At 38.5% G+C, this 72089-nt stretch overlaps 1 long non-coding RNA gene across 3 annotated transcripts; it reads right to left on the reverse strand.

Moving 5' to 3' along the window:
• Positions 1-39014: 39014 nt before the first annotated feature.
• LOC110936327 lies at positions 39015-42867 on the reverse strand. Of its 3 annotated transcripts, none has more exons than XR_004870311.1 (7): positions 41433-42867; positions 40781-40840; positions 40416-40703; positions 40272-40313; positions 40106-40181; positions 39797-40012; positions 39015-39428 (listed from the first exon to the last, which is right to left on the reverse strand). It is a non-coding gene; the product is annotated as an uncharacterized LOC110936327 (long non-coding RNA). The 3 variants fall into 3 exon arrangements; XR_004870275.1 differs by having other exon boundaries at positions 40272-40325; XR_004870283.1 differs by lacking the exon at positions 40781-40840 and having other exon boundaries at positions 40272-40325.
• Between the last annotated feature and the right edge of the window lie 29222 nt (positions 42868-72089).

Raw genomic sequence — 72089 nt, forward strand, 5'->3', positions numbered from 1 at the left:
AGAGGAACAAGAGAAGAAATTGTGTTTCCTCTTATGAGAGATTTAAAAGTCTACCAAATGAAAAACTTTGTGAAACCTATAATACATTTGCAAAACTTTTAAATGAGCTAAAGAAATTTGGAATTGTAAAATCAAATGATGAAAGGAATATAAAATTCCTGGATGCTTTACCTAGAGAATGGAAAAGTCTAACCATGACTTTATCCTCCACTTTAGAACTAGGAAATATGAGTCTTCATGACTTATATTGCATTCTTGTCCCCAGAGAAGAAGAAATATATGAAGAATCAAACCAAAGAGGGGGATCATTAGCTCTAATCTCAAACTCACAAAGAACACCCATCTGTGATCCATAAACCTCAAACTGCCAAAATATTGAAAATTCTGAAATATCATCAGATTTTTCTGCATTTGCTGAGGCAATTGCATTACTCACCAAAACTTTTGAGCAGAGGTTAAGGGGGGGGGGGTAGTCAGAAATACCAAAAAAAGTGATAAAAGGGGGGATGGAAGGAAGATCAAGGGATAAAGGAAAACCAGAAGTTGTGTGTTACAAATGTAAACAAAAGGGTCACTATGCATCAGAGTGCAAAAATAAAAAAAAAACTGAATGATGTTGCATATTATGAGAAGAAGTTGGAGGAAGCCAAAAAGCAATAACAAGTTAGTTTGATAGCAGGGACTGATACATGACTGTCAGATGACTCTTCTGATGATGAAAAAGAAGAGATGGCAAATTTCTGTCTCATGGCACTTTCTGGTGAAGAACATGAAACATCAGAACCAAAGGTAAATTTAGATTATCTTGATCTTGAACATAAATTAAACAAACTTATGTCAGATTTTCTAAACCTGCAAGAAAAACAGAAATCAGAAAGCAAAAAATTTGATGAGTTGCAAAGAACCTTAAATAAAGTTATAATTGAAAACCAGTTACTGATTGAAGAAAACTTAAATAATAGAGCAAAAATTAAATTTATGAAAAAGAAAGGAAGGATTTATACAAGAAAATTCATGACAAAGAAATAAATGTAAAGGTTTTCAGCAGGCAAAGGAATTTATTAACTTTATTGAAAGCACACCCAAGAACAAAGGTGAAGGTTTAAAAAACAAATGTAAATAAACCCACCACCTTTGTAAAGGCAACAAATCAAATATCTGATAAATTGACATCAGAATCTGATTCAGAATCCCACAGATCAATAAGTTCTGAGAACTCTTTTGAAACTTCAAAAATCAACTTAAAAGGAAAGACAAATGAATCTAAACAAAAATTTTCAAGCAATCCAGAAGTGATTCATTCAAACTTTCAAAATTTTCCAAAACTTCCATCACAAGAAGAGAAATCGGAAAATTCTGGTAAAGAAACTTGTATGTGTGTTGACATTCTGAAGCTAGTTCAACACCATCTCTAAACGAAAATTGAAAGTACATCAAAAGAAGACAATTTGATTAAAACTTCATCAGAAAAAGTAGCCAAGCAAGTCTGGGTACCAAAACCCTCTAACTTTACCATTTCAGGACCATCATGTGCAGCAGATGTGGTACTGCGATTCTGGTAGCTCCAAGCACATGACTGGAGATAGGAGCTTGCTCAGTAATTTTGTTTCAAAACTGGGTAAATTAGTTAACTTTGGAAATGGAGTAAAAGGGAGGATATTGGGGTATGGATGCATAAAGTATGGATCTTTGACCCTCGAAGAAGTAGCCTATGTAGAAGGCTTAAAGTACAATTTGCTATGATGTGGTCAATTTTGTGATAAAGGATTTCAGGTAAACTTCTTACCAGAAAAATGTTTGCTAATTAGTCTGGATGACAATAAGATCTATTTAAGTGGAAAAAGAATAAGACAGTCTATCTACTATTTTGATTTTAAAGAGGAAAATGAACATCCTAAATTGTGTTTATTTTCAAAAGTTAACAAAGGTAGTAGTTGGTTGTGGCACAAAAGATTAGCCCACTTAAACTTTAAAAATTAAAGCAAATTAGCAAACAAAGGTCTGGTAAAAGGATTACCTTTCATATCCTCAAAAAAGGATAAGATTTGTGAAACTTGTGAAATGGGTAAATCTAAAAGAAGCTCACACAAAACAATTTCTGAATCATCAATAACAGAAAATTTAGAACTTTTACATATGGATCTTTGTAGACCCATAAGCACTGAAAGCTTTTCTGGAAAGAAGTACATACTTGTCATTGTAGATGATTTTTCCAAATACACATGGGTAGAATTTTTAAGAAAGAAAAGTAAGACTCCAGATCTGATCATAAATTTTATCAAAAAATTTGAAAATCTTTTAAAATTATCAATCAGAAGGATTAGAACAGATAATGGAACAAAATTTAAGAACTCAAAAGTTGAGAGCTTCCTTGTGAGCAAAGGAATCTCTCATGACTTTTCTGCTCCAAGATCACCACAACAAAATGGAGTGGTAGAAAGGAGAAACAGAACCTTGGTAGAAGCAGCCAGAACAATGCTTGCTCATGCAAGACTGCCCACTCATTTTTGGGCAGAAGCAATAGCAAATGCTTGTTTTACTCAGAAAAAATCCATAATTAATAAGAGACTTCATAAAACACCCTACAACATCATAAATGGAAGAATACCAAATGTAAAATTTTTGCACACACTTGGTTGTAGGTGTTTTGTTTTCAATGATTTTGAAAGTCTTGAAAATTTGATAGAAAAGCAGAGAAAGGAATTTTTCTTGGTTATTCAATGTCCTCAAAAACATATAGGATTTTTATCCTAAACACAAGGACAATCGGAGAAAGTTTATATGTATCTTTTGATGATTCATCAGAAACAGAAGTTTCTGATGAATATATGAAGGAAGTAAACCTTTCTGATAAACAAGAAAAATTTGAACAACTTTTTAAAACATTAACAGAAGAATTCCTAGGACATGATCAAAATCTCACAGAAAAATCTATAGAAAAATCATGTACTAACCCTGCAGGACAAATGGAAAATGCATCAGAAACCATGAATCAGAACAATGCATATACATCTGATAACCAAAATTCTGATACATTCCATACAAATGAGGCAAATGTTCAGCAGGAAACTTCAAATCCATCAGAACCAACAACTTTTTGATGGAGAGTGCGAAACACGAGCCTTAAGTGTATTATTGTCACACCCCGATCTCCACGTGTCACCGGTGGGCCCGGTGTGGGGTACAGTGACGTGGTTGGCATCGTCATAGACAAACAACACAATATAATAATGCACAGCGGAAGCAGAAATAGATACATTTCAACTTTAATTAAAATGTAATAATAAATATCACAAGTAGTTGAAACGGATCCACAGGCGGATCAAATAAAATATGATAAAATTGTTCAACAGTTTATTTGTCGTCCGAGCTTGCGAGACTATAGTGGACGCTCTTACGAAACAGCCAGCCTAGTTCGTTTAGTACCTGCACTTAACCTTTTGGGAAAAATACGTCAGTTTACCCTGGTAAATACAAATCAACCGACTCATTTTGAAAATGATTGAAAATTGATTTAAATGCACAAGGCATAAATATTTTTTTTATTTAACTTGGGATAATTATGCAATATAAACTTGTGAACGAATTACATGTACTCGTACTTTTGGTGGCCCGGGATCTGCTGTCCGGGCTAAAGATTAAATGACACACCACATTAAAGAGTTATACACGTCGGGTGTACGCCTACACCCCGTGCTCTGGTCGTGGCCATCTCGTAAGATAATGCCAAGGATATCCGGGACACGGTCAATAACCCCCCCCCAAGCCTAAAGTAAGACAAGACTGTTTAAACGAGTCGCACAAACTATTCAAGACTGTACACCCAAGGCGCAGGATTTGTGCGCTCGATCAAGCGGTATTCTATATACCGTACCCCAAGCCCGTATAGGGAAAATAAGTCAAAATGTATTTACCTGAGCAAGTATGAATCACAATTGGGTAAGTGTTGGTAGCTTTTACTGGGCCTCCTAATCTGGAACAAAGGTTTATAATAGCCTATTAGATTTCTAACGGGTCTTTTATTTAAGCTTTAGCTTAGACCGGTTAGTTTTAAGGACGATACGGTACAAGCGCACGATTTAAGCGAAAGACCGGATAGAATGTGATTTAGACCCGACAAGTCTGGATACTTGTATAACATGGGTATACTAAATACATTCTGGATTTTGAGACAGAAATGATAACGTTGACCCGTTTCGGTCAATTTACGCAAACTAGTTACGTAAACCGAACCGAACGCTAAAAGGGCGTTACGGGTAGCCAAATGAGTCAAATGCAAGTTCCCTGAGATAATATGCTTTAAATATGATATAATATCAGTAAGTTATGTTATATTATGCCCCGAATGATTTTAAACTCAATTTATGCCATAGAAGGGCATTTTGGTCATTTAAAAGATTATAAAAGAGAAAAATTAGAGATCTGAGTTTCGGGTCTGGTTTATACAGTAAATATGCTTTATTTGGTATATTATAACAGTAGGGTATGACCCGTATACAAAACTTATCATTTAAAATCAAACTATGCACCGTAGGGGTATTTTAGTAATTTCACAAGGGCTAAAACTGCCAAAACTGGAAATCTGAGTTCAAAAATTTATACTTACTGTTATTATATGAAAATATACTAATTACATCAGTAGGTATGAGTCTTATATGTTTAAAATGAGTATAACGCCTACTATACGCTAAAAACGCTTAAAATGCGATTTAACGCCGTTTCTGGGTTTTCAAAGGAAAGCTGAGATTTTTATATTTCCAGAATGCTCAAAATAATTTATTTAACATATAAAATCTGTAGAAAAAGGTTTCGGGTCAAAAGAATGTATAAAACTCATTTTATGGCTTAAACGGTCAAAACCGGCATTAACCGAATCGACTTAGCGACGTATGATCCGTTCAGCCAAAAATTAAATAAAAATCCTCAAAAATCCCAAAATAATATATAACATTAGTGGGTAAAAAGTTTTATACCAAAACGTGGCCTGAAATAGGTTATACGCTAAATGCGCCGTTTATGTAACTTTAAGATATAGTTTTACGATATCGGCCATAACTCAAAATCTGGACCACCAACTGACCTCAAATTTTCGGTGCAAGTTTATATATTAGAAATAAAGATTTCTACTCTTTCACTTTTCCAAAAATCACGTTTTATATCAAGAAGGGCAAAATAGTCCACTTTAAGCATAAATCGGAAACATGCAAATGAATCGGCTAAGTATAGACTCGAGTTATAAAAATTCCAGAAAGTTTAACCAAAATAAAAGTGGTCTAAAATACACTCCAATACAGATCTCAAACATGCATGCACGGATCCGAATCGAGAGTTGATGTGCGTGAAGTGTGTTATGTTTTTAGATGTATATTTAAGCCCTTTTTACACTTTTAGCCAAGTTTTAAATTTATAAAACACGATATTCACTAACACTAAACACACATATGGGCAAGTGCACCCATCGTGGACGTAGTATAGTGTTGGTAAGATACCGAGGTCGTCCAAGGACACAAGAGCTTTTAATACCGGTTTATCCTCAACGTCTAATCAAATCAAAAAGTTAGAAAAATGTTTTAATCTAAGAAAAATAAAAACTAACTAAATGCTGAAAATAAAAATAAAATAAAAACAGATAGACAAGATGAATCACTTGGATCCGACACGTGTATTAGTATAACCTTTGATTATTTTCGCACTTTTGCACTTGTTTAAGAGATTATCTTAGTTATTGTAGTAGGCCCCTCTTTTGAAGGCGACGTTACCCTCAACCCAGTAGTTTGAGTCAGCAAGGATACAATCCTAAAGGGTCGGATTATTGAAAGATAATGAATTAAGTTATCAATGCAAATTATGGTAGGCCCCGCTTTTGGCGGTGACGTTACCCTCGGCTAAGTAGTCTGAGTCAGCAGGGATACAGTCCTAAATAGCCGGGTTATATTATTAATAGTAGTTAACTTATGAGGGGGTCAAAGAGTTTGGATCCCCGCCATCCAATACCTATGGGCATTGAAGGAGATCCTACTAAATTTGACCCAGGTCCCAAGCAGGACCTCTAAACGCTGAACAAGGGCAAGACCCTTACCAAACCGTTCCCTTAACCCCCGACCAGGTAGCCAACATACCTCCATATAGACCGTGGAGATATGAATGGTGAAAATCTTTTATTTTATATAGACAGTAAAATAATGCCAAGACACCACGGACAAACGATAAGGAAAGATCACCTTCAACATAAGTGACTAGTTATTAAAGTCATTAATACAAAACCAAATAAAAAGTGCAAAAGATTAAAAATAAAAAGTATTATACTAAACACTTGTCTTCACCAAGTGATGTAAGAGACTTAGGCAAACATGGCCTTGATTGTCAAGAACTCTTACGATCAATCTTGGATCCCGAGACGACTCACACACTCTACGATGGACAATGGATGATGGTGGTGGATGATGGTGTTATGGTGGTGGTGGGTGGTGGATGAGGTGTGAGAGAGGTGGTGTGCCAAGGGATGAGAGAGAATGAAGCCAAGCTCCTCTATTTATAGGCTGAACAGAAGGCTGGACACGGCCCCGTGTCCGCTGGACACGGCCCCGTGCCCGCCTGACACTCTCTCTCTTCATTAATTGTAATTGCGAATTACAATTAATGCGCCTGCTGTACTTTCACCACGCCCCCGTGCTCACTGGACACGGCCCCGTGGTGGGCAATGGAAGCTTCTACTGGTTTGTCTTTTATGCTGCTTCCTGGGCACGCCCCCGTGTTCGCTGGACACGGGGCGTGTTCAGACTCTGTTTCTTCTCCTTTGCCTTGGGAGGTGCCGTTGAGGGTCCGGGCAATCCACTTTTGTTCCTTTTTCTTGTATTTATGGTAGAATTAGTAGTCTTTTTGCTTCTTTTGTGATTTTGAGCTCATTTCATCCTGAAAATACAAAAGGAAGACAAAAACACTATTTTTCCAACATTAGTACTTAAAAAGGGTTAGTTTTATGCCTTAATTGATGTGTTTTATATGTTGCATTTTACACACATCAAATACCCCTACACTTGAACTTTTGCTTGTCCTCAAGCAAAACTCTTTAAATGTGGCTTACACTCCCAAATGGAATAGGTAGAAGAGAAGTTTTTTAGCTTGTCCTAGAGTGTCGGGAATCCAAGGTTTTTATAGGTTTTATTTTTATTTATTTACAATCCTGTTCGTTATGATTTATTTTGAACTTTTCATAAGATAAATTACTTATTTGGGCATAGCATGCCTTATTAAAATTCCATTTATATACAAGTTCACATACCTCACGGGAGATCACTCAACACTCGGCCAAAGGTGTATATTTTAGTGAATCACTCGAGAGCGGCACGGAACTTACGTCTTCCATAGGCTTGCCAAGCAATCAATCCTCCTCCTTTTTAACTTTTTACCTTTGTAAATATCAAGAGGACTTTTGGGGTGAAGGCTTGGGTTTAAAGGTGGGTGGTTGGTTAGTGGTTAGTAAAAAGGGCGAAAATCGTAACAAGCGTCGGTTTTCGTGAAGTACCTTGTTTTTAGTGACTTTTTTTTATTTATTTTTTTTATTTTGAAGTATTTCTCCAAACAAGCTTTTATAGCTTTTGTTTGTTTTTGACTTCATCATTTTTTTGTTTCATCGTCACATAAAAAGGTGAGTTTACGAAAAAGCGAACTTGTTACTAAAAAAAATAAATAAAAAGGTTTTTAGTGGGTAAAAAGGGTTTTGGGGTAATGAAATGAAAGGTTTAGGCTCAAAGGGGCTATCTAGGGGGATTTTTGGGTAGGTAAAAAAAATGAAAAAAATAATGGTTTTGAAAGAAAAAATGGTTAGTCCTAATGCCTCCATCATTTACTTACTTGGGTTTAAGTTGGTAAGGACCGGGAATGTATCGTCGTGGCAAGTTCTAGATTTGTAAGGACCGAGCGGCTATTCACACAAGAAACGAAAAATGAGCATTTAATCTAAATATGTGTATTTTTATGCTCAATAAAGGCTCAAAACTCACTTTTGTGGGAATGGGTTTTTAATGTGACCAAGCATATATAATCGAATTTTTAACTAGACTTGTTATACCGTTTCATAATTTTCTTATGTTGGTTCCTTTTTTATCACGACGCTATCGGTTGTAAACTTGTAAAAATATAACCTTTTTAGAACTTGTTATTCCCAACTTAAACTAAGACAAGTAAATAAAAAAAATGAAAAAGTTTTTGAAAAAATTTGGGGTGTTTAGCGGTTCCAATAGAGTTTTGTGTAAGGCTTGTGTTTAGGATTTTGCAAAATTTCAAGGTTTTAGCATCCCCCCCACACTTAAATTACACATTGTCCTCAATGTGTCCAAAAATAATGTTTTTGGTTGATTAGAATGTGTAAAAGTGGGTTTAAAAACAAAGGTTTGTGTTACTGGCATTCTGGACACGGCCCCGTGTCCATTGGACACGGCCCCGTGGTGAACTGCCAGTAACGAAAACTTACAGAAGGTGGACACGGGGGCGTGTCGGGTGAACACGGCCACGTGTCTGGCAAAAAATTGCAGGTCAGTAGCCAAACAGCAGATCTGGGAGATGGACACGGGGGCGTGTCGGCTGGACACGTCCCCGTGTGGACAGTCTGTTAGCCCGAAAAATAGGTTTTTCTCCCGGTTTCTCCATCCTGGGGCTGCAAGTGCTAATGTTTAGCACTCTAACCCTTGCATTGCACCTGTTTAATCATTCAATACCAACCAACCAAGCACAAACCATCCTAATTTACCATTGTCAAGCATTATCCAAACATAAAGTAAAAACAAAATAAAGATAAAAAGTAGTTAGGGAAAGTAAATTGTTCGACAAATGGCACGCAGGCCATGAATTGTTTGATAGATAAGAAGGGCATTCAAACCTGTGGGCTCATCACCAACCAGCCCCTTGTTCCTCCAAGCCTCCTACTCCATGTCTTCATCACTACCATCACCTCCACCCCCGTGCCTCGCCATGTACTCCCGGATGCTACCGATATCATCTTGTATATCGTTAATGTTGCGTTCGATAGCTCCAACCCGGTGGTGTGTGTTGTTGGCGAGGTTGTAGGTGTTCCTTGAGCACATGAGGTTTTCCTGCAAAAGATCATGTAAACTTTGAAAGTTAGGAAAACCACCTCCTTGAGAGGAGGATTGGCCCGCATCGCCTTGGGGTGGATACTGAAAATGGGGATGTGGTGCATGAAGAACTAGAGCCTCTTGCGGGTTCCATGCATAGCCTTGCGTTCTCTGAAAGCTCACCGTCCCGTCCTCTGCTTCATAAAGCAAGTTCATGGATCGGCAAATGTGATAATCAACCCGTCCCGACCATGGACTCCTTTCGAAGGACCTTGGGATATTCGTGAAGTGCTTGAAAAGACGGTACACCCATCCTCCGAAGAAGATCGGTGTAGGAGCATGAGCAAGGCGGTTTAGGTGCATGTTTCGCAGTAGGAGGTACGGAACATCTAGAGGCTTCTGGTTGTGGATGCAGTGAAGGACAACCAAATCTTTCAACCCAACAACGCCACTACTGTTGTGGCATTGGTTCAGCGAGTACGATAGGAGCCTGTGGATGTATCGGTATAGTGGGTCCCTCAGTTTGGTACTTTTGGTGCTGCTCGGGTTGTAGATTCCTTCACCTATTTGAGCCCATGCGGCTTGGCGTTCAGTTGCATCCAAGTCTCGTAACCCCCCTGCATTCTCTTCATTCCCCGCTTCCTCTTCACTGTACAGCCCAATGATGGCTCCAAACTGTGCCATGGAGGTTCTAAATGTGGTCCCTCCACATCGAAATTCGACCGCGTCATGATCAAATGGTTCGCGCCTCGAGTTGAAAATGAAGGTGCTATAGAACTCCATCGTACATTGATGTACTTACCGTAGTCGGGTGGTCAATGCGACATGCAGTGGACCCCTCACAATGTTGTTGAAGCGGTCAAGTTGGTTCACCATGGTTAGCAAATCAGTACACGCCCGCCTTGGGTACTCTTCCGGTCGTGTTTGTAGAACCTCGTACCGTGCCCTAGCATCCAGTTCATTTGCGCTAAACCTTGTGAATTTCGACATCTAAAAAGAATACATAAAAAGTTAATACGAAACAAGGAAAATCAGAGTGAAACTGCAAACAGTGGGCTGGACACGGCCCCGTGTTCAGCGGACACGGCCCCGTGTCCAGGCGTCTGTAACCCAAAAATCCCATTTTTCGTCCCGGTTTTGAAAACCTGAAATTTTTAGCCCAATAGTAGCGGTTTCCCCCGAAAATGAAACCCTAAGTGTCATTTTTCCCAAAACAAACCGTTTACCCTTTCAATTTCGTGTTTTTCGGTTCAAGAACAAGGGTTTGGGGTTTTATTTGGAAATCGGACAAATCTATCAACAATACATGCCTAGTTACTTTCCACTACTCTAATCTAAACTACTACTAACAAATTTCATCAAAAATTTTGAGTTCGATCCGGATGAACATGAAGAACCCTAGATTTTTCCCTAATTTTTGATGTTTTAACTACATGCAAGTAACTAATCTAACTACTAATGAAGATAGAATCATACCTTGACGTTGTTAGATTCGGTGGTGACGTAGAAAAACTGCAGAAAATCGCCTCGAACCAGAGAGTTTTCGGCTAAACGGGGCGTGTGGAATGGTGTAACTGATAGGAAAAGAGGGTTTTATCCCGACAGTCGCCTCGACACGGCCCCGTGCCGGGCAAAGTTTTTGAATTTTTTTTTTTTTTACGTGCTCGTGTGCATGCCCCTTATTTCCGAAAAATGGCTAGAAGATTTACCGGTTTTTTTTTAAACGTACACTTACCTGTAACATGTCGGGTACGAGTTTATTCGTTAACCGTTTGAAGTGAGATTTCCTCTTCCTCATCCTCAATGGATCCTCGGTAGAGTTTCAGCCGTTGGCCATTGACTTTAAATGGTGTCCCATTTCGAGTTTTAATTTCTACTGCACCGTGTGGAAAAACATGGGTGACGGAAAAAGGTCCTGACCACCTAGATTTTAACTTACCAGGAAATAATCGAAGTCTTGAATTAAACAATAGAACTTGGTCTCCAACCCGAAATTCATTAGATTTAATATATTTATCATGCAAATTTTTCATTCTTTCTTTATAAATTTAGGAGTTAGAATACGCATAATTCCTAAGCTCGTCTAATTCATTTATTTGACAAAATCGATTTTTACCGGCAACTTCTAAATCTAAGTTTACGTTTTTTATTGCCCAGTAGGCTTTGTGAGCTATTTCTACTGGCAAGTGACAACTTTTTCCATAGACGAGTTTATATGGGGTTGTGCCTATAGTGGTTTTATAAGCAGTTCGAAAAGCCCATAAAGCGTCGTCTAACTTGTCGGCCCATTCTTTTTTATTTATTCCTACGGTTTTTTCAAGTATTCGTTTTAAACCTCGATTAGTCACTTCGGCTTGCCCATTTGTTTGAGGGTGATATGCTGTTGAGACCCGGTGATAGACCCCATACCTTGTTAATATTTTTTCGAGTTGATGATTGCAAAAATGGGTACCTCTATCACTTATCAAAGCCTTTGGTGTCCCGAAACGAGAGAACAGCTTTTTCAGAAATTTTACCACCACTCTTCCATCATTTGTTGGAAGAGCCTCGGCCTCTGCCCATTTAGACAAGTAATCGACTGCCACAAGTATATATTTGTTTCCCTTTGAAGGTGGGAAAGGTCCCATGAAATCGAGTCCCCACACATCAAAGATTTCACAGACGAGAATGCCATTTTGAGGCATTTCGTTTTTGGAAGAAATATTACCTGATCTTTGGCATGCATCACATGTCTTTACAAGGTTTTGTGCATCCTTGTAAATGGTCGGCCAGTAAAATCCTGAATCAAATACCTTTCGTGCGGTACTTGCGGCACCATGATGTCCTCCGTATGGACCTTCATGACAGTGATGGAGAATTCTTCGTGCTTCATTACCATAGACACACCTTCGGATGAGCTGGTCGGCACACATTTTGAAAAGATAGGGGTCTTCCCAAAAGTAATGCTTTACATCAGCAAAGAATTTTTTTCTTTGATGATGTGGCCATCCTTTGGTGACTACACCGCTAGCTAAGAAGTTAGCGTAGTCGGCATACCATGGTTCTTGTCTACTCTCCATCATCTCCAAGGATTCCGTGGGAAATTTCTCGTTGATTTGCTCGTCTCTGGTTGTCTCCAAAGCTGGGTCTTCTAAGCGTGAGAGATGATCTGCAGCAGTGTTTTCTGCTCCTCTTTTGTCCTTGATTTCAATGTCGAATTCTTGGAGGAGTAGAATCCATCTTATCAAACGGGGTTTTGCGTCTTGCTTCTTGAAGAGGTACCTGATGGCTGCATGGTCTGTATAGACTACTGTTTTAGAAAGAACAAGATAAGAACGAAATTTATCAAAAGCAAATACCACCGCTAGTAATTCTTTTTCTGTAGTTGTATAATTTTCTTGTGCATCATTAAGAGTTTTACTAGCATAATAAATTGGGTGGAAATGTTTTTCTTTTCTTTGTCCCAAGACTGCTCCAACAGCGAAGTCACTTGCATCGCACATGATTTCGAAAGGAAATTTCCAATCTGGCGCTATCATGATAGGTGCATTGACTAGCATTTCTTTGAGGGTTAGAAATGCTTGATTGCATTCCTTGTCAAAGATGAAGGGTGCATCTTTTTCAAGTAACTTTGTCAGAGGCCTTGAAATTTTTGAAAAGTCTTTGATAAACCTTCTATAAAATCCGGCATGTCCTAGGAAACTTCTGATTGCTCGCACGGAGGATGGAGGAGGTAATCGAGAAATAGTCTCTATTTTTGCTCGATCAACTTCCATTCCTTCGCTTGAGATTTTGTGACCGAGTACTATTCCCTCTGTTACCATGAAATGGCATTTTTCCCAGTTAAGGGCGAGGTTAGTTTCCTCACATCGGGATAGCATTCGTTCAAGATTATCGAGGCATTGGTCATATGAGTCTCCAATGATGGAAAAGTCATCCATGAAGACTTCCATTGTTTTTTCGATCATATCATGGAAAATGGCGACCATACAACGTTGGAATGTTGCAGGCGCATTACATAGACCGAATGGCATGCGTCGATATGCAAAAGTTCCGTAGGGACATGTGAAAGTTGTTTTCTCTTGGTCTTCTGGTGCTATCGGTATTTGAAAGTAACCTGAAAAACCATCTAAGAAACAATAAAATTTATGACCGGATAATCTTTCTAACATTTGATCAATGAAGGGCAAAGGAAAGTGGTCTTTCCTAGTCGCTTCATTTAATCGCCTATAATCTATACAGACTCTCCATCCTGTGACGGTTCTTGTTGGTATTAATTCATTTTTCTCGTTAGTTATTACCGTCATACCTCCTTTCTTTGGGACTACTTGAACGGGACTTACCCACGGGCTATCGGAGATAGGGTAGATTAGTCCGGCGTCGAGTAGTTTGATGACTTCATTCTTAACCACTTCTTGAACATTGGGGTTCACTCTTTGTTGTGGTTGAATTACCGTCTTGTAGTCATCATTCATTAAAATTTTGTGCGTGCACATGGAAGGGCTTATTCCTTTAATATCTACAAGCTTCCAAGCGATCGCGTTTTTGTGTTTTTTCAGTAGGTTAACTAATTTCTCTTTTTCTTTATTACTTAATTTAGATGAAATAATTACGGGTAAACTACCTTCTTTGTCTAGGAAAGCATATTCCAAACCTTTAGGAAGTTCTTTGAGCTCAATGGGTGGGTCTTTAGAAGACACCTTATTTTGTGGCTCATCTAGATCAAGAACCTTAAAGGTTTGTTCTATGGCTATTTCTTCCTCGACAAAGTGGTCCTCTTCGTTGGTTGTATCGGGTGGTTCAGCTTCATCTTCAATTAGGGGGTCATTGTTGCCAAAAGGATATTTCATTGAGCGCTCAAGATCTATGCTCCTTTTGAATGCCCCTAATTGGAGAGGTAGATTGTTAAACTTCCGGTTTTTCAAAGCTTTATGAGTTTGTACAAAAGGTTTTCCCAAGACTAAAGGGGCGTCATCTAGGATGACGAAGTCGGTTGGGATTACCATTTGATTTGTTTGAACCAAAACATCTTCAACTACACCGATTGATTTTATTACTTTCCGATTGGATAGAAAAATGGGTATTTGAAGTGGAGTAAAATCACTAACACTTAATTTTTCAAAAATGTAGTTAGGCATTATGTTAACACAAAGATCCTTATCGATGGTGATATTGCTAATAAATGAATTTTGAAAGAAACATGGAACCGGTGTAATGTTAATTTCAAAAGGATCTTCTTTTATTAGCGAGGTTTGATCATTAGTTAACTTAACACTCACTATTTCTTTGATTTTAGCACTAGTGTTTAACTCTTTTAAAAACTTGGCATGAGGGGTTATTAAACAATGATTTTCGAAAGTAGGTGACAAGAGGTTAATTTCTTCAAAATTAGACTCTTCTTGAATTTAAACATTATCGGACTCACCATTTTCGTTGTTTAACTCATGTGTCAGTTTTTCACTTTCTTGTTCTTCCATTTTTACACTTTCAACTATCTATACGTTATTATCATTTTTTAGCTCTTCTCTTGCGCGGGATTCCTCTTCCCTTGCGCGAGATTCTTTTATGCAACGTTCGATAGTTTTAATGTGTTCTAATATCCTATTGGTCACTTCGGTGAGATTGAAAGAATTTGGATCCTCAAAGCTTGAATCCGGTTGTTCGATCCTTGGTTCCTCATAGTACTCATATGAAGTAGATGGTTCACACCATTGTTCTTCATTGTAAGTATATGATGGATAAGGGTCGAAACTTTGTTCTTCATAGTACTCATATGAGGTGGGTTGTTCACGCCATGGTTCCTCATAATAAGTGTATGAAGGTGGTGGCTCATATGTTGAATCTTCAAAGTATGAGTATGAAGGCTCATACCTTGGTTCCTCAAAATATGAGTATGAGGGAGGAGGTTCATACCTTTGGTCTTCATAGGATGTGTATGAAGTTGATGGCTCGTACCTGGGCTCCTCATAATGGTTGTATGAATTGGATGGTTGATATGAGTTATTATATTGAACCGAGCGTGCGTTACGACAATTAGTGCAATAATTACCCCTATAATCATCCTCATCATAGGTGTAGTTGAAACCTCTTGAGTATTGATCCATAAGAATCACTCAACAGATCACAACTGAGTCTCGGGACCAGAAAACAAAAATAAGACGGAAACAGAAGCTGGACACGGCCCCGTGTTGAGTGGACACGGCCCCGTGTTCAGGGTCTGTATCTGGGCGTTTTAATTAAAGTTACTGGTCACGTTAGACACGGGGGCGTGTTCAGTGAGCACGGCCCCGTGTTCAGACTCTGTATCTGGGTATCTACTCTAAAAATATGCAGCACGGGGGCGTGTTCAGCGAGCACGGCCCCGTGTTCAGGCTACTGTAAATGCAAAACTAAACTAAAATGCAGAAAAATGCGCGCGTTTTGAAAAGGTTTTGAAAAAAACTGATTAGGCCGTCGATTTTAAGCTTTCTTAAAATCCTTGTGTCCCCGGAAACGGCGCCAAAAACTTGATGTGCGTGAAGTGTGTTATGTTTTTAGATGTATATTTAAGCCCTTTTTACACTTTTAGCCAAGTTTTAAATTTATAAAACACGATATTCACTAACACTAAACACACATATGGGCAAGTGCACCCATCGTGGACGTAGTATAGTGTTGGTAAGATACCGAGGTCGTCCAAGGACACAAGAGCTTTTAATACCGGTTTATCCTCAACGTCTAATCAAATCAAAAAGTTAGAAAAATGTTTTAATCTAAGAAAAATAAAAACTAACTAAATGCTGAAAATAAAAATAAAATAAAAACAGATAGACAAGATGAATCACTTGGATCCGACACGTGTATTAGTATAACCTTTGATTATTTTCTCACTTTTGCACTTGTTTAAGAGATTATCTTAGTTATTGTAGTAGGCCCTTCTTTTGAAGGCGACGTTACCCTCAACCCAGTAGTTTGAGTCAGCAAGGATACAATCCTAAAGGGTCGAATTATTGAAAGATAATGAATTAAGTTATTAATGCAAATTATGGTAGGCCCCGCTTTTGGCGGTGACGTTACCCTCGGCTAAGGAGTCTGAGTCAGCAGGGATACAGTCCTAAATAGCCGGGTTATAGTATTAATAGTAGTTAACTTATGAGGGGGTCAAAGAGTTTAGATCCCCGCCATCCAATACCTATGGGCATTGAAGGAGATCCTACTAAATTTGACCTCGGTCCCAAGCAGGACCTCTAAACGCTGAACAAGGGCAAGACCCTTACCAAACCATTCCCTTAACCCCCGACCAGGTAGCCAACATACCTCCATATAGACCGTGGAGATATGAATGGTGAAAATCTTTTATTTTATATAGACAGTAAAATAATGCCAAGACACCACGGACAAACGATAAGGAAAGATCACCTTCAACATAAGTGACTAGTTATTAAAGTCATTAATACAAAACCAAATAAAAAGTGCAAAAGATTAAAAATAAAAAGTATTATACTAAACACTTGTCTTCACCAAGTGATGTAAGAGACTTAGGCAAACATGGCCTTGATTGTCAAGAACTCTTACGATCAATCTTGGATCCCGAGACGACTCACACACTCTACGATGGACAATGGATGATGGTGGTGGATGATGGTGTTATGGTGGTGGTGGGTGGTGGATGAGGTGTGAGAGAGGTGGTGTGCCAAGGGATGAGAGAGAATGAAGCCAAGCTCCTCTATTTATAGGCTGAACAGAAGGCTGGACACGGCCCCGTGTCCGCTGGACACGGCCCCGTGCCCGCCTGACACTCTCTCTCTTCATTAATTGTAATTGCGAATTACAATTAATGCGCCTGCTGTACTTTCACCACGCCCCCGTGCTCACTGGACACGGCCCCGTGGTGGGCAATGGAAGCTTCTACTGGTTTGTCTTTTATGCTGCTTCCTGGGCACGCCCCCGTGTTCGCTGGACACGGGGCGTGTTCAGACTCTGTTTCTTCTCCTTTGCCTTGGGAGGTGCCGTTGAGGGTCCGGGCAATCCACTTTTGTTCCTTTTTCTTGTATTTATGGTAGAATTAGTAGTCTTTTTGCTTCTTTTGTGATTTTGAGCTCATTTCATCCTGAAAATACAAAAGGAAGACAAAAACACTATTTTTCCAACATTAGTACTTAAAAAGGGTTAGTTTTATGCCTTAATTGATGTGTTTTATATGTTGCATTTTACACACATCAAGAGTCAACGAAAAAGTCGTTTTATAAGACTTTCGGTTCCAATCCGGGTTTATACTAAAGATTGTCGAGTTGATCATGGTAAAACATATTCTTATATTCCTTATGAAGCTATTTTTGATGATCAAACTGATTGCATGTCATCTACATTACCATTTACGCTATATTTCGCAAAAACCATTTCTATTGACTTTTTAAGAACATCTTTGACTCGACAATTAGCATGCATAAAGTGGGAATCAGAGAATACCCTTTTGAGGGTTTGTTTCCCACATAAATACCAACATATCAGTGGTTTCAATTTGAGAAATGACAGAGCCAAACTCGTTTAATCGAAAAGTCAAACTATATGAACAACGGTTTGACTTTTAGCAATTAATCTATGCTAGGACGAATTATAGAATGATATGGAAGCTTACCAAGGTCCTAATGAAGCTTAGTTAACACTAGGAGGTGGCCTTGTCGTTCAGAATTGCTCCAGAAGTGCCTTGAGAGTTCTTGAAAGTGCTAGTGTTCTTTGTTTGCAACAAGTGCTCAAGAAAATGAATGAATGATCTGCTTTATGGGGGTAATTCAGAGGTTGTAGCAAGTTCTCAGTAGCCTAGGCATGCAAGAACTCCTATTGGAGCAAAATGGAGGTGCTGCAAGCTGTATATCACTCACAATTCGGGCCAAATAGCTGAATTCGCGATTTTCTGATACTGGGCAAACCATACGGACCGTATGGTCCCTGCTATACGGTCCGCAAGGACCTGATCAGTATAAACAAACTTTCATTTGTTGGCAGAATTGGCCCCTGACCTTCGTACGCGATGTTTTGATGTTTATCTTGACTCGTAAACCCCCAAAGTTGGTTTTAAGAACCTTGGGACATTTACCAACATGGTAATGTCCTCGGATAACTTTGCGCTCAACCGAAAAGCCATGAATTTCGACGTTGACGCTTTTAACCCCTCAAGTACGGTTTTGGCCATAACTTTCTCATACGTTATCGAAACTTCATGAAATTTTTACCACATAATCTAGTGAGTATATTTTAGCATTACAATGCTTCGGATCTGCCAAAAGTTCACTCAGAGGTATACATTCAACATGTTGACACTTTTAGCCCCTATAGTTTGCAATTCCTCACTTTTGTGCAATTTTCCGCGTCGTATGATCCATGAACCATCCGTTTAAGGTTGTAAACATTATGTAGGGTTATCATAGAGTCTATTTATCCATTGTTGACACTTTGGACCCTTACGTTCCATAGTTTTCACTGTTTGTCACTTTTAGTCCCTCTAAAGTTTGTTTTCACATACCGGAACCTTATGACACGTGTCAAGACATTATTGGACGAAATTTTCGAGGTGTTACATCCTCACCCCCTTAAAAGAAATCTCGACCTCGAGATTTACTGAAACAAATGAGGATATTTCTCTTGCATCGTGGATTCCACTTCCCACGTATATTCGGGACCTCTACGGGCATCCCATTTGACCTTTACAATAGGCACGTGCTTTCTTCGAAGCTTCTTCACCTGTCGATCCTCAATCAACAAAGGTTTTTCTACGAATTTCAAACTCTCATCTATGTGTATATCCGTATGCGGTATAACCAGTGAATCGTCAGCGAAACACTTCTTCAAATTACAGATGTGGAACACATTATGAATGGCGCTAAGTTCTTCAGGCAAGTTTAACTTGTAAGCAACTGACCCGACACGTTCGATAATCTCGAAAGGTCCTATATATCTCGGGCTTAGCTTGCCTTTCTTACCAAATCGCATTACCCCTTTCCAGGGTGATACCTTAAGCAACACTTTATCACCTACATCGAAGTGAAAGTCTTTGCGCTTAGGATCCGCATAACTTTTCTGCCTATCCCTGGCAGCTTTCAAACGATCGCGTATCTGCACGATCTTGTCCGTCGTCTCAAAAACGATATCTGGTCCTGACAACTGGACATCTCCAACTTCTGCCCAACAAATGGGCGATCTACACTTTCTACCGTATAAGGCCTCAAAAGGCGCAGCCTTTATGCTGGAATGGTAGCTATTGTTGTAGGAGAATTCAATTAGCGGTAGGTTCTTATCCCAACTACCACCCAAGTCGATCGCACATGCACGAAGCATGACTTCCAAAGTTTGAATAGTACGCTCACTCTGACCATCAGTCTGAGGATGATAAGCCGTACTAAAATTCAAACGAGTTCCCAATGATTGTTGGAAACTCTTCCAAAAATGTGACGTATATCTAGTATCTCTATCGGAGATAATAGATACCGGTATACCATGTAGCGCTACAATCTTGTCAACGTATAATTGAGCTAACATATCGGAGCTATACGTTTCCTTGATGGGTAGAAAATGAGCTGACTTAGTCAGTCTATCTACTATGACCCATATGGTATCATTTCCCTTTTTCGTCTTCGGCAACTTGGTGATGAAATCCATTGTCACCATTTCCCATTTCCACTTGGGAATTTCAGGTTGTTGCAGCAAACCTGACGGCTTCTGATGCTCAGCCTTGACTTGCGCACAAGTCAAACATTTAGCTACATGCTCAGCTACTGACTTTTTCAAACCAATCCACCAGTAGTTTGCTTTCAAATCCTGGTACATCTTATCAGCTCCAGGATGAACGGAATATTTAGAGCTGTGGGCTTCCTGGAGGATAACATCCCGAAGTCCTCCATAAACTGGAACCCATATTCGTCCGTTTAGTCGTAGCATTCCATCTTTGTCGTAGGATAACTCCTCCTCAGTTACTCCTAACTTCTCTGCAGGATAGTTAGCTTCCAACACAGCTTCCTTCTGTGCAGCTAACACCTTTTCATTCAAATTATTTCTTATTTCAATGCGCTTGGCATTGATTCTGATTGGTTTCACCCTTTCCTTTCTGCTTAAGGCTTCGGCAACTACATTTGCCTTGCCTGGATGGTATCTTATCTCGCAGTCATAATCATTTAAAGTTTCCATCCATCGCCTTTGACGCATGTTCAATTCCTTCTGATTGAATAAGTGTTGAAGACTCTTGTGATCCGAATAAATTATACACTTGGTTCCATACAAGTAATGTCTCCATAGCTTCAAAGCAAATACAACCGCACCCAATTCCAAATCGTGGGTGGTGTAGTTCTTCTCGTGCACCTTTAGCTGGCGAGAAGCATAGGCAATGACTTTGCCTCTCTGCATGAGTACACAGCCCATGCCAGTGTGTGATGCGTCACAGTACACCACAAATTCTTCTATACCCTCAGGCAATGTCAACACTGGCGCATTGCTCAACTTCTTCTTCAGGATGTCGAAGGATTCCTGCTGCTTAGGGCCCCAATCGAACTTAATCTTCTTACGAGTCAACGAAGTTAGGGGCGCAGCAATTCTTGAAAAGTTCTCGATAAATCGCCTATAATATCCCGCCAATCCGAGGAAACTGCGAATCTCGGTAGGAGTCTTCGGCTCCTGCCAGTTCATGACTGCTTCTACTTTAGCGGGATCTACTTGGATACCTCGCTCATTTACTACATGTCCAAGGAATTGGACTTCTCGAAGCCAAAATTCACACTTCGAAAATTTGGCATAAAGCTTCTCTTGATGCACAAGTTTGAGAATACAACAAAGGTGTTTCTCATGGTCAGCTTGGCTCTTCGAGTAGATAAGGATGTCGTCAATAAAGACGATAACGAATTTATCTAGATAGGGCTTGCAGACACGATTCATGAGATCCATGAATGCGGCTGGTGCGTTGGTGAGCCCAAAAGGCATCACTAGGAACTCGTAATGTCCATATCGAGTCCTAAACGTTGTCTTGTGTACATCTTCATCCTTGACCTTTAACTGATGATAACCTGACCTCAGGTCAATCTTGGAGAAATAGCTTGCTCCTTGCAACTGATCGAACAGATCGTTGATCCTGGGTAACGGATACCTATTCTTGATAGTGACTTTGTTAAGCTCACGGTAATCGATGCACAGACGCATCGATCCATCCTTCTTTTTAACGAACAAGATTGGTGCTCCCCAAGGAGACGAGCTAGGTCTAATAAAACCTTTAGCTAACAAATCATCCAACTGCGTCCTCAACTCCTTCATCTCCATTGGTGCCAATCTGTATGGTGCTCTTGCTACAGGCGCAGCGCCTGGAATGATGTCTATCCGAAACTCCACTTGCCTATCTGGTGGCAAACCGGGTAGTTCTTCAGGGAATACTTCAGGGTATTCTGAGATAACAGGGATATCTTCAATCTTCGGCTTCGGCTCATCAATGGTAACTTGTGCCATATAAACGACACATCCCTTCTGCAGACATCTGGATGCCTTGAGCATGGACACTTGCTCAGGCAATCCATGCTGGGTATCACCTTGAATAGTGAGTGACTCACCAGACGGAGTTTTCACTACTACTTGCTTTCTGTTGCACATAATCTGGGCTTGGTTACTCGATAAGCAATCCATGCCTATCACTATATCGAATCCAGCTAGCTTAAAGGGAAGCAAGGATAACGGGAAAGAATGATTCCTAATGGATATAACACATCCATCTAGAACAGTCGAGGCGGTTTCTATGGTTCCGTCGGCTAATTCCACCTCATATTTCACACTTAAGGTTTTAACAGGAAGGTTTAACAATTTACAAAACTTATCATCTACAAATGACTTATCAGCTCCTGAATCAAACAAGACTCTAGCAAAAACATCATTTACAAGAAACGTACCTGTAATGACGTTGTCATCAAGGACTGCTTCCTTGGCGTCCATTCTGAAGACTCTCGCATTAGTCTTCTTTCCGTCGTCAGCTTTCTTCGCATTCTTTGGGCAATTTGGCCGGATGTGCCCTTTCTCGTTGCAACCAAAACAAGTTGCGTCCTTAATCTTCTTGCAATCCAAGGCTTTATGGTCTGTGGACTTGCAGATTCCACATCGTTTCTCGTGAGACTGGGATTTCGCTTCCAAACGACATTTCCCAAAATGGTGTCTCTTGCAGGTCTTGCATCTGGATTTTTCACCCGATTGATGATCTCCCTTCTTAAATCCCGACCCTTTCTTATGGTCGTTGTTCCCTCTGTGTCGTTTCTCCGATCTTCGTGAGGTGTCATCCTCACGTTTCCTTTTGTTTTCCTCTGAGCTCTTCATAGCTCTCAATCTGACTACATCTTGAGTGAGGGAGAGGGATAGATCAGCTACGGATCTGAATGTCGTAGGCCTCGATGCCTTAACGCTCGCTTTGATCTCTGGTGCCAGACCCCCAATAAATCGAGCAATCCTTCGCGGCTCCGGGGTCACCAAATACGGCACTAATCGAGATAAGGTGTTGAAGGTAGTGAGATACGCCTGACAGTCGAGGTTCTTCATTACCAGGGATACGAAATCCGACTCAATCCTTTCGACTTCGTGTTGCGGACAGAAATTCTCTTTGATTAGGGCTACAAACTGATCCCATGTCGAGCTGTACAGAGCGGCCTTACCGGCAGCTTGTAGAAGAGACTTCCACCATGCTAGAGCATCTCCCTTGAATGACTGGGACACGTACTTCACAACGTCCCTATCAGCACACCCGCTGATGTCAACAACTGTATCCATCTCATCAATCCATGTCATGCAGTCAACTGCCCCGTTTTCCCCAGTAAAATCCCTGGGTTTGCATGAAACGAAATACTTGTACGTACAGGACTTGCTATGCGTATCATGCTTCAGCTTGATTTCTTGTTTAGGAATACTGCTGTGGTTGGAGGAGTGATTATCCTCCTCATCCTTCTTCGGCTCATTCTTTTTAGAAGGTGGCTTACTATGAGCCTCCGAATGAGTCTTGGGCTTTACATGCGTTACAGTTCGGGTCCTACTCCGAGTCCCGCTAGATTCCCTGAATTGCCTATCCATAGCTTTGGCAACAGCGTTTTCAACCAGTGCTTGCAGTTCCGCACCAGTGACGTGAATCTTTGTATCATCTGGGTGTTCTCCAGAATGACTGTTGGTCTCCTCCGATTTGGCCATGTAGCTTTAAGCTACATAAAAGGACAAGGTCTTATTTAGAAACCTAACAGTATTATCGTTCTAGACGATTTATTAACCATGATATTAAGAATCATAATAGTTAATTCATTTAATTTCATTCAGGGCTTTTATTAGCAACTATATTATGGAATGAAATATATATATTGGCACAATAGGCCTAGTCACTTCGGACAACTTCTAAATTATAAATTTAGATTTTTATAGGATTAGCATTGTATAATTAAACAAATAATCCTTTACTTGGCAGGGAGTCATAAACCACAACTGCCTTTTTGCTTTATATGACATAGTCATAATCCGTAGGTATCAAGTCATAATCAGACTTGTATACAGATATAATCTGTAGATAATTTATTAAAAAGGGTGACATGTGTGATTTTACGAATCACGCTTAGTCAAGAATGTTAACATGTTTTCAGATGTTAACAGAGAGTTGAATCTTTTCAACCAGGTTTTACCATATTGGCCAGGCCTGTTAATAAGACATTCAAGCTAGGTTCTACCTTACTAAGATTCTTATTAAAGTGGCAAATCAAATAAAAATTGATATTTTCCATTTATTTGAATATTAAATTCATGCACATAGATAAAATGAAAAATTTTAATTAACCATTTTAATTAAAGTAAACTAGTACAACTTTTGCCCTAAACGGGACTTTTCAACTTAAATAGCATGCCCACGCAGGGGCTAAACCAAATAACAGACAAAACAAACAAAACAAACCCACGCAGGGGTTAAACAGAAATAACATACCCACGCAGGGGTAGAATAAGGGACATATACCCACGCAGGGGTAGAATACAGGAATAAATGTCCACGCAGGGACATGAGTAAGTGAGCTAACAACAAAGGATTTAATAATCCTTCTTACTCTTACCCTTAATCAAGTCAACCATCTTCTTGAACATACCGCGGTTGTGTCGGCGATCATTTTGCAATTCCCGTCGCACGTCGTGTATCCCTTGCAGGATTTCTTGGACTTGCGGTGGCGACATCATCGGCGCCGGCGGCGGTGGCTGTGGAGGCTGCGGCTGCTGGTATCCCTGCGGTGGGAATCCAAAAGCTGATTGTCCCGTAGCCCAGGGACCTCCAAAAGCACTCTCCTGGTTGAGAGGGTTGTAGCCTGAAGCTAACCAGTAGGGATCTCCCGTATAATCATAACCGGGAGGAAAAGTCGGCTCGAAAGGGTTGAACTGTGCTGCGCTAGCATACGCAGGGATGGGCTCTCCAAAGTTTTGCGGTGGCAGTGGCGCAATAGTCGCAGAAGTAACCTCTGAGACGGTATGCTGAGACTCTCCCATCTCTGACTCCTCGTGGAGCGGCGAGTAGCGGCCGCTACCTGAATGTCGAGGGGTGGCAATGCGAATCCCTCCTCGCGTAGACATACGCGCGTTCCTCCTTGGCCTCTGAGGCGGAGGAGGCAAAACCGGTGGTGGTGGTGGCGACGGAGTGACCACGTCGCGCCAGAAGGCCTCAGATGGGTCCTGCTGCTGAGGCTGCTGCTGAAGCTGCTGCTGCTGGGAGTGGTGCTGAGAGTGCACGGGAGAACCGTGGTAAGACTGGTGCATGGGGGAGTTATGGTAGCTGGGGGTAAAAACCCAGTTGTGCTGCTTAAACCTCTCCTCGTAGCTATCAACACCATTGAATGGTGATCCCCTGTATGGTGACCCATCCGATATCTCAATGGGATGGTTAGGCGTGCTGGACGGTGGCAGGGAAGGGTCAGTGTCCTCGTCGACCTCCATCTCGTTACCACCAGAGAAGTGGTCTTCAGGTCCTAGTGGGTTATGACCCACGGGTTCATCCAAGTAGGCATCAGGGTTATACAGGCCCTGATAAACTGGTGCTGGGTAGTGGTGAGGTGACTGGTGTAATGGAATAAAAGATCCATGGGAGTCGTGGGGCCCATTTTCAGAATGTGGCCCAAAGGAGTGAGGTAGGGATGGTGAGGTACTCAGTGATACCGAGTGCCTGGCTGGTTCAGCAAATGATCTCCAAAGATCGTGGGCAGCAGTGTTGTGCGATGCTGATGGGGCTCGCCTGTGCGAAGGCCCTGCCTCGTGGTCATGTGATGTGGCGAATCCTCCTCGTCCTCGCATACGTGGCGGCATGATGAACCTGTCAAAAATCAAACAAGTTGCACAACAAAAATATATATATGAGACAAAGTTAGAAAAAAAAATAAAAATAAACGAAATTTTGAACATTTCCTAAGTTCTTTGTCTAGACTCGAAAATCGAGGAATGTGCAATTGTGTAACTGAGATCAAACACAAAAGACTAGTGTTTAATTCACTCAGCGTTGGCTCTGATACCAACCTGTCACACCCCGATCTCCACGTGTCACCGGTGGGCCCGGTGTGGGGTACAGTGACGTGGTTGGCATCGTCATAGACAAACAACACAATATAATAATGCACAGCGGAAGCAGAAATAGATACATTTCAACTTTAATTAAAATGTAATAATAAATATCACAAGTAGTTGAAACGGATCCACAGGCGGATCAAATAAAATATGATAAAATTGTTCAACAGTTTATTTGTCGTCCGAGCTTGCGAGACTATAGTGGACGCTCTTAGGAAACAGCCAGCCTAGTTCGTTTAGTACCTGCACTTAACCTTTTGGGAAAAATACGTCAGTTTACACTGGTAAATACAAATCAACCGACTCATTTTGAAAATGATTGAAAATTGATTTAAATGCACAAGGCATAAATATTTTTTTTATTTAACTTGGGATAATTATGCAATATAAACTTGTGAACGAATTACATGTACTCGTACTTTTGGTGGCCCGGGATCTGCTGTCCGGGCTAAAGATTAAATGACACACCACATTAAAGAGTTATACACGTCAGGTGTACGCCTACACCCCGTGCTCTGGTCGTGGCCATCTCGTAAGATAATGCCAAGGATATCCGGGACACGGTCAATAACCCCCCCCAAAGCCTAAAGTAAGACAAGACTGTTTAAACGAGTCGCACAAACTATTCAAGACTGTACACCCAAGGCGTAGGATTTGTGCGCTCGATCAAGCGGTATTCTATATACCGTACCCCAAGCCCGTATAGGGAAAATAAGTCAAAATGTATTTACCTGAGCAAGTATGAATCACAATTGGGTAAGTGTTGGTAGCTTTTACTGGGCCTCCTAATCTGGAACAAAGGTTTATAATAGCCTATTAGATTTCTAGCGGGTCTTTTATTTAAGCTTTAGCTTAGACCGGTTAGTTTTAAGGACGATACGGTACAAGCGCACGATTTAAGCGAAAGACCGGATAGAATGTGATTTAGACCCGACAAGTCTGGATACTTGTATAACATGGGTATACTAAATACATTCTGGATTTTGAGACAGAAATGATAACGTTGACCCGTTTCGGTCAATTTACGCAAACTAGTTACGTAAACCGAACCGAACGCTAAAAGGGCGTTACGGGTAGCCAAATGAGTCAAATGCAAGTTCCCTGAGATAATATGCTTTAAATATGATATAATATCAGTAAGTTATGTTATATTATGCCCCGAATGATTTTAAACTCAATTTATGCCATAGAAGGGCATTTTGGTCATTTAAAAGATTATAAAAGAGAAAAATTAGAGATCTGAGTTTCGGGTCTGGTTTATACAGTAAATATGCCTTATTTGGTATATTATAACAGTAGGGTATGACCCGTATACAAAACTTATCATTTAAAATCAAACTATGCACCGTAGGGGTATTTTAGTAATTTCACAAGGGCTAAAACTGCCAAAACTGGAAATCTAAGTTCAAACATTTATACTTACTGTTATTATATGAAAATATACTAATTACATCAGTAGGTATGAGTCTTATATGTTTAAAATGAGTATAACGCCTACTATACGCTAAAAACGCTTAAAATGCGATTTAACGCCGTTTCCGGGTTTTCAAAGGAAAGTTGAGATTTTTATATTTCCAGAATGCTCAAAATAATTTATTTAACATATAAAATCTGTAGAAAAAGGTTTCGGGTCAAAAGAATGTATAAAACTCATTTTATGGCTTAAACGGTCAAAACCGGCATTAACCGAATCGACTTAGCGACGTATGATCCGTTCAGCCAAAAATTAAATAAAAATCCTCAAAAATCCCAAAATAATATATAACATCAGTGGGTAAAAAGTTTTATACCAAAACGTGGCCTGAAATAGGTTATACGCTAAATGCGCCGTTTATGTAACTTTAAGATATAGTTTTACGATATCGGCCATAACTCAAAATCTGGACCACCAACTGACCTCAAATTTTCGGTGCAAGTTTATATATTAGAAATAAAGATTTCTACTCTTTCACTTTTCCAAAAATCACGTTTTATATCAAGAAGGGCAAAATAGTCCACTTTAAGCATAAATCGGAAACATGCAAATGAATCGGCTAAGTATAGACTCGAGTTATAAAAATTCCAGAAAGTTTAACCAAAATAAAAGTGGTCTAAAATACACTCCAATACAGATCTCAAACATGCATGCACGAATCCGAATCGAGAGTCAACGAAAAAGTCGTTTTATAAGACTTTCGGTTCCAATCCGGGTTTATACTAAAGATTGTCGAGTTGATCATGGTAAAACATATTCTTATATTCCTTATGAAGCTATTTTTGATGATCAAACTGATTGCATGTCATCTACATTACCATTTACGCTATATTTCGCAAAAACCATTTCTGTTGACTTTTTAAGAACATCTTTGACTCGACAATTAGCATGCATAAAGTGGGAATCAGAGAATACCCTTTTGAGGGTTTGTTTCCCACATAAATACCAACATATCAGTGGTTTCAATTTGAGAAATGACAGAGCCAAACTCGTTTAATCGAAAAGTCAAACTATATGAACAACGGTTTGACTTTTAGCAATTAATCTATGCTAGGACGAATTATAGAATGATATGGAAGCTTACCAAGGTCCTAATGAAGCTTAGTTAACACTAGGAGGTGGCCTTGTCGTTTAGAATTGCTCCAGAAGTGCCTTGAGAGTTCTTGAAAGTGCTAGTGTTCTTTGTTTGCAACAAGTGCTCAAGAAAATGAATGAATGATCTGCTTTATGGGGGTAATTCAGAGGTTGTAGCAAGTTCTCAGTAGCCTAGGCATGCAAGAACTCCTATTGGAGCAAAATGGAGGTGCTGCAAGCTGTATATCACTCACAATTCGGGCCAAATAGCTGAATTCGCGATTTTCTGATACTGGGCAAACCATACGGACCGTATGGTCCCAGCTATACGGTCCGCAAGGACCTGATCAGTATAAACAAACTTTCATTTGTTGGCAGAATTGGCCCCTGACCTTCGTACGCGATGTTTTGATGTTTATCTTTACTCGTAAACCCCCAAACTTGGTTTTAAGAATCTTGGGACATTTACCAACATGGTAATGTCCTCGGATAACTTTGCGCTCAACCGAAAAGCCATGAATTTCGACGTTGACGCTTTTAACCCCTCAAGTACGGTTTTGGCCATAACTTTCTCATACGTTATCGAAACTTCATGAAATTTTTACCACATAATCTAGTGAGTATATTTTAGCATTACAATGCTTCGGGTCTGCCAAAAGTTCACTCAGAGGTATAAATTCAACATGTTGACACTTTTAGCCCCTATAGTTTGCAATTCCTCACTTTTGTGCAATTTTCCGCGTCGTATGATCCATGAACCATCCGTTTAAGGTTGTAAACATTATGTAGGGTTATCATAGAGTCTATTTATCCATTGTTGACACTTTGGACCCTTACGTTCCATAGTTTTCACTGTTTGTCACTTTTAGTCCCTCTAAAGTTTGTTTTCACATACCGGAACCTTATGACACGTGTCAAGACATTATTGGACGAAATTTTCGAGGTGTTACAATTATCTTGCGTGATGTAATGTATTTTATGCGGTTATATGTTTCGAATGTGATAACTACGAGATTTTGTGGTTCTACAGGTTAATCGCTTAATTCGGTGAAGTTAGGATGCTTGGAAATGAAGCGGAACACCTGTGGATGATAATCAAGGTATATTATATTATTCAGTATTGATTTCGGGTTAGAAGATAGCTTGGAAGTGCGAGAAATGCAAAAGAATGAAGTCCAAGGGTCTATGTGTCATTCTATGAAACTTGTGATTTGAAGAAAGTTGAGTTGTGAGTTGCGATGTAAGCTACGGCTGAACTGTAGCCTACGGTTCTATCATAAAGTAACAGATCAACAGCTACGTGATGTACGCTACGATTCATCTGTAACCTACGGTTCAGCCAGACATAAAGAAACAGCCAGCACGATTTGTAGCCTACGGATCAGACGTAGGCTACGACGGACTTGAAAAGGCAGCGCGAAATTGACGTTTTTAAGGGTATTAAAAGGCTCGTGGAGGAGCGCTTTTGGACGAATTTTTGGGATACAAGACACCCTTGGGCATCAATATTCACCAACAATCACCATACTTTCCATCAAAACCAAGATCAAGATGATGAAATCAACCGTTTATCAAGCTTTTGATGATCAATCCATCAAAATCCAGGTGGAGGATTTTTGAAAGTGAACTAGGTTATGTGTTTGAAACTTGTTAAATCCGGTAATCTAAGCATTCGATGCTTGTTACCGGTTGATTTGATTTAGCTGATTTGTAAACAATTGATTTTGCTTAAAACCTAGTTTTGATTCTTTCAATTCCCGAGAGTCTTAGTAATTGGGATATATTAGATAGGGATTGGGTTTGGTAATCTTCAATTGATAATCGTGTGATAACCTCTCGTTGTTAATCAATCAGAGTACTTAGTCCTCTTTTATCACAATCAGTTAAATCAGATTATACAATTATGTCTATGTAATTGTAAACAATCCAACACAAACTGAATTTACTTTGAATCCGAAATCCGGAGGAACCATTGTTCTCTCCCATTGTTTGCAACTTCGTATTTTCGTAATTTGCTAGTAATCAAACAATCAAACAACCAATTGAGCTTTACTTTTTAGTAATAGTAATTCAATACTTAGCATCGTGACACTTTCCACAATCCTCCTATGGTTCGATATCCTACTTATCCTATCTACATAGTTTAGTTGGTTTTTGCATGTTCTTAACGACAGACATCACTTTTCACAACAAGTTAAGATGGATAAAAGGACATGTTCAATCAGACATCATTGGTAATCCAAAAGATGGTGTAAGAACAAGATCTGCTACAGCACATGAGTGTGCATTTGTCGGGTTCTTAAGCAAGATAGAACCTAAATCTATTAAAGAAGCTCTAAATGACTCATAATGGATTCAAGCAATGTAAGAAGAGCTTGATCAGTTTGAAAAGAGTCAAGTATGGAATCTCGTGCCAAAGCCAAATGACAAATCCGTCATAGGCTCAAAATGGGTATTTAGAAATAAATCAGATGAAAATGGCACAATAACAAATTGTCAACAAGAAGGAATAGACTATGACGAAACCTTTGCACTAGTGGCCAGATTAGAAGCAGTAAGAATCTTTCTTACTTATGCGGCATCCAAAGGCTTCAAGGTATATCAAATGGTTGTGAAATCTGCATTCCAAAATGGTAAGATTGAGGAAGAAGTATATGTGCATCAACCAGAAGGCTTTGTTGATCCTAAATTTCAAAATCATGTTTACAAAATAAATAAAGCCTTGTATGGTTTGAAGCAAGCTCCTAGAGCATGGTATGAAACTCTTTCAAACTTCTTACTCAATTCTGGCTTCACAAAAGGTACTATTGATACAACTCTCTTTCTTAAAACACATAAGGGTCACACTTTGTTAGTCCAAATTTATGTTAATGACATCATATTTGGATCAACAAATGAAAAATTTTGCAAAAAGTTTCAAAAATTAATGACCAGCCACTTTGAAATGAGCATGATGGGTGAATTAACTTTTTTCTTAGGTTTACAAGTCAAACAAAGAGATGATGGAATATTTCTAAGTCAATCTAAGTATGTAAAAACAATTTTGAACAAATACTCACTTAAAAATTGCTCAATTTCAAAAACTCCCATGGCAACAGGGAAAAAACTTGATTCTGATAAAGAAGGAACATGTGTGGATATTAAAACCTATAGGGGGATGATAGGATCATTGTTATACTTAACTGCAGCAGACCAGATATTATGTTTGCTACATGTTTTCTGGTAAGATACCAATGTAATCCTAAAGAATCCCACCTAAAAGCAGTCAAAAGGGTTTTTAAATATCTAAAGGGCACATTAGAACTTGCTCTTTAGTATCCTAAAGATACAAATCCTGAACTAATTGCATACATAGATGCAGATTATGCAGGATGCAAGATGGACAGAAAAAGCACATCTGGTGCATGTCAAATCTTGGGAGAAAAGTTGGTATGTTGGGCAAGTAAGAAACAAAACTGTGTTGCAACATCAACAGCTGAATCTGAATATGTAGCTGCAGCAAGTTGCTGTTCACAAGTGCTATGGATGCAAACTCAGCTGAAGGACTATGGAGTAAATCTGACAAAGATACCAATTCTATGTGACTCAAAGAGTTCAATTGCAATTACAGAAAATCCAGTTCACCACTCTAGAACCAAGCACATAGATGTCAGATATCACTTTATAAAGGATCATGTTGAAAAAGGTAACATAGAAATGTACTTTGTTCCAACAGAAAACCAAATTGTTGACATTTTCACAAAACCTCTTGATGAAAGGAGACACAATTTTCTGATCAGAAAACTTGGCATGGTTAACATAAAAGATGAAGAAATTTCAGAAAACAATAAGTCACAAACTGAAAATCAAATAGATGAATCTAAAAGAGATAATCAGGGTGTAAGTAAAAATTCTGATGATCTCAAAATGAAACAACAGATTTTTGATAAACATAATCAGCAATCTGGTGAAACATCGAAAATCTAATAAGAGTAAATTACAAGTTTTGTCCTTTATGTTTACATCAAACTGCAGGTGCTGTCCTTTTGGCCAAAAGTTTACAGACGGTGTCCTTAACCTTTCAAAATCTTGCACGTTTTGTCCTTTAGGCCAAACCTAGTTTGAAATCTCAGTTAAAACTGTCATGTGCAAGGCACATGAGGGTAAAATGGTAATTTCTCTCACCCTTACACTTTCCCTTCTTCTTCAATGATTTAAACCTGAAATCAAATCAGATAATAATTTGGTTTGCAAAAGACAGATAATAATTTGGTTCGCAAAAGATCATACCTTCTTGACGATTACACTAAATGCCAAAATGAAGATCGGGGTGATTCTGAACTTGTCGGAGTCTTCCAACCGCGGACTGTGGGATGGTAATGAATGGTGTTGGTGGTGTAAGTGACGGTGGTGGGTTAAATCGAGGGTGGAGGATGGATGATGTTCATCAACGGTGGTGATCAGCGGACTCAGACAGCGGTTACGGCGGCGGAGAGGTGGTTCTCAGTGATAGGTGACGGTAAAATGGAGAATCGGAGAAGGTGATGGTGGTTGGTGGCCGACGGTGATGGTGGTGTTTGTGGTGGTGAACGGAGGGTGGTGGTGAGTGACGATGATGGCTGAGGATGATGGTGGAAGGCGGAGGTAGGTGAAATCGGTGTGGTGGCTGAAGGTGGAAGACATTGGTGATAGCGGTGGTGGGTGATTGCAGAGATGGGGGAAGAATTTTGAGTAGCAGCCAACTGGATGAAAGCTTGTGAGGGGATTTTTAGGTTTAAATCATTGAAGAAGAAGAAGAAGAAGGGAAAGGGTAGTGAGGGAAATTATCATTTTACCCTCATATGCCTTGCACATGATAATTTTTAACTAAGATTTCTAACTAGGTTTGGCCTAAAGGACAAAACGTGCAAGATTTTGAAAGGTTAAGGATACCGCCTGTAAACTTTTGACCAAAAGGACAGCGCCTGCAATTTGATGTAAACATAAAGGACAAAACTTGTAATTTACTCATCTAATAAATTATCAAAGTATCTGATAATTTACCAGAAAATCTGATGACTCATCAGAAAATCTGACAATTTACTAGAAAATCTGATTAATCATCAGAAAATCTGATAAAACATCAGAAACACTATTGATTATCAAAGAATTTGATGGATTTCATATTCTTTATTCATATCTCATACTTGTATAAACATATAACTGTAAATAATTTGTTTCTGAATTCTTTTTATAAATTAAAAAAATTCAAAAAGGAGGAAAGGCCACTTGCATTTGCATTAATAGTTCAAAGCCACCATAGGGAAAATCAACCATCACAGGCAAAATTTTCTGAACAAAAATTCATTTCTCTTCTACTTCCAAAGCATGCAACGTCATCTCTCAAAGAAGTATAGCAAGACACATGGGCATAAAAATGATTAGGGGCTATGAAAAGTAGCCGCCTAGTTATTAAATGCAGCATCAAAGCATCTCACAAACGGGGGCTTAAACTCTGCCACACGCTTCTGATGAAAGATAATGCACTCAATGAAGAGTAAGGAAAGGATAAGGAAATCTTGAGTTTTTAATACCATTTATGGCAAAACTATCACTTTCACCTATATAAATTAACAAACTCCTGAAGACTTGCTTCATCACAACTACCACTTCAAATATTTTTCAAAAAAGCACAAAAATCCTTTCTCAAAACCCTAATGGTAGCCGAAATAAAAACTGAGCACTTTCCTCTTACTCTTCACACCACTCATAACCTGAGACTAAGGTCCAAGCTTGAAAGCCCTGCATGGGAGAATTACAGACTAGTGTACAACATGTTGAGGCTAAGTCCTTTGGGCTATGCCATATCAACACACATCACAATCTACCCCACACTACTTCAAGAATTCTGGTGGAGAGCAGAGACCATCTACAAAGGCACAAGGATGTGGATAAGAAGCACGGTGATAAATAGGGTAATCATTCTAAGCGAGGAAACTCTTAGAGTTGCCCTCCAGTTGAATGATGGACATAGATGCCGACTTCTTCACAAGAGAAACACTGGAACAAACCTTGAAGGAAATGGGTTATAATACACCCAACCGCTCAAGGCAGATCAGCAGATCTGGTTTTATTCCACCATACCAGTATCTGGTAACACAGCTTGGTGTATGCTTTTCGAGAAAGATTGGACACTTCAACGAGCTGTCTTAAAGGTTGATGGAAGTGTTGCATGCAGTTGTACAAGACAAACCCTTCAACTTCTCCAAATTTCTCATGAGAGGTTTGGAGGCAAACATGCATACTAATCAACCTTTCCTGATCTATCCCCGTTTTGTGACGAATATGATTACAAGCCAACTGGGCTTTGGAGGAATGACAAACTGGTACACAAGGGCTCAGGTTGTTTTACAAGAAGACTTGAATGTTCCCTCCTTGGTGCCAACAAGTCAACACACAGGGCATATAACTTATTTGTGGGTGTATGCCACTCTTGTTTATAATGATTAGTTATTTTTTCTTTTCCGTAAGTTTTCCTTTCTTTGAATGGTATATATTTGTTTTGTTTAAAAAAACACTATGATAGATCTAGGGGGAAGTAAATGGCATATCTGATAAAATCATGAAAGATCTGATAAAATCTGGTAAAAATCAGAAAATCTGATGAATATGATAAACTTATCAGAAAAGCTGATGAATCTGATAAACTTATCAGAAAATCTGACGATTCACCAGAAAATCTGATAACTCATCAGAAAATCTGTGTAATAACTAGTAAGTCTGATAACTTAATGGAAAAAAAAGAGAAGAAACATCAGATATAGTTGCTTAAAACCAGATTTAAAACAATGACAAGATAACTTTTGACAAAATAGGAAAAGATTCATAAAAGTTTCTATCAAAGTTGAAAAAAATTTCATTTTCTAGATAGTCAATCTTAAAAAAAAGGACGTGCAATTTTTATATTTTTTTAAATTTTTCACAACAACACTCCTAGGAAGATCAGAACAAAGACTTGATGTTCAGAAATGCTATGTAAGTAATATCCTCAAAACTCTACTCATTCCCTCTCATCTAATCTCTCAAAAAAAAAAAAAATTCCTTAATGATTCAGTTTCTGATATGAATCTGATATGTTCTGATGAAGTATAAAGAAAAATCCATCAAAACACAAATTAGGAATTTTTCTGATACACGTCATCATAAGGACTTTTTGGGGAAAGAAGGTCAATTTCAAAAGGGATTTCATTGGACCCCTTTATGACAAAAAGGGTCCCATAGGAAGAAAATGTGCAACTTGGTTGTTAGTATTTATCACCTAAAACTTTTGAAATCTTTGATTTTTAATAAAAGATATACATATAAAAAAAATTCAGAGATATACCAAAGGTTTTATTGACAGTTGTTTTAAACAAGGGATTATAACATCATTAAGGTGTCATTAACCACCTTAAATACTAACCACCCGCGATAAATACTCCATGATCTCTGTCTCAAAAACACTATAAATACATCTTGTAAACGGCAGAGTAAACCACCTTCAACTTCTACCCTCAAAATCAAGAACCCTAGAAACCTTTTCGAAGCAAAATTCAAAACACCATGGTCGCAATCAACATCAACAATCCACCAAATGAACACTCTGTTCAATTCATCAGTGAAGTGAGTTCCCACCTTTAAAAAACAATAATGAAGTGATGAACACCAATATTGAAGAGTATGACATGAAGTGCCAAATTTGAATTGAATTTCTGACAAGATGCCCAATTGCTCAAGCCCTAAAAGATCATACAACAACTGGTGAAGACCCTCAAACATACAAATACGTATGAGCTGACAGCACACTTGTGGGGAGACATCTTCATTGTAATTACACTGGAGAAAATAAGGGAATGCTTGGAGTAACCTATAAGCCACAACTATGATCCAGCACCAACAAAAGATGACATGTTTGCACATCTTGATGTTGTGATGGTATACAAGGTAAAAATCTCAAAAATTGCTGACTTTAAAAGAAACAAATTAGTTGCCTTGTGGCAAGTGATGATGGAGATTTTGAACAAGTGCATATCATCAAAGATTGGGGGAACAGATTAGATCAATAAGAATGTTCTGACAATCATGCTTAGTCTTATCACAGGTATGAACATTGATTTTGGAACGGAAATTTTTAATTTAATAAGAAGATCAGTATTGACAAATACTGGGAGAATAGATTCACATCTACCCTTTCCCAGATTTTTATCAATCCTAACTTCTGATGTGTTTGCTGAGAGGAATATGGAAATTCCTGCATCAGAAAACATGTGGAGAACGGAAGTGATGAGACCATGGTTTGCAATAGGCTTCTGGAAATCAGATTATGATGTGCCTGCCTTATCAGAAAGTATGATGAATCTGATACCAAAGGATTCACACTACAGGGCAGAATATTTGAATATACTGAACAGAAGACTAGAAGATGGACTAGTGTATGACAGTGTATCTCCAATGGAGCATGATGCCCAAGAATCAAGTGTACCACAAACGGAGGAGGAGGCTCAATCAGAACCTGAACAAGGTAATGAACAAGTCCAACTGAGTCCAATGGATGAACAACATCATGGAGAAACATCATACATGGGAGAAACAGGTGCACAACATTCTAAACTTAATGTTGTTCAAAATTCTGATAGTGATTCTGATGAATCAATTAAGGGTAATTATGTTTTAGAACCTAAAGTACCTTTTTCTGATAAACAAGATTTGAATATGTCCACAGACCCATTCTCTAAATCAGATAATGAGGAGGAGAATGAGGTGGAAACAGGTGGAGATCAGTTTACTGATCAAGGAAACCTGGAAGAGAAAAACAAGAGTTTCTCAACAACTCGTGGACAACCTGAAAAGGTTCAAGGAAATAAGGAAAACCCGAATTTGAATGAGTTTCAATATTCTGGTAAGGGTATGGAGGATTGGGATTACTTCCAACCTGACAACGTTAAAATAGCAGCAAGTGTGTCTTCTGCTGGTGTTAAAGGTGGAACATATGTTGTTCCTCCTGTTACCCAACAAACTATGTCAACAGAACAACTTCATAAAGAGCTTGAAAACATTACAAATGTTTGCACCGGAAAGACAGCCACAGAAGAGAAGCTTGATCTACTACTGGAAGAGATCAGAAATCAAAGATCTGATATGAAGGTTTTATAAGAAACTGTTGAAACTATCAAGAAACAAACAGAAGACAACACTGCAATCCTGAACAAACTTCAACAGTCATCAGAAAGAAGAGAGACTTCATCAGACTTTGAAAAAGTTGTTAAAGAGATTCAAGAGATCAAGACAAAAATGGCAGAAGCTGCAAGTGCAAGAGAAAATTCAAGTACTGGGAAGATTCTGGAAGAAATTCAAGTCTTAAGAGCTAACAACGACAGTATGGCAGAAGCTCTTGGGAAGATGATGGTGGAATGGACAACACAGAAAATCAAAACAAGCTGGAATTTCAAAAGTTGCATAAACAAGAGGAGATGAATGCTCAAACTCTATCCAATGTTCAATTGTTAGTAAAGAGGTTGCAGCTAAATGTTGCCAAAATAGCAAACAAAGATGTGCATGAGCTGAGAACCCCGATTCCACAAGAAACACCATTAAAAGAACCAGAAATCTCTCATCAAGAAAAGCCCAAATGAGCAGAAACTTCAACCCAATACAAGCAAAAACAACCCATAGATCCCTCACCAGATGTGCCAAAATCAGAAAGAGTAAAGATGCTGACACTAAAACCAATTTCAATTGAATCCTCTTCCATCTCAAAAGGCCAACAAAGTATGGCCCTTTCTGATGAAACAGAGTTCAGAAGACAATTGGCTGATGATGGGAAAAGAAAATGGCAAGGGGAAGTGATATCTTCAAAAAGGCCAAAAACAGTAATCAGAGAAGGTCCTGATGGAAAGCCAAAAGAGTACACACTTCTGGAAGCTGATCAGGACACTATGATGTACCCTGAAGAATACCTGAAGAACTACTACTAGGATGATGAGGAGGACAAACCGGAAAGGCCTCTCTCTCCTATGAGCTCAAGAATTGTTGAAGTAAGACAAATGAGAAACAGGTCTATCATGCATAATCCCCTTACAAATCTAGTAGTTGGTATTGAAAAAATAAGCATTGAAAGTCATCAAGGTAAAATCATGGGAACTTATGAGCAAAACAAGTATACACTAATCAGAAAAGATGGCAGCACAACAACTGTTATGGATGCAAATTTGGCTGATAAACTTCATCCCCTGGATATAGTAAAGATGAAACAGATTATTGATCAAGCAAAGGGGAACACAAGGTACAACCGAAGAGCCCTTCACAGCATCTCAGAAGCAGGAAGAAAAGCTTATCATAGAGCTGCACTGGCAGACTTTGACTTGTGCATCAATTTCGAATATAGCAAAAAAGTGCACATACCTCCTCCCAACAACACCATTCCAGCCGAAATCATGTCCAAAGCAAGAACTGGATCAATCTTTGAAACACCTGAAATACCAGTAGTGTTCAAAGATGCTAATAATGAAAGAGCTTTGTTTAGAATTGATGAAATTTACAAGTATTCAAATCAGACCTTGAATTACATCAAAGATTGCATGAACCAGAAACAAGCTCAACTCAAAGAGAAAGGAAAGGAGAATGAACAGTTGAGGAAGAAAATTGAAGATATTATTAATGAATGGAATGAAGCTAGAGGATAGTACAAAGACCTATATATAGCAACTCACAAGATAATTGATCACAAGAAGAAGTTGAAGAAAGGTGACACTTTCAAAAGTGGTGTGAAGATAAACTGATAAAACTTACTTTTATGGTCTGTTTGGGAACAATGTTTTCGTTTTGAACTTGTTTGAATTTTTCTTATTTTGGTTGTTTGAAGTTCGTTTAAAGTTGGTTGAAATTTGTTTATGTTTGACATAAGTAGTTATTTTTCTTACAATACTTAGGGGGAAACTGTTAGGAAACTTTTATGTAATTATTGAAGAAAAATATATTCAGCCTGATCTATAAAAGAAGATAATGTCCTGAAGATCAAACAACAAGAAGAAACGAGATAGGACACCTGAGAAGAACAACACATCTTCATCAAAGAATCAGAAGTTGATCAAGAACAAGAGAAGATTATCAGAAAAGACCATTCTAATGGATCTGATGATATTTCTGATGAAATATCATTAGTTTCTGGTAAATCTGATCATTCGACTTTCTGATGATTTGTTCATTAGAATTTCAGATGAAGTGGTTAACAGAAATTCTGATATACGCCACTTGTCTGAACGAGTTCTAGCCTGCCAAAATAACCAAAGCAACTTGACATTATTGGATTCAATGAATATGTTAAGAAACTACTTTTTGCAGGGCAAGTGCATGAATAAACAAATGTTCATTCATGCCCCGAGGCTTTCTATAAATAGAAAGCTCTTCAGCAAAGGACGATGAGTTAAGCCTAGTATTCAATACATACAGCAAAAACTCCATTGTCCTTTCACCTCAGAATTACATAAGTATTCGCTTGTAATAGCTAATAACCTTACAATCACCTTGAAAACCATTTTGTTTCAAAGTGATATAAATTTGAAAATTCTGTAGTTCTTGTTTCTTGAAAGTTTGATTTCTATTTCCGCAAACTATTTTCACATTTGTTGAAATCACTTACCAGATTACGAGAAAAGAAAGTTTTTAAGTCCAACTGGGACCAACACTATTTTTCTTCATGAATTGATTCCAACGTACGATTGCAAATCGAAATCCTTTTTTTCCCATGCCTCTCCTTCCTAACATGCATCTTACTAACTTCACCAGCAATGTTCTTAGGCTTGATCTTTTTGCCAACCCTCACCTTAGCAACTTCAGAAAGTTTAGTAGGTAGACGCTGCGGAAAAATCATTTACATATAACATTAGACAATAGATTAAGATAGTAAATGCAATTAAATTAAAAAATGTAAAAAGAATCAGAATATTACATGCTATGAACGTGTATGTCTTGCTGACTTGATTACTTACTATAATCAGTGCTTGAATATCCTGACCAGGGTTTTCCTTCAAAATATAAATTAATTTGTAAATAAGTGAAAACAACACGAAAATTAAATTAAGAATTTCAGTAAAGTATAAAAATAACAATATTACCGGATGCTCAGCATCATTTGCTGGATTCGGAGTGTTGTTTTCCTGAGCAGGGGACTGACACGTTATAAAATATATATTCTCAATCACACACAACCTAACAATTACACAATCTATTAATATATAAACCACAACTAATGATATTACCACATCATGTTGAGCTAATGGAATTGGTTGTAGATTTGCAAGAAACAGCTGGATACCATCAGGATTGAATTTCGTAAGCTTGAACTTCCTATCACCCAAATACTAGAACGCAACAAACTTAGCAAACTTGAAACTAATCTCTTCAACAACTTTCACCCACGAATGACAAAAGAAAAACAGATCCCTGGACCTCCCAATCTTGATTCGCCGTGTATAACCTTCGTCAACCATAACATTGTATACCACATTATAACATCGGACTAATATTATGACGGCTGATGACAAAACCTGAAACGCGGCAAAATATTAAATAAGATAAGATATGCAACCATTATAAATGTCAATATAAGATTTTGTATACATACAACATGAGTACAGGAGGGCTCTAAGATGATGTAATTGAAAGAACTTTGTTTATCACCAACCTTGTCCACAAGACAAAAATTAGATAATTTCTTCCGAGACTTGCATAAAATAGTAAAATCAACATTAAACATAGTTAACATGAAATCAACATATGGCTCAAACGGTGTAAAAACCAATAAAGAACTACGCTTCAAACCAATACTTTTTTCCAACCATCAGTAATTGTTATACCCTCGTTAACTTCCTTATAAGTATAAAATCAAAAACCCTAAAATGCTATGAGGCTACAATCTGATCAAAATAAGAAAAATGAAGAAACCCAAGGAAATTAGAGTTCTATAATATAAATCATTGATGTATAAAATCAAAAAAAAAAAATTATGAACAACAACTTAGCATAACCGATTTCCCTCAAACAATCAAAAAATAATGATGAACAACAACTTAGCATTAACCAATATCCCTCAAACAGGATATGAAATATTGAATACAAAAGGTGAAAATTAGGGTTTTTAATGATTCTGAATGTAAAACAAAAATATACATCAAAGATTGACAAATAATTAAAATAAAAAAGATTTCAAATAAGAATCACTCGATAAACAAAATCAAAATACATAAGTATAAATGAAACAATGAACAAAAGATTACCTAGTTGATCAGATATGGATCGTAGAGAAGAAAATCGATGAAAAATAGGATCGGATGATTTTCACCGTGTTGACACGATCGCAGTCCAAAGCTTTTAGGGTTTAACGATTTTGAGCGAAGAGTGAATGAGGTGGAATTCGGACAAAACGTTTATAAAGGATCCACTGATTACGGTTTGAGTATGTTGAAACTAGTTCGGATCCCGCGTTGCTTTGCTTAGGAATGGTAAAATGGTCAACATAAATACCTAAACTCATTGAGGGAGTGACACGTGTCCCCTCAATATTTAATTTATTAGTGCAAATAAATTACACCATGTATAGTTAAGGGAGCTATTGGGCTTACCTAAAGTTTGAAACGAAGGAACCTGTAATCACTATGGTTCGCATGGATTAAACCATGACAACCGTGCAACTCCCTTTCCTTAATTAATTAAATATATTTTACACAAAATAAATTTAAAAAAAAAAATATGAATGGTGGTTTAGTTATGACCACACCATATAGGATGCTGGATTTGAATGGTGGATGAGAATGAGGTGACATGACGTTAAAGGGTAATGATGGTCTTGAAGGTCATGACCACATCCTATAACCTACTGTATTGTATATATAACTTAAAAAATAAGAAATATACAACAAATAATACAACTAGTTACTTATTGTGAGGTATAGATTATTTTATCAAAATCAAAGTCTACTTTATTAAACAGTTTAATCAAATCCTCATCATAAATATTAAACTATTAACCATATATTAACATGTGTGTGACAAACAACAGTGAACCAAAAGATTAAAACTCTTTTAAAAATTAAAATAGACTCCATGCCAGCCAGATTCATTGCATGGTATTAACATGAAACAACGACGGTTCATGGTGGGACCTTGGATGGTGTAAAAGCCAAGAAAAGAAGAACAAACATGATTAACACCGGTATCAACAGCAGCCACTGCGGGGGCTGCGGCGGAAGCGGCGGCAGTAGCAACGGTAGAACCACCAGCAACACCGTGATCGCCACCATCACCACCACAACTATCAACCCGAACGACCACCGTAACTTCATCTTATCAATCTTCTTCAGTTACTGATAAGTAGTTTTGTTTTTTAAACCGCAAATTTTACTCCTTTACACCATGGATAACAATAGTTAACAACACCATGGAAGTTATTAGTGGAACATAAACATTTGCATGGACGATTGTCGGTTGTTGGAGATTGGTTGTGTGTATATATATGATGAGTGTGTGTGAAGTTGAAGGTGTGAATTGAAGAGAGGGTGTTTGTCAATGTTGTTGTTTGAGGGAGAAGGTGTAGGACCATATGCAACAACAATCAAACTCTCATGTCTCTTTATTCAAACATGGATGTTAAAACCTAGGAAATATCTGACATTTATGACTAGGATATATATACACATATATATAATTTTTTATTGGTGGATAAATATTAGAATTCTTTTATTTAAATCGTTAAAACACAAATACATATAAAGTTTATTTGTATTAAGTTTATGATAAAAACATTTACTGATTTTTAGCCATTTAAAAAACATAGCTTAAAGCAATGATCACAAAATGTTACATAAGATAAGCCGGTTAGAAGCCTTAATTTTAATTGACTCAAAATAAATTAATAGGGAGTTCACAAAACAACCAATCAAATCAATACACATGTAAAAAAACTAGCTAAATTTAGGCTCTCTATATGGCCTTTTCTGATGTAAATTTTTGGATATGTTTTGTAAGGCCCTGAAAACCCAGGAGCTCAACTCGTTGGTAATATGACAAGCATACGTAGTTATAGGCCAAAATGTCACCAATACGCAGCGGAATAATTAAACAATGTACAAACAAAACATCAGAATACGAAAACAACCAAAGTGTACAAGTTTGTTCAAAACATGGATGCTAAAACACTAAAAGATGTCGGGTAACCGCTGCCAATGCCAAAGAGCCGCCAAAGTGTATCAAGACTCTGGTACTTTTTTCCATTAAAAACTTTTTAAAATTTTGTTTTCATGTATGTTTTTAACTGAGTTTGATACAAGAAAAAGTAAATAAATATTGAGTAACTAATAAAACAATTCTAAAATATTAATGTTTCTAACTAAAGAAGTTGAATATATGAAACGTTTATCAGGCCCAAATTTCCAAGTTAAAAGTAACAATAATTCAGTTTATCTATATCTTGATTTGAAACTATGAATATAAACTTTCGGGTGGATAAATATTTTTGATGGAGATGGTTAACAAATAAGCTGTGCAATTGCATAGCTTGATGGGTGAAAGTGAAAGCCTGGAATTTGTTTACAATATTATTGCTTTTAAAAAAAAATTCCTTTAAGAAATTCCGATATATTATATGTATATTTTAGTGATAAAAATAAAATCTTTGTAGCATCAAGACCGAAAAAAAAAAATAACTTGTAAACCCCGACATATATCTCAATTGGTTGAATAAAAGTACAGATTTTTGGACGAGTTAGATTTTTAAGCGAATATAATTTTATATATTTTCAAAAATAAATATGTATAACTAAAAAAGGCTAGAAAATAAATAATATTTTATTCTTAAGTTTTGTATGTTTTATTAAGCACATGTCTACACGTAAATACAGTTTCGTGCATGCATTATTGGAGAAAAATCATATGCTTCAAAGGTAAAAGATTTCATCTTCAAAAAGTATGTTGGATTATCTATACTATATAATAAAAGAAACCAATAAAAGGACACATGTCATTCATTCAAACCATCTATTTTTATAGATAATTAATATCAATTAAAAATAATTATAAAATTAAATTTAATATAAATTTAAATACTTTGTATAGGAGATAATATAATATTTTATAATATTTATAACTTTGTTATAGTTTTCTTCTTACCCCAAAATTTTATCAAATTTTATATTTACCCTTTCTTAGCCCTTAAGTTCAGGAAATGCAATTTTTAACCACTTAACTTTTTATAAACTTTGTAAATGCCACTTTGACCCCCTCAAGAGTTTTTGCCTTGACGATATAAATTCGAGTTAGTCGGGTCGCGTATAATACCTTATGATTGTACGATATAAATTCGATTTACGTTACGTTTTGATCCAATCGCAATGCAACTATGGGATATATTGAGTTCAATCGGATACGTTAAAACATGCGTTTTTTATATGGTTAACACATCACATAACGCTTGAACTAATCGTTTTGATATAAATTAATATAATGTAAATGATTTATTTATTTTATTAAATTAAAGTACTTAAGGATAGAACCTATTTCAAAAATGTTTATAAGGGGTAAACAAAAATATTAATCAATGTTTATTGGTTCTATACTTTTCTTTCCGTGTTCAATTCTCAACTCAAATACGGTAATCACTATGTTTACGTGACATTTATAAAAACCATCACCGCAATCACCCCATCCATCGTATATCGAGTATATCCGTTAGTTTTTTTAAGATATTACTACACAAAATTACATTTATGCAACTCGTGTAATACACATGGTTTTTAAAAAAAATATAACTTTTTTATTATGTAGTATATAAAATTAGATTTATTAAATCCATATAATACATAGGGTTTATAAAGATATAACTTTATATTATTTGGTATATAAAATTACATGTGCTCAACCTGTATAACACATGAGGTTCTTAAAAATGTAACTTTTTCATTATTTAATATATAAAATTAAATTTACTTAACCCATACAATACACGGGTTTCTTAAAGATATAACTTTTTTTATTGTTTAATATATAAAATTATATTTATTCAACACGTGTAATACACGGGGTTCTAACCTAGTTTACATTTTAAAGAAATTTGATCCAGGCAATTTAGTGATTTTGGTGCAAGGAGGAAGTCAAGTAGATGGACGCAACTCTTTCTTTGTGACTAATCTTTAAATATGCTAATCCTATTGGTTGACAAATTTCCAATAGATAAGACTTGTTGGATGTTGCTATAGTGTTGCGTAAGTTTTTATTCAGTAAAGTTATATTTTTAATTCAGTAAAGTTATAATTCTATAAATATAAGCAGAATCGCAGTCGCAACTTGACCCGTTATTCATCCGCATCCAATAGCTAATCGAGATGATTGCTAAGCAAAGGACTTGCTACGATGATCAAATTTCTGCTAATTTTGTCACATAGTTAACCCCTTTTTTTTCCAAAACTTAGGTATTCTGTATAAATTTTTTTTTTTTTTTTTTCTGTTAAACTAATAAAACAAGGGTTCTTTGTAACAACTGTTACTCTCTATATATGATTTCCTTTTAACTTAAGTAACTAATAAAACTCAGTTTTTGTACAAGGAACCACGGCATCTATTTTTCTTTAAGGACCGCTTAAGAAGTTGACAATCTTTTGTTAAAAACTGGTCTTTTGTTAAAAATTGACCTTTTATTGAAAACAAGGGTCCATTATGCTCTCTAAACCTTAAATTTGTCAAATTTCACATTCATTTCTTCTTAGATCTTATTTCTCTTTAGGTTTTTTTTTTTTCTTCTCAACTTTGTGTTTCAAGTTATGCATTCCTTGTTGTGGTTTTGTGTGAACTGAAAAGAAGGAAATTGATTGTTTTTTTATTTCTGAATGCATACAATACTCATCTGCCTTTTCATCTTATAGGCCAAGATACAAATTAAATTTGGATACAAGAATAATCAAAGGGAAAAAACAAAGGCTAGACATCCGGATCGTGAGCTGGAATTGTGAGCTGTAAAATGGGAGATGATGTTTGACTGATCCCAATATTTTCCAAATATACTTTATTTTCTAACATTCCCCCTCAAGTTGAATGGTGGCATCTCCAAAGTTTAACTTGCCCAAACATTTTGCAAAAATTCTTCCATTTACGGCTTTTGTTAAGATATCAGCTAGCTGATCTTCAGATCGAACGAATGGCAATTCAATGACCCCTGTTTCTATTTTTTCTTTAATGAAATTCCGATCCACCTCTATGTGTTTTGTTCGGTCGTGTAGTACCAGATTCTCCGAGATTTGAATGGTAGCTTTGTTGTCACATAGAATTTGGTTAGGTTTACTTGGAGGGAAACCGATTTCAGTAAGAAGCTTTTTAACCCACAAAATTTCAGTTATGCCTCGTGCTATTCCTCTGAATTCTGCCTCTGCAATAGAAAGAGCCACCACCTTCTGTTTCTTCTTTCTCCAGGTGACAAGGTTTCCCCCAACTAGGGTAAAGTATCCTGAGGTTGACCTTCGGTAGCTTTTATCTCGCGCCCAATCTGCATCGGTATAGACTTGAGTGTCTAAATGACCATTTGGTTTGAATAAAACACTGTGGCTCATTGTTCCCTTAAGATACCTAATGATTCTCATTACTGCTTCCATATGAGGTTCTTAGGGTTGATGCATGAATTGACTTACAACTCCCACTGCATAGGCTATGTCTGGCCGAGTGTGTGACAAATATGTCTACCTTTATCAATTTCCCTACGATCCGTTGGTATCTACCTTTGTCAGTTAACTATGTTCCTTCCTCCTTAAAGAGTTTCTGATTCATCATCATAGGAGTGTCTGAAGGTTTGCAGTCAACCATCCCTGTCTCTGCTAACAGGTCCAGAACATATTTTTTCTGGCAAATGAAGATCCCTTGATTCGATCTTAGCACTTCAATCCCAAGAAAGTATTTGAGTCTTCCCAAATCCTTCATTTCGAATTCTGAAAACAAATTCACCTTCAATCTTTTTATATCTTCCTCATCATTCCCTGTCACAATCATATCATCAACATAGATAATTAGGCAGGTAATAAGTTTGCCTCTTTGTTTAAGAAACAAAGTATGATCTGAATTGCTCTGTTTGTATCCATATTTCTTCATAGCTATGGTGAATCTCCCAAACCAAGCTCTAGGGGATTGTTTTAAACCATACAGGGATTTCTTTAGACGACAAACTTCTCCCGGTTTAAAGCCTTCGGTGAATCCAGGTGGTGCTTCCATATAGACTTCCTCTTCAAGCTCTCCATGTAGGAAGGCGTTTTTAACGTCAAACTAGTGGAGTGGCCATTGTTTGTTCGCGGCTATAGAGAAGAGTACCCTGATTGTGTTGATTTTGGCAACTGGGGAGAAGGTTTCGGAATAATCAATTCCGTGTGTCTGTGTATACCTTTTGGCTACCAACCGGGCTTTATACCTTTCAATGGTTCCATCTGGGTTGTATTTTATAGTGAACACCCACCAACATCCAACGGGTTTCTTGCCTTTTGAAATGATACATTTTTCCATGTGTAATTTTTCAAGAGGGTATCCATTTCCGTTTTCATGGCTTCTTTCCAGTTCTTTGATTTGAGTGCTTGCTCAATAGTGGTTGGAACTTCTTCAGAATATAGGGAGGTAATGAATGCTTTGGCTTCTTGTAATAGATTTCCTTTGGCAATATTCGCCATAGGATATCTTGAACTCTGAGCTTCTTACTCGGGAGTGTATCTTTTTGGAGGAACCCCTCTGTTTGTCCTGGGAGGTAATACATACCTTTCCGTGCATTCTTCTGTGGCTTTTTCGTAGATCTCAGGAGCTTCTGTCTGACCATCTTCGGTTACCTCATTGCTAGACAGTACAGGCTTATCAACAGCATCAGAAACATTAATAGTTTCATTGCTATACAATACAGGCTCATCAACAGCATCAGAAGCATTAGAAACATTAATAGTTTCATTAGAAGTATTAGTAGAGTTACTGACCTCTGATATCAGGGTGGGAGGATTGTTCATGAAGACAGGGGCACTGGTAACTGGGTCTTCGTGTGCACTAGGAGATGAGAATGACTCATCTAGGGTACTGTGAGTGATTTCTTTTTCTTGAAAAGGAACAGGTTGCAACCAACTCAGTGTGTCTGAATATGCCTTTTCCCCCTGACCACTGTGTTGTGGTGAATAGTAATACTGTGTTTCGAGGAAATCACAATCCATAGTTGTGTGCATATGCTTTGTTTTAGGATTATAACACCTGTATCCTTTTTAATTTATCCCGTAACCAACGAACACACATTTCTCGGCGCATGGGTCAATTTTGGTTCTGTCAGTTATTGGTATCTGAACAAAGGTAGAGCAGCCAAAAACTCGTGGTGGAAGAGTGAGTGCTAGAGGGACTTTTGTGAGCTTGGATAGGGTCTCTAATGGTGTTTTTAGTTTAAGGATTTTGGTTGGAAGGTGGTTGATTAGGTATGTCGCGGTGGCAATGGCTTCGGGCCAGAAACTCTTCGGAACTTGTGATTCAATTAGGAGTGCCCGAGTAATTTCTAGAATGAATCAATTTTTCCGTTCTACGACTACATTTTTTTTCTGGAGTGTGTGCTGTTGGGATTGAACCCTGCCAAAGGAAGAGATAATGAAAGCCAAAACTGGATCAGAGCAGTGGATCCAGAATAAGCAGATGTTTGGTTGCAAGTCTCTCCCCTTGAAAGTGGTTTCAACATCTGTTGACCTCCTATCTGCTGATCATGCAAACTGCTGACCTACAACTGCTGATCAAGTCAAAGTCTGCTGAAGAACTAAAGCTCTGCTGCTTGATGCGTGCTAGTGTGTATATGTTTTAGGTATATATTTTAAGCCTTTTTTTACACTTTTTAGCCAAGTTTTAAATTTATAAAACACGATATTTACTAACACTACACACACATATGGGCAAGTGCACCCATCGTGGACGTAGTATAGTGTTGGTAAGATACCGAGGTCGTCCAAGGACACAAGAGCTTTTAGTACCCGTTTATCCTCAACGTCTAATCAAATCAAAATGTTAGAAAAGATTTTTAAAACTAAGAAAATAGAACTAACTAAATGCTGAAAAATAAAAATAAAAATAAAAACAGATAGACAAGATCAATCACTTGGATCCGACTCGTGTATAGTGTAACCTTTGATTATTTTCACACTTTTGCACTTGTTTAAGAGATTATCTTAGTTATTGTAGTAGGCCCCTCTTTTGAAGGTGACGTTACCCTCAACCCAGTAGTTTGAGTCAGCAAGGATACAATCCTAAAGGGTCGGATTATTGAAAGATTATTAATTAAGTTATTAATGCAAATTATGGTAGACCCCTCTTTTGAAGGTGACGTTACCCTCGACTAAGTAGTTTGAGTCAGTAGGGATACAGTCCTAAGTAGCCGGGTTATAGTATTAATAGTAGTTTAACTTATGAGGGGGTCAAAGAGTTTGGATCCCCGCCATCCAATACCTTTGGGTGTTGAAGGAGATCCTACTAAATTTGACCCAAGTCCCTTGCAAGACCTCTAAACGCTGAACAAGGGCAAGACTCTTACCAAACCGTTCCCTTAACCCCCGACCAGGTAGCCAACATACCTCCATATAGACCGTGGAGATATGAATGGTGAAAATCTTTTATTTTATATAGACAGTAAAATAATATCAAGACACCACGGATAAACGATAAGGAAGAACCACCTTCAACATAAGAAACTAGTTATTAAAGTCATTAATACAAAACCAAATAAAAAGTGCAAAAGATTAAAAATAAAAAGTATTACACTAGACACTTGTCTTCACCAAGTGATGTAAGAGACATAGGCAAACATGGCCTTTGATTGTCAAGAACTCTTATGATCAATCTTGGATCCCGAGACGACTCACACACTCTATGATGGACAATGGATGATGGTGGTGGATGATGGTGTTATGGTGGTGGTGGGTGGTGGGTGAAGTGTGAGAGAGGTGGTGTGCCAAGGGATGACTTGAAATTGCTCCAAGCACTCCTATTTATAGGCTGAACAGAGGCCTGGGCACGGCCCCGTGCCCGCTGGGCACGGCCCCGTGTCCGTCTGACACTCTCTCTCTTCATTAATTGTAATTCGCAATTACAATAAATGCGCCTGCAGTACTCTGACCACGCCCCCGTGTCCGTTGGGCACGACCCCGTGGTGGGCAATAGAAGCTTCTATTAGTTTGTCTTTTCTGCTGCTTCTTGGGCACGGCCCCGTGCTCGCTGAGCACGGGGCGTGTCCAGTCTTCTGCCTTCTCTGTTTTGCTTGGGAGGATGCTGTCGAGGGGTCAGGCAATCCACTTTTGTCCCTTTTCTTGTATTTATGTTAGATTTTGCTGTCTTTTTGCTTCTTTTGTTAATTTGAGCTCATTTAATCCTGAAAATACAAAAGGAAGACAAAAACACACTTTTTCGAACATTAGTACTAAAAAAGGGTTAGTTTTATGCCACAATTGATATAATTTATATGTTGCATTTTGCGCGTATCAAATACCCCCACACTTGAATCTTTGCTTGTCCTCAAGCAAAATTCTTTATAATGTGGCTTTATTCACTCCCAAATGGAATGGGTAGAAGAGAAGATTTTTGGGCTTGTCATAGAGTGTCGGGATTTTCCAAGATCATTTAGGTTTTATTTTTATTTATTTACAATCCTATTCGTCATGATTTATTAAAAACATTTCATAAGATAAATTATTTATTAAGGCATCACATACCTTTTTTAAAATTCCATTTATATACAAGTTCACATACCTCTAGGGGGAAATCATTCACACTCGGCCGAAGGTGTATTTTTAGTGAATCACTCGAGAGCGGCGTGGAACTTATTTCTACCATAAGTTTGCCAAGCAATCAATCCTCCTCCTTTTTAACTTTATACCTTTGTAAATATCAAGAGGACTTTTTTGGGTGAAGGATTAGGCTTGGGTTTAAAGTGGGTGGTTGGGTTAGTGGTTAGTTGAAAAGGGCGAAAGGCGTAAAAAGCGTTGGTTTTCGTAAAACATTTTGTTTTTGTGACTTTTTTATTTTCAATGAAGTATTTATTCAAACAAGCTTTTGTTTGAGGAGCTTTGTTTGTTTATTTTCAACTTCATCATCATTCATTTATTTATTTTTTTTTATTTTCAACGGCGCCAAGAAGCAGCAGAAAAGACAAATTAATAATAAGGATTTTAATAAATAATTTATCTTGTGTAAAAAGGGCTTAAAATATATACGTAAAACACAAAAATGCGATCGCTTGGAAGCTCGTAGATATTAAAGGAATAAGTCCTTCCATGTGCACGCACAAAATTTTAATGATTGATGACTACAAAACAGTAATACAACCACAACGTAGAGTAAATCCCAATGTGCGAGAAGTGGTTAAAAATGAGGTCATCAAACTACTTGACGCCGGACTAATTTATCCTATCTCCGATAGTCCATGGGTAAGTCCCGTCCAAGTGGTTCCAAAGAAAGGAGGTATGACGGTAATAACTAATGAAAAGGATGAATTAATACCAACAAGAACCGTCACATGATGGAGAGTTTGTATAGATTACAGACGATTAAATGAAGCAACAAGGAAAGACCACTTTCCTTTGCCCTTCATTGATCAAATGTTTGAACAACTATCCGGTCATAAATTTTACTGTTTCTTGGATGGTTTTTCAGGGTACTTTCAAATTCCAATAGCACCTGAAGACCAAGAAAAGACGACTTTCACATGACCCTATGGAACTTTTGCTTATCGTCGCATGCCATTCGGTCTATGTAATGCCCCCGCAACTTTCCAACGTTACATGGTGGCCATTTTCCATGACATGATAGAAAAGACAATGGAATTCTTCATGGACGACTTTTCTATCTTTGGAGATTCATATGACCAATGCCTCGATAACCTTGAACGAATGCTATCCCGATGTGAGGAAACTAACCTCACCCTTAACTGGGAAAAATGCCATTTCATGGTAACGGAGGGAATAGTACTCGGTCACAAAATCTCGAGCGAAGGAATGGAAGTTGATCGAGAAAAAGTAGACACTATTTCTCGATTACCTCCACCCTCCTCCGTTAGAGCAATTAGAAGTTTCCTAGGGCATGCCGGATTTTATAGAAGGTTTATCATGGACTTTTCAAAAATTTCAAGACCTCTAACAAAATTACTTGAAAAAGATGCGCCTTTCATCTTTGACAAGGATTGCAATCAAGCATTTCTAACCCTCAAGGAAATGCTAGTCAATGCACCTATCATGATAGCGCCTGATTGGAAACTACCTTTCGAAATCATGTGTGATGCAAGTGACTTTGCTGTTGGAGCAGTCTTGGGACAAAGAAAAGAAAAGCATTTCCACCCAATTTATTATACTAGTAAAACACTTAATGATCCACAAGAGAATTACACAACTACTGAAAAAGAATTACTAGCCGTGGTATTTGCTTTTGATAAATTTTGTTCTTACCTTGTTCTTTCTAAACCTGTAGTCTATACAGATCATGCAGCTATCCGATACCTTTTCAAGAAACAAGATGCCAAACCACGTTTGATCAGGTGGATTCTACTCCTCGAAGAATTTGATATTGAAATCAAAGACAAAAGAGGAGCAGAAAACACTGCGGCAGATCATCTTTCACGCCTAGAAGACCCAGCTTTGGAAGCAACCAGGGACGAGCAAATCAATGAGAAATTTCCAACAGAGTCCCTGGAAATGGTGGAAAGTAGACAAGAACCATGGTATGCCGACTACGCTAACTACTTAGCTAGCGGTATAGTCACCAAAGGATGGCCACATCACCAAAGAAAGAAGTTCTTTGCCGATGTGAAGCATTACTTTTGGGAAGACCCCTATCTTTTCAAAATGTGTGCTGACCAACTCATCCGAAGGTGCGTACATGGCAGCGAAGCACGCAGAATTCTCCGCCATTGTCATGAAGGTCCATATGGGGGACATCATGGTGCCGCTAGTACCGCACGAAAGGTATTTGATTCAGGATTTTATTGGCCGACCATTTACAAAGATGCGCAAAATCTTGTAAAGACATGTGATGCTTGCCAAAGATCAGGTAATATTTCTTCCAAAAACGAAATGCCTCAAAATGCCATTCTCGTTTGTGAAATTTTTGATGTGTGGGGACTCGATTCCATGGGACCCTTCCCACCGTCAAAAGGAAATAAATATATACTTGTGGCGGTTGATTACTTGTCTAAATGGGCCGAGGCCGAAGCACTTCCAACAAACGATGGAAGAGTAGTGGTGAGATTTCTGAAAAAATTATTCTCTCATTTCGGAACACCCAAAGCATTAATAAGTTATAGAGGTGCCCATTTTTGTAACCATCAACTCGAAAAAATCTTAACAAGGTATGGGGTCTATCATCGGGTCTCAACAGCATATCACCCTCAAATAAACGGACAAGCCGAAGTGACTAACAGAGGTTTAAAGCGAATATTTGAAAAAACCGTAGGATTAAATAAAAAGGAATGGGCTGATAAACTAGATGATGCTTTATGGGCCTTTCGGACTGCTTATAAAACCACTATAGGCACAACCCCGTATAAGCTCGTATATGGAAAAAGTTGTCATTTGCCAGTAGAAATAGCTCACAAAGCCTATTGGGCAATAAAAAGTGTAAACCTAGATTTAGAAATTGCAGGTAAAAATCGATTTTGTCAAATAAATGAATTAGACGAACTACGGAATTATGCATACTCTAACTCAGAAATTTGTAAGGAAAGAATGAAAAATTTACACGACAAATACATTAAGCCTAATGAATTTCGAGTAGGAGACCAAGTTCTACTGTTTAATTCACGACTTCGATTATTTCCGGGTAAACTAAAATCTAGGTGGTCTGGACCTTTTTCCATCACCCATATTTTTCCTCACGGTGCAGTGGAAATTAAATCTCGAAATGGAATTCCATTCAAAGTCAATGGCCAACGGCTAAAACTCTATCAAGGATCCATTGAGGATGAGGAAGAAGAGATCTCGTTTCAAACGGTCGACGAATAAAGGGGCACCCACATCATACCTGGTATGTTATGAACAAGTGAGTATACATCGAAACCAGTAAGTCCTCTAACCATGTTTTTGGGAAAAACGGGCACTCACACGAGCACTAAAAAAAATTTAAAACCTCGCTCGGCATGGGGCCGTGTCCGCTGGACACGGGGCCGTGTCTGCGCGACTATCGGGATAAAACCCTCTTTTCACAACAGTTACATCATTCCACACGCCCCGTTTCCCCGAAAAAGCTCTGGTCCGAGGCGATTTTCTGCAGATTTTCGACGTTACCTCTAGATCTAACAACATCAAGGTATGATTCTATCATCATTAGTAGTTAGATTAGTTACTTGCATGTAGTTAAAACATCAAAAAAATTGGGGAAAAATCTAGGGTTCTTGAAGTTCATCCGAATCGAACCTCAAATTTTTGAAATAATTTGTTAGCATTAGTTTAGATTAGTATAATGGGAAGTAATTACACTTGTATTGTTGATAGATTTGCCCAATTTCTCACAAAAACCTAAAACCCTTGTTTTGAACCGAAAAGGATAAAGTTGAAGGGGTAAACGGTTTGTTTTGAGAAAAACGGCACCTGGGGTTTCATTTTCGGGGGAAACCGCTACTACTTGACCAAAAATTTTCAGATTTTCGGGACCGGGTCGAAAAATGAAGTTTTTGAGTAACAGACTCCTGGACACGGGGCCGTGCCCACTGCACATGGGGCCGTGTCCAGCTCACTGTTTGCAGTTTCTTCCGAAAATCTTATTGTTTCGTGCTAACTTTTGGTGTATTCTTTCAGATGTCGAAGAAGTTTACGAGATTCAACGCTAATGAGCTCGATGCTAGGGCCAGATATGATATGCTTCAAACAAGACCCGCGGAATACCCAAGGCAAGCATGCATGGACCTGTTGCTCATGGTGAACCAACTTGACCGCTTCAACAACCTCGTTACTGGACCGCTCTGGGTTGCTTTGACCAACCGACTTAGGTCGGTACACGAGTGCACTTTGGAGTTCTACAGTACCTTCACCTTCACTTCAAGGTGTGACCCGTTCGACAATGAGGGGGTTGCATTCCGATGTGGTGGAACAAGGTATTCGATCTCTATGGCACAATTCGGGGCAATAGTGGGGCTGTATTCAGAAGAAGATTCGGGAAATGAAGAAAACACCGGGGGAATGCGAGAGTTGGATGAAAATGAACGCCGGGCTGCATGGGCTCAGATTGGTGATGGGTTTTACAATCCGAGCAGTACTAAGAGCACTAAGCTAAGGGATCCGCTCTATCGCTACATTCACAGGCTCCTTACTTACAGACACGACAGCAGCGGCGTGGTTGGGTTGAGAGATTTGGTAGTCCTACACTGCATTCACACCCGAAGAGCCCTCGATGTTCTATTCCTCCTACTCCGGAACATGCATGTGAACCGGCTTGCTCATGCACCAAACCCTATCTTCTATGGGGGATGGGTGTACTGCCGCTTCAAGCACTTCACGAACATCCCTAGGTCCTTCCAGAGAAGCCTATGGTCGGGACGGGTCGATGTGCACATTTTTCGTGCTATGAACCTAATTTATGAGGCGGAAGATGGGTCGGTAAGCTTTCAGAGAATGCAAGGCCATGCATGGAACCCGCAAGAGGCGCTAGTCCTTCACGCTCCACCTCCCCAATACCAGTACCAACCCCATGGTGATCCGGGGCAGTCCTCCTCACAAGGAGGTGGTTTTCCTAACCTTCAAAGTTTACGTGATCTTTTGCAGGAAAACCTTATGTGCACTAGGAACACCTACAACCTAAACCAACAACACATACCACCGGATCGGAGCCATTGAAAGAAACATCCCCGATATCCAAGATGACATCGGAAGCATCCGAGAGTATATGGCGGGTCATGGGGGAGGAGGTAATGACAGTGATGAAGATATGGACTAGGAGGATGAAGAAGGAGTAGGAGTGGACGGTTGGTGAGCCCACAGGTTAATTTCCCTTTCTATCAGACAATTTCCGGCCTGCGTGTCGAAGTGTTGAACAATTTACTTTCCCTAACTCTTTTTATTTTCTCCTTTTGTTTTTACTTTTAACTTGATGGTTTGATGTTTGACTTGGTAATTTAGGACGTTTGGTATTGTTTGGTGTGGTGTTTATTGATAGAACAGGTACAAACGAGGCTTAGAATACTAAACATTAGTACTACTAAAGCCAGGACAGGAAAACGAAGAAAGAAACCTGGTTTTTTAGCCTTGCAGACTGTCCACACGGGGTCGTGTCCAGCGAACACGCCCCCATGCCCACCTCCCAGACCTGCTGTTTGTTAAATTTCTGCAGAATTTTTGCCAGACACGGGGTCGTGCCCAGCGAACACGCCCACGTGTCCAACTTCTGTAAGTCTTCGTTACTGGCACTTGAACACGGGGTCGTGCCCAACGGACACGGGGCCGTGTCCAGACTGCTAGTAACATAAAATTATGCTTTTAACACCATTTTACACAATCAATCAACCTAAAAACTTATTTTGGGGACACACTAGGGACAATGTGTAATTCAAGTGTGGGGGGGATGCTAAAACCTTGAATTTTGCAAGTCCTAATAACAAGCCTTACACAAAACTCTATTTGGAATCGCTAATCACCCCAAATTTTTTCCACAAAATTTTGCATTTTTTTACTTGTCTAAGTTTAAGTTGGGAATTCTAACTCTAACAAGGTTATATTTTTACAAATTTACAACCGATAGCGTCGTGATAAAAAGAACCAACATAAGAAAATTATGAAACGGCATGACAAGCTTAGTTAAAATTTGATTTTATATACTTGATCACGTAAAAACCCATTCCCACAAAAGTGAGTTTTGAGCCTTTATAGAGCATACAAATACATATCTTTACACTAAATGCTCATTTTTCGTTTCTTGTGTGAATAGCCGCTTGGTTCTTACGACTCTAGAACTTGCCACGATAATTCATTCCCGGTCCTTACCAACTTAAACCCAAGTAAGTAAATGATGGAGGCATTAGAACTAACCCTTTTTCTTTCAACACCATTATTTTCATTTTTCTTTTTACCTACCCAAAAATTCTCCCTAGTTAACCCCTTTGAGCCTAAACCTTTTCATTTCTTATCCCAAAACTCTTTTTACCCACCAAAATCCGTTTTGCATTTTTTTACCCCTTATTTTAGTAACAAAGTTTGGTTTTCGTGTGACTCGTGAAAAAAAAATATGATGAATGATGATGAAGTTGGAAATAAACAAACAAAGCTCCTCAAACAAAAGCTTGTTTGAATAAATACTTCATTGAAAATAAAAAGTCACAAAAACAAAATGTTTTACGAAAACCAACGCTTTTTGCGCCTTTCGCCCTTTTCAACTAACCACTTACCCAACCACCCACCTTTAACCCAAGCCTAACCCTTCACCCAAAAAAGTCCTCTTGATATTTACAAAGGTATAAAGTTAAAAAGGAGGAGATTAATTGCTTGGCAAGCTTATGGTAGAAATAAGTTCCATGCCGCTCTTGAGTGATTCACTAAAAATACACCTTCGGCCGAGTGTGAGTGATTTCCCCCGTGAGGTATGTGAACTTGTATATAAATGAAATTTTAAAAAAAAGTATGTTATGCCTTAATAAATAATTTATCTTATGAAATGTTTTTAATAAATCATGAAGAATAGGATTGTAAATAAATAAAAATAAAACCTAAACGATCATGGAAAATCAAGACACTCTATGACAAGCCCAAAAACCTTCTCTTCTACCCATTCCATTTGGGAGTGAATAAAGCCACATTATAAAGAGTTTTGCTTGAGAACAAGCAAAGATTCAAGTGTGGGGGTATTTGATACGCGCAAAATGCAACATATAAATTATATCAATTGTGGCATAAAACTAACCCTTTTTTAGTACTAATGTTGGAAAAAGTGTGTTTTTGTCTTCCTTTGGTATTTTCAGGATTAAATGAGCTCAAATTAACAAAAGAAGCAAAAAGACAGCAAAATCTAACATAAATACAAGAAAAGGGACAAAAGTGGATTGCCCGACCCCTCGACAGCATCCTCCCAAGCAAAACAGAGAAGGCAGAAGACTGAACACGCCACGTGCTCAGCGAGCATGGGACCGTGCCCAAGAAGCAGCAGAAAAGACAAACTAATAGAAGCTTCTATTGCCCACCACGGGGCCGTGCCCAGTGGACATGGGGGCGTGGTCAGAGTACTGCAGGCGCATTTATTGTAATTGGGAATTACAATTAATGAAGAGAGAGAGTGTCAGACGGCCACGGGGCCGTGTCCAGGCCTCTATTCAGCCTATAAATAGGAGTGCTTGGAGCCATTTCAACTCATCCCTTGGCACACCACCTCTCTCACACCATAACACCATCATCCACCACCATCATCCATTGTCCATCATAGAGTGTGTGAGTCGTCTCGGGATCCAAGATTGATCGTAAGAGTTCTTGACAATCAAAGGCCATGTTTGCCAAAGTCTCTTACATCACTTGGTGAAGACAAGTGTCTAGTGTAATACTTTTTATTTTTAATCTTTTGCACTTTTTATTTGGTTTTGTATTAATGACTTTAATAACTAGTTTCATATGTTGAAGGTGATTCTTCCTTATCGTTTGTCTGTGGTGTCTTGACATTATTTTACTTTCTATATAAAATAAAAGATTTTCACCATTCATATCTCCACGGTCTATATGGAGGTATGTTGGCTACCTGGTCGGGGGTTAAGGGAACGGTTTGGTAAGAGTCTTGCCCTTGTTCAGCGTTTAGAGGTCCTGCAAGGGACCTGGGTCAAATTTAGTAGGATCTCCTTCAATACCCAAAGGTATTGGATGGCGAGGATCCAAACTCTTTGACCCCCTCATAAGTTAAACTACTATTAATACTATAACCCGGCTACTTAGGACTGTATCCCTGCTGACTCAGACTACTTAGTCGAGGGTAACGTCACCTTCAAAAGAGGGGCATACTATAATTTGCATTAATAACTTAATTAATTATCTTTCAATAATCCGACCCTTTAGGATTGTATCCTTGCTGACTTAAACTACTAGGTTGAGGGTAACGTCACCTTCAAAAGAGGGGCCTACTACAATAACTAGATAATCTTTTAAACAAATGCAAAAGTGCGAAAATAATCAAAGGTTACACTATACACAAGTCGGATCCAAGTGATTCATCTTATCTATCTGTTTTTATTTTTATTTTTATTTTTCAGCATTTAGTTAGTTTTATTTTCTTAGTTTTAAAAATCTTTTCTAACATTTTGATTTGATTAGACGTTGAGGATAAACCGGTACTAAAAGCTCTTGTGTCCTTGGACGTCCTCGGTATCTTACCAACACTATACTACGTCCACGATGGGTGCACTTGCCCATATGTGTGTGTAGTGTTAGTAAATATGGTGTTTTATAAATTTAAAACTTGGCTAATAAGTGTAAAAAGGGCTTAAAATATATACCTAAAACATATACACACTAGCACGCATCAAGTTTTTGCACTTTTGAAATGTTTTTAATAAATCATGACTAATAGGATTGTAAATAAATAAAAATAAAACCTAAACGTTCTTGGAAAATCCCGACACTCTACGACAAGCCCAAAAACCTTCTCTTCTACCCATTCCATTTGGGAGTGAATAAAGCCACATTATAAAGAGTTTTGCTTGAGGACAAGCAAAGATTCAAGTGTGGGGGTATTTGATACGCGCAAAATGCAACATATAAATTATATCAATTGTGGCATAAAACTAACCCTTTTTTAGTACTAATGTTGGAAAAAGTGTGTTTTTGTCTTCCTTTTGTATTTTTAGGATTAAATGAGCTCAAATTAACAAAATAAGCAAAAAGACAGCAAAATCTAACATAAATACAAGAAAAGGGACAAAAGTGGATTACCTGACCCCTCGACAGCATCCTCCCAAGCAAAACAGAGAAGGCAGAAGACTGGACACGCCCGTGGTGTGCCAAACTTTGGCTAAAAAGTGTAAAAAAGGGCTTAAAATATATACCTAAACATATACACACTAGCACGCATCAAGTTTTTGCACTTATGAAATGTTTTTAATAAATCATGACGAATAGGATTGTAAATAAATAAAAATAAAACCTAAACGATCTTGGAAAATCCCGACACTCTATGACAAGCCCAAAAACCTTCTTTTCTACCTATTCCATTTGGGAGTGAATAAAGCCACATTATAAAGAGTTTTGCTTGAGGACAAGCAAAGATTCAAGTGTAGGGGTATTTGATACGCGCAAAATGCAACATATAAATTATATCAATTGTGGCATAAAACTAACCCTTTTTTAGTACTAATGTTGGAAAAAGTGTGTTTTTGTCTTCCTTTTGTATTTTCAGGATTAAATGAGCTCAAATTAACAAAATAAGCAAAAAGACAGCAAAATCTAACATAAATACAAGAAAAAGGGACAAAAGTGGATTGCCCGACCCCTCGACAGCATCCTCCCAAGCAAAACAGAGAAGGCAGAAGACTGAACACGCCCCGTGCTCAACAAGCACGGGGCCGTGCCCAAGAAGCAGCAGGAAAGACAAACTAATAGAAGCTTCTATTGCCCACCACGGGGCCGTGCCCAACGGACACGGGGGCGTGGTCAGAGTACTGCAGGCGCATTTATTGTAATTGGGAATTACAATTAATGAAGAGAGAGAGTGTCAGACGGCCACGGGGCCGTGCCCAGCGGGCACGGGGCCGTGCCCAGGCCTCTGTTCAGCTTATAAATAGGAGTGCTTGGAGCCATTTCAACTAATCCCTTGGCACACCACCTCTCTCACACTTCACCCACCACCCACCACCACCATAACACCATCATCCACCACCATCATCCATTGTCCATCATAGAGTGTGTGAGTCGTCTCGGGATCCAAGATTGATCGTAAGAGTTCTTGACAATCAAAGGCCATGTTTGCCTAAGTCTCTTACATCACTTGGTGAAGACAAGTGTCTAGTGTAATAATTTTTATTTTTAATCTTTTGCACTTTTTATTTGGTTTTGTATTAATGACTTTAATAACTAGTTTCATATGTTGAAGGTGATTCTTCCTTATCGTTTGTCCGTGGTGTCTTGACATTATTTTACTTTCTATATAAAATAAAAGATTTTCACCATTCATATCTCCACGGTCTATATGGAGATATGTTGGCTACCTGGTCGGGGGTTAAGGGAACGGTTTGGTAAGAGTCTTGCCCTTGTTCAGCGTTTAGAGGTCCTGCAAGGGACCTGGGTCAAATTTAGTAGGATCTCCTTCAATACCCAAAGGTATTGGATGGCAGGGATCCAAACTCTTTGACCCCCTCATAAGTTAAACTACTATTAATACTATAACCCGGCTACTTAGGACTGTATCCCTGCTGACTCAGTCTACTTAGTCGAGGGTAACGTCACCTTCAAAAGAGGGGTCTACCATAATTTGCATTAATAACTTAATTAATTATCTTTCAATAATCCGACCCTTTAAGATTGTATTCTTGCGGATTTAAACTACTGGGTTGAGGGTAACGTCACTTTCAAAAGAGGGTCCTACTACAATAACTAAGATAATCTCTTAAACAAGTGCAAAAGTGCGAAAATAATCAAAGGTTACACTATACACGAGTCGGATCCAAGTGATTCATCTTGTCTATCTGTTTTTATTTTTATTTTTTATTTTTCAGCATTTAGTTAGTTTTATTTTCTTAGATTTAAAAATCTTTTCTAACATTTTGATTTGATTAGACGTTGAGGATAAACCGGTACTAAAAGCTCTTGTGTCCTTGGACGACCTCGGTATCTTACCAACACTATACTACGTCCACGATGGGTGCACTTGCCCATATGTGTGTGTAGTGTTAGTAAATATCGTGTTTTATAAATTTAAAACTTGGCTAAAATGTGTAAAAAGGGCTTAAAATATATACCCAAAACATATACACACTAGCACGCATCAAGTTTTTGCACTTTTGAAATGTTTTTAATAAATCACGACGAATAAGATTGTAAATAAATAAAAACAAAACCTAAACGTTCTTGGAAAATCCTGACACTCTATGACAAGCCCAAAAACCTTCTCTTCTACCCATTCCATTTGGGAGTGAATAAAGCCACATTTTAAAGAGTTTTGCTTGAGGACAGGCAAAGATTCAAGTGTGGGGGTATTTGATACGCGCAAAATGCAACATATAAATTATATCAATTGTGGCATAAAACTAACCCTTTTTAGTACTAATGTTGGAAAAAGTGTGTTTTTGTCTTCCTTTTGTATTTTCAGGATTAAAATAGCTCAAATTAACAAAAGAAGCAAAAAGACAGCAAAGTCTAACATAAATACAAGAAAAGGGACAAAAGTGGATTGCCCGACCCCTCGACAGCATCCTCCCAAGCAAAACAGAGAAGGCAGAAGACTGAACACGCCCGTGGTGTGCCAAACTTTGGCTAAAAAGTGTAAAAATGGCTTAAAATATATACCTAAAACATATACACACTAGCACGCATCAAGTTTTTGCACTTATGAAATGTTTTTAATAAATCATGACGAATAGGATTGTAAATAAATAAAAATAAAACCTAAACGATCTTAGAAAATCCCGACACTCTATGACAAGCCCAAAAACCTTCTTTTCTACCCATTCCATTTGGGAGTGAATAAAGCCACATTATAAAGAGTTTTGCTTGAGGACAAGCAAAGATTCAAGTGTGGGGGTATTTGATACGCGCAAAATGCAACATATAAATTATATCAATTGTGGCATAAAACTAACCCTTTTTTAGTACTAATGTTGGAAAAAGTGTGTTTTTGTCTTCCTTTTGTATTTTCAGGATTAAATGTGCTCAAATTAACAAAATAAGCAAAAAGACAGCAAAATCTAACATAAATACAAGAAAAGGGACAAAAGTGGATTGCCCGACCCCTCGACAGCATCCTCCCAAGCAAAATAGAGAAGGCAGAAGACTGAACACGCCCCGTGCTCAGTTAGCACGGGGCCGTGCCCAAGAAGCAGTAGGAAAGACAAATTTATAGAAGCTTCTATTGCCCACCACGGGGCCGTGCCCAGCGGACACGGGGGCGTGGTCAGAGTACTGCAGGTGCATTTATTGTAATTGGGAATTACAATTAATGAAGAGAGAGAGTGTCAGACGGCCACGGGGCCGTGCCCAGCGGGCACGGGGCCGTGCCCAGGCCTTTGTTCAGCCTATAAATAGGAGTGCTTGGAGCCATTTCAACTCATCCCTTGGCACACCACCTCTCTCACACTTCACCCACCACCCACCACCACCATAACACCATCATCCACCACCATCATCCATTGTCCATCATAGAGTGTGTGAGTCGTCTCGGGATCTAAGATTGATCGTAAGAGTTCTTGACAATCAAAGGCCATGTTTGCCTAAGTCTCTTACATCACTTGGTGATGACAAGTGTCTATTGTAATACTTTTTATTTTTAATCTTTTGCACTTTTTATTTGGTTTTGTATTAATGACTTTAATAACTAGTTTCATATGTTGAAGGTGATTCTTCCATATCGTTTGTCCGTGCTGTCTTGACATTATTTTACTTTCTATATAAAATAAAAGATTTTCACCATTCATATCTCCACGGTCTATATGGAGGTATGTTGGCTACCTGGTCGGGGGTTAAGGGAACGGTTTGGTAAGAGTCTTGCCCTTGTTCAGCGTTTAGAGGTCCTGCAAGGGACCTGGGTCAAATTTAGTAGGATCTCCTTCAATACCCAAAGGTATTGGATGGCAGGGATCCAAACTCTTTGACCCCCTCATAAGTTAAACTACTATTAATACTATAACCCGGCTACTTAGGACTGTATCCCTGCTGACTCAGACTACTTAGTCGAGGGTAACATCACCTTCAAAAGAGGGGTCTACCATAATTTGCATTAATAACTTAATTAATTATCTTTCAATAATCCGACCCTTTAGGATTGTATTCTTGCTGACTCAAACTACTGGGTTGAGGGTAACGTCACTTTCAAAAGAGGGGCCTACTACAATAACTAAGATAATCTCTTATACAAGTGCAAAAGTGCGAAAATAATCAAAGGTTACACTATACAAGAGTCGGATCCAAGTGATTCATCTTGTCTATCTGTTTTTATTTTTATTTTTTATTTTTCAGCATTTAGTTAGTTTTATTTTCTTAGATTTAAAAATCTTTTCTAACATTTTGATTTGATTAAACGTTGAGGATAAACCGGTACTAAAAGCTCTTGTGTCCTTGGACGACCTCGGTATCTTACCAACACTATACTATGTCCACGATGGGTGCACTTGCCCATATGTGTGTGGGGTGTTGGTAAATATCGTGTTTTATAAATTTAAAACTTGGCTAAAAAGTGTAAAAAGGGCTTAAAATATATACCTAAAACATATACACACTAGCACGCATCACGTTTTTGGCGCCGTTGCCGGGGACACAAGGATTTTAAGAAAGTTAGGAATCAACGGCCTAATCATTTTTTTTTATTTTCTTTTCACTTTTTTAGGATTTTCTTAATTTTTCAGCTTCTGCAGAGCTCAACACGGGCCGTGCCCGCTGAACACGCCCCGTGCCCAATCTTTGGAACTGGCAATCCTGTTTTAAGTTAGACAGTAAGCTGAACACGGGGCCGTGTCCATTCAACACGCCCCAGTGACCAAGATTCAGTTGCTGAAAACAGAACCGTAAGATCCCGACGGTTGGTAAATTCTGACACAAACATGAGTGATGACGATTTTTTTTTACTTTCGGCACTCTTATGGTACATGGTGTCAATTATGTGGAGGCGGACATAAAGAGTTAGAATGTTATTTTCTAAACTATAAGCCCCACTATATAGACCCATCGTTTCCCTGTGTCCTTAAGAAGGGCGAAAGTAAAAATATTCCTTATCTCTCCCTCGAAAGCGCCCAACCAGATATTTTAGGAGAAATGCTTCTTGGTGAACTATTTCAACTAGAAGATCTGATTCTTAATTAGTTAAAAGAACTTAGGATGGATTTTCTAAATTCATCTCAAGACAATAACCGAGAAGAAGTGTTGGGATCGCATTCAAACAACCTCGTTGTTCCCGATAATACCTTCGACTCTAGCAAAGATATGGACGATTATCGTCCCTGTGTCGATTGTGCCGTGAAGGACTCTCCATCGACTTCGTTTGATGCATACATAGACCTGAGCGATTCGGCATATACCTTCTTTAACGAGAGCCCGGAAAAGGGTTGGACTTGTCCACCTACATATAGCATAGGAATCACCCTCACCGACAACCTCTTGCGTTCTCGTCTTAACCAAAGTCAATTTAGGTATCTTAGGCACTTTGGGGTTGTTCCATCCAGTAAGGAACCACCCGATCCGGTTAAGTTCCTTAGAAAAAGGCAAACTTCATAACCAGCCCTTCGACACGGGGCTGTGTCCAGCCAACACGCCCCCGTGTCCACCAAAAGATTCCCTTCTAACTTTTATGTCAGAATACGGACAAACTGTGTCAGGATCCTACCTCCACACGGGGCCGTGTCCAGCCGACACGGGGCCGTGTCCAGCACGCTGTCGTTTTCTATAAATGCAGCCAAGAATTCTGCACATTTGGACCATCTAAGGACAGAGATTTGAAGGAATCTTCTCTCAGCTATCCTAGGTATGTTCTAAAAGAAGGTTCCAACAAACCATCTTATCCTTTCCTCTTTTATCCATTTCCTTCTTCTTCATCTTTCTCCAAAAACCTCCGTTAAAGTTTGAAATTTCAAGCTTTGAGGAAGGGATCATTGAGTTTTGTTGAAAGAATCTTGTTAGAAATAAGTTGTATAACATTGTTTTAAGTTACTAATGTTCAAAAAGACTTCACAAGTTCAGAAAATAACTTAGAACTTCAAGATTCCTTGTTTCAAAACTCTGCAGAAAGATGAACATGGGGCCATGCTCATTGAGCACGGGGCCGTGTCCAGACCACTGTTTCAGCAAAATAAGCTGTTTTCATTTTGTTTTCGTAGAATGTCAAGTGAAAACAGCGAGACATCTTCCGTGTATTCATCAAACAGTCGAGGAGGGAGATGGCCTTCCATTGAGGCTACACTTGTGCACTATGTCATAGCATTAAGGGAGGCTCTCGATGAAATGACTTCAGTAGAGGAGGTCCTAATTGACCGTATCAAATATCTTACGGTAGGACTGGAGAATAGCTTTCAAGAAATTAACCTCTTGCACCAGAGGTTAAATATGCTTGTAACACCTCTGATGGAACCCGTCCTCCCTCAAGAGGATTGGAACCTAGCGCTTGAAGTTAACAACCCTACCGGGTGGGACGATATTCCGGCGGAACCTCCCCTTGAGCATCTACAAGAAATCCCGGTGGAAGTCGCAACTCCTCAAACTAACGCTAACGAGCCCTCTTTTCTCCTCCCAAGGGAGATAGAGGAGTGGCTCGCCGACATATGAGGAGGCCATGCCCGGAAGAAGGAGTTCTATAAAGCCACATCCAACCAAGACTATTTGCTTCTTGAAAATTTTGCTAATTAAAATAACTTGTAGGCTAGAACTCCATGGTTTATGCTTCTTGTGTTTTCTTATCTAACTTAGTAATATTTAGGATTATGTAATTCTCTCTTTGAATGATTGGATGGTTTTAAGGTTTGAATGGTGTTATAAGAAATAAAACACACTCTGGATGGTGAAGGATAACAAGGGAAACGAGAAACATGGCCCATGCACGAAAACAGGGCCACCCAACAACAATTTCTTCATTACAGTAGGCTCAGCACGGGCCGTGTCCAGCCAACACGGCCCCGTGCTGAACATCCTGCAGAAAATTGCCCAGTTCAGGTAACTGGACACGGGCCGTGTTCACTGAACACGCCCCCGTGCCCAGGCTTCTGTTTCTTTTCTTTAATTTTTGTCACTGGCACCTGAACACGGGGCCGTGCCCGGTTACCACGGGGCCGTGTCCAGACTGCCAGTAACATAAAATTATGCTTTTAACACCATTTTACACATTCAATCAACCTAAAAACTTATTTTTGGGACACACTAAGGACAATGTGTAATTTAAGTGTGGGGGGATGCTAAAACCTTGAATTTTGCAAGTCCTAATAACAAGCCTTACACAAAACTCTATTTGGAATCGCTAATCACCCAAAATTTTTTCCAAAAAATTTGCATTTTTTTTTACTTGTCTAAGTTTAAGTTGGGAATTCTAACTCTAACAAGGTTATATTTTTACAAATTTACAACCGATAGCGTCGTGATAAAAAGAACCAACATAAGAAAATTATGAAACGACATGACAATCTTAGTTAAAATTTGATTTTATATACTTGATCACGTAAAAACCCATTCCCACAAAAGTGAGTTTTGAGCCTTTATAGAGCATACAAATACATATCTTTACACTAAATGCTCATTTTTCGTTTCTTGTGTGAATAGCCGCTTGGTTCTTACGACTCTAGAACTTGCCACGATAATTCATTCCCGGTCCTTACCAACGTAAACCCAAGTAAGTAAATGATGGAGGCATTAGGACTAACCCTTTTTCTTTCAACACCATTATTTTCATTTTTCTTTTCACCTACTCAAAAATTCCCCCTAGTTAACCCCTTTGAGCATAAACCTTTTTGATGTGTGTAAAATGCAACATATAAATTACATCAAATAAGGCATAAAACTAACCCTTTTTAAGTACTAATGTTGGAAAAAGAGTGTTTTTGTCTTCCTTTTGTATTTTCAGGATGAAATGAGCTCAAATTCACGAAAGAAGCAAAAAGACAGCTAATTCTAACATAAATACAAGAAAAGGAACAAAAGTAGATTGCCCGAACCCTCAACGGCATCCTCCCAAGCAAAGAAAAGAAAACAGAAGCCTGAACACGCCCCATGCTCAGCCAGCACGGGGCCGTGCCCAAGAAACAGCAGAAAAGACAAACCTGTAGAAGCTTCTATTGCCCACCACGGGGCCGTGTCCAGTGAGCACGGGGGCGTGGCGAAAGTACAGCAGGCGCATTAATTGTAATTGCGAATTACAATTAATGAAGAGAGAGAGTGTCAGACGGGCACGGGGCGTGTCCAGCGGACACGGGGCCGTGCCCAACCTTCTGTTCAGCCTATAAATAGGAGTGCTTGGTTTCATTTCAACTCATCCCTTGGCACACCACCTCTCTCACACTTCATCCACCACCCACCACCACCATAACACCATCATCCACCACCATCATCCATTGTCCATCGTAGAGTGTGTGAGTCGTCTCGGGATCCAAGATTGATAGTAAGAGTTCTTGACAATCAAGGCCATGTTTGCCTAAGTCTCTTACATCACTTGGTGAAGACAAGTGTTTAGTATAATACTTTTTATTTTTAATCTTTTGCACTTTTTATTTGGTTTTGTATTAATGACTTTAATAACTAGTTGCTTATGTTGAAGGTGATCTTTCCTTATCGTTTGTCCGTGGTGTCTTGGCATTATTTTACTGTCTATATAAAATAAAAGATTTTCACCATTCATATCTCCACGGTCTATATGGAGGTATGTTGGCTACCTGGTCGGGGGTTATGGGAACGGTTTGGTAAGGGTCTTGCCCTTGTTCAGCGTTTACAGGTCCTGCAAGGGACCTGGGTCAAATTTAGTAGGATCTCCTTCAATGCCCATAGGTATTGGATGGCAGGGATCCAAACTCTTTGACCCCCTCACAAGTTAACTACTATTAATAATATAACACGGCTATTTAGGACTGTATCCCTGCTGACTCAGACTACTTAGCCGAGGGTAACGTCACCGCCAAAAGCGGGGCCTACCATAATTTGCATTAATAACTTAATTCATTATCTTCCAATAATCCAACCCTTTAGGATTGTATCCTTGCTGACTCAAACTACTGGGTTGAGGGTAACGTCGCCTTCAAAAGAGGGGCCTACTACAATAACTAAGATAATCTCTTAAACAAGTGCAAAAGTGCGAAAATAATCAAAGGTTATATTAATACACGAGTCGGATCCAAGTGATTCATCTTGTCTATCTGTTTTTATTTTATTTTTATTTTTCAGCATTTAGTTAGTTTTTATTTTCTTAGTTTAAAAACATTTTCTAACTTTTTGATTTGATTAGACGTTGAGGATAAACCGGTACTAAAAGCTCTTGTGTCCTTGGACGACCTCGGTATCTTACCAACACTATACTACGTCCACGATGGGTGCACTTGCCCATATGTGTGTTTAGTGTTAGTAAATATCGTGTTTTATAAATTTAAAACTTGGCTAAAGGTGTAAAAAGGGCTTAATTATATATCTAAATTATATATACACTACACACGCATCACTTTTCATTTCTTAACCCAAAACCCTTTTTACCCACCAAAATCCCTTTTTCATTTTTTACCCCTTATTTTAGTAACAAAGCTTGGTTTTCGTGTGACTCTTGAAAAAAAAATGAATGATGATGAAGTTGAAAATAAACAAACAAAGCTACTCAAACAAAAAGCTTGTTTGAAAAAATACTTCATTGAAAATAAAAAAGTCACAAAAAGAAAATGTTTTACGAAAACCAACGCTTTTTACGCCTTTCACCCTTTTCAACTAACCACTAACCCAACTACCCACCTTTAACCCAAGCCTAACCCTTCACCCAAAAAGTCCTCTAGATATTTACAAAGGAATAAAGTTAAAAAGGAGGAGGATTGATTGCTTGGCAAGCTTATGGTAGAAATAAGTTCCACACCGCTCTCGAGTGATTCACTAAAAATACACCTTCGGCCGAGTGTGAGTGATTTCCCCCGTGAGGTATGTGAACTTGTATATAAATGAAATTTTAAAAAAGGTATGTTATGCCTTAATAAATAATTTATCTTATGAAACGTTTTTAATAAATCATGACGAATAGGATCGTAAATAAATAAAAATAAAACCTAAACGATCTTGGAAAATCCCGACACTCTATGACAAGCCCAAAAACCTTCTCTTCTACCCATTCCATTTGGGAGTGAATAAAGCCACATTATAAAGAGTTTTGCTTGAGGACAAGCAAAGATTCAAGTGTAGGGGTATTTGATACGCGCAAAATGCAACATATAAATTATATCAATTGTGGCATAAAACTAACTCTTTTTTAGTACTAATATTGGAAAAAGTGTGTTTTTGTCTTCCTTTTGTATTTTCAGGATTAAATGAGCTCAAATTAACAAAAGAAGCACAAAGACAGCAAAATCTAACATAAATACAAGAAAAGGGACAAAAGTGGATTGCCCGACCCCTCGACAGCATCCTCCCAAGCAAAACAGAGAAGGCAGAAGATTGAACACGCCCCGTGCTCAGCGAGCACGGGGCCGTGCTCAAGAAGCAGCAGAAAAGACAAACTAATAGAAGCTTCTATTGTTCACCACGGGGCCGTGCCCAGCGGACACGGGGGCGTGGTCAGAGTACTGCAGGTGCATTTATTGTAATTGCGAATTACAATTAATGAAGAGAGAGAGTGTCAGACGGCCACGGGGTCGTGCCCAGGCCTCTGTTCAGCCTATAAATAGGAGTGCTTGGAGCCATTTCAACTCATCCCTTGGCACACCACCTCTCTCACACTTCACCCACCACCCACCACCACCATAACTCCATCATCCACCACCATCATCCATTGTCCATCATCGAGTGTGTGAGTCATCTCGGAATCCAAGATTGATCGTAAGAGTTCTTGACAATCAAAGGCCATGTTTGCCTAAGTCTCTTACATCACTTAGTGAAGACAAGTGTCTAGTGCAATACTTTTTATTTTTAATCTTTTGCACTTTTTATTTGGTTTTGTATGAATGACTTTAATAACTAGTTTCTTATGTTGAAGGTGATTCTTCCTTATCGTTTGTCCGTCGTGTCTTGACATTATTTTACTGTCTATATAAAATACAAGATTTTCACCATCCATATCTCCACGGTCTATATGGAGGTATGTTGGCTACCTGGTCGGGGGTTAAGGGAACGGTTTGGTATGAGTCTTGCCCTTATTCAACGTTTAGAGGTCCTGCAAGGGACCTGGGTCAAATTTAGTAGGATCTCCTTCAATACCCAAAGGTATTGGATGGCGGGGATCCAAACTCTTTGACCCCCTCATAAGTTAAACTACTATTAATACTATAACCCGGCTACTTAGGACTGTATCCCTGCTGACTCAGAGTACTTAGTCGAGGGTAACGTCACCTTCAAAAGAGGGGCCTACCATAATTTGCATTAATAACTTAATTAATTATCTTTCAATAATCCGACCCTTTAGGATTGTATCCTTGCTGACTCAAACTACTGGGTTGAGGGTAACGTCACCTTCAAAAGAGGGGCCTACTACAATAACTAAGATAATCTCTTAAACAAGAGCAAAAGTGCGAAAATAATCAAAGGTTACACTATACACGAGTCGGATCCAAGTGATTCATCTTGTCTATCTGTTTTTATTTTTATTTTTATTTTTCAACATTTAGTTAGTTTTATTTTCTTAGTTTTAAAAATCTTTTTTAACATTTTGATTTGATTAGACGTTGAGGATAAACCGGTACTAAAAGCTCTTGTGTCCTTGGACGACCTCGGTATCTTACCAACACTATACTACGTCCACGATGGGTGCACTTGCCCATATGTGGTGTGTAGTGTTAGTAAATATCGTGTTTTATAAATTTAAAACTTGGCTAAAAAGTGTAAAAAGGGCTTAAAATATATACCTAAAACATATACACACTAGCACGCATCAAGTTTTTGGCGCCGTTGCCGGGGACACAAGGATTTTAAGAAAGCTTAAAATCGACGGCCTAATCAGTTTTTCCAAACCTTTTTAAAACGCGTGCACATTTTTCTGCATTTTAGTTTAGTTTGCATTTAAAGTAGCCTAAACACGGGGCCTTGTTCACTGAACACGGGGCCGTGCTGCACATTTTTAGTTAGATACCCAGATACAGAGTCTGAACACGGGGCCGTGCTCACTGA

This window comes from Helianthus annuus, chromosome 1, assembly GCF_002127325.2.
Source record: "Helianthus annuus cultivar XRQ/B chromosome 1, HanXRQr2.0-SUNRISE, whole genome shotgun sequence".
Classification (NCBI taxonomy): Eukaryota; Viridiplantae; Streptophyta; class Magnoliopsida; order Asterales; family Asteraceae; genus Helianthus; species Helianthus annuus.